This window comes from Cervus elaphus, chromosome X (assembly GCF_910594005.1).
Source record: "Cervus elaphus chromosome X, mCerEla1.1, whole genome shotgun sequence".
NCBI classification, from domain to species: domain Eukaryota; kingdom Metazoa; phylum Chordata; class Mammalia; order Artiodactyla; family Cervidae; genus Cervus; species Cervus elaphus.
In genome coordinates this window covers 147517073-147589161 of record NC_057848.1, presented here as the reverse complement: position 1 = coordinate 147589161, position 72089 = coordinate 147517073, and positions in this window count along the sequence as shown.

Here is a 72089-nt window from a genome sequence, read left to right as displayed (position 1 = left end):
GCCATGTGATTGCCGTTACCAACAGTTGCATCCTTACCAGGGACATAAGTGGTCAAATCATTGAGTTCTTAAGTTGTCTTCTCTTGATGGCTATCATTTGATGTATGAGTAGCTGTCAAAAGGCAATTTAAAATGTTTGAAAGGACACAACACATCAAAAAGGTTAATATGATTATAAGGAAAATAATAGCTAAGGATTGAAAAATTCCCCAGAGCATATATTTGCAGGAGCCAACATTTAAGCAACTAAGTGAGTCAGATTACCAGTAACATTATTCCAGACCATAAAGATTTTTATGAATTTTGTATATAATTTCTTAATTACCTATTTTGATGATATATACACATATAAATATGCTTGTAGAATATCAAACATTACTTTTTATTTGGCAATGTTTCCCTTCCACCTTAACATCAAATAAACCTAAATAAATAACATTTATCTTTTTATAATAAAAAGACCACCTCTTTTGAAATCTCCCAGAGACCCTCTGGAAAATTCCCAAAGTTAATTAGTTTGAGGTCAGAAAGACTTGTTTAGAATTTGATTTGGAGAAGTTTATTCTAAAATGTCAAAAGTTTTAAAACATTTGATCAAGTATTAACAGGATCACAGGTCACTGGGAGACAATACTTAGTTATCACGTAAACTATTTGTGCTTAGTCGCTCAGTTGTGTCTGCTCTTTGTGACCCCATGGACTGTAGCCTGCCAGTCTCTTCTGTCCTTGAGGATTCTCCAGGCAAGAATCTTGGAATGGGTTGCCATGCCCTCCTCATCCAGTTAACCATAGTGACAATTAAAGGATTTCAAAAGCAAATACAGAAAGTTAGATAGTTCTTAAGAAAACCTTTGCTCTTTTAATATTGAAAAGACTCAGTTTTCCTAAGTAATCAGATATCTGATAAAGATAACATGGATCCCAAGAAATGTTTTCTAAGACACAGAATCTTTGTTTCTTGAGCAGTTTACATAAAAGGTAAAGAAAAACTTTTTATCTAAGAAATTTTGTGATTTTAACAAAGAGAAAAATAAACTCTAATTTTATATTAGTACATTATTAAGCTCATTTTAAAAACCTTTATAAATTTATTCAATTTAGTTAGCTATGATCTCATAACATTGTTTTTCCTCAGACCTGCAAATTTCAACATCCATTTGGGTTTTGTCTTATTCTTTTTCCTTTCTTATTCTGGAATAACCAGTCAACATTATTCTCCTTTTCCTTAACAAAACACATCCTATATTCATTACATGCTCTTCATGTAAAAATATGTTCCATTTTATTCTCATACTCTGTATATACAGAGTTGTTTTCCTTCACTCTTATAATTTCTAGTAGTTCTGTTTTTATGTATTGATTATAAATTTTAACTATCAGTAACCTTTTCTTTCCAGTAAAAATTAGGAAGCAGGCAGTTGTAAACTGTCTGTCATATATTAGAATCTGTAGTAGTTGGTAACAAATTTATAAATACATAATTATAAAATTTATAACTTTTAGCGACTTATGTTTTTCATAACATGATTTTTAATGTGGCAAAAGACATATTTATTAACAGACCAAAGTATATGTTGTCCCTGTAAAAATAAAAAAGCCAAACTTAGATAAATTTAAACTTATATTTAGCAATCAATGTCTCAGTATATTATTTAGAAAGGATCTAAATATGCCATAAATATCCATTATTTACTTTAACTTAGAATAAACTTTTATCTTATTTACATTTATTTAAATTACTTGTTTTGTATATTATGCTTAGTTTAGACATAAAATAGCTAACCATCATTTAAAGTTATTTTTCTTGTTGACTAATTCTGTAACATGAAGACAGCATGAGCTTATTTGACTAATAAACCCAAGTAGAAAATGTTGTCTGCATTATATTTAATTTAGAGTTTAGTTAGAGAAGGAAATGGCATCCCACTCCAGTATTCTTGCCTGGAGAATTCCATGGACAGAGGAGCCTGGCGGGCTACAGTCCATGGGGTCACAAAGAGTTGGACACAACTGAGCGACTAAGCACAGTAGTATTTAGTAATTCAATGAAACTAGGAGACCCTCCAACACTAGCAGGTAGGTTTGGCCCAGCTTTTCTTCCTGGGTTCTGGTGCACAGGAGAACTTGTGTGTGCCCTCTAAGAGTGGAGTTTCTTTCCCCCATCCTGTAGAATTCCTGAGATCAAGCTTCAATGGCCTTCAAAGCCAGATTCTCTAGGGGCTTCTCCTCCCATTGCCAGACCTTAGGCTGGGGAGCCTGACATGGGACTCAGAACTTTCACTCCTGTGGGAGAACTTCTATGGTATAATTATTTTCCAGTTTGTGGGTCAGCATGTATGGGATTTGATTTTCTTGCACTTGTGCCCCTCCTACCATCTGATTGTAGCTTCTTCTTTGTCTTTGGATTTCAACAACAAAAAAATACATATATGCACAGGGAAGTCAGAGACCGCAAAAGGCAAAGAGAGCAGAGGTTGAATTCAAGAGACTTTACCTTCAAACTCTGGAGTTGGCACAAAGCGGTGAGCTCAGTGGGCTTTGCATACCAGCACCTTTTGCTCACTGACCTCAGAGTTGTTGAGGGTTTTTGGGTCCCATTTCTAATGCCAAAAATTGTCAAAAACCTAGAAATAGCAAAATTCCAACCAATAAATCTATGAGTAGTATTTAAATATGTGTGTCTTTTTTGGTAAGTTCTAGTAGAGGTTGTTGTTTGTTTTTTTGTCAACGATGGTTCAGCAGTTAGTTGTGGCTTTGATGCTTTCATGAGAGGGGGTAAGTTCATGTCCTTCTACTCTGCCATCTTGTATCCATCTCTAAGTAGAACTCTTAAAAATATCACATATACATAATATACATGCATACATACATAAACCTATAGACAGCACATACAGAAATCTTATAGCTTTCACTTATAAATTTCACCCATGTCTTGGGTATAATAATACAAAATTTAAAAGAATAAATGGATCAAAATTGTGTTTCTGGCAGATAGACTAAGTTAAGGTTACCTGCTCAGACGGCCAAAGCTATAGCTAAAGATTTGTATTTGCTTGCTGTAAACATTCTTTTAGAGAAGCTATTTTTGAAGTCATTTCGTCTTTGCAGAGCTTCTGCATACCAATCAAAGAATGCGTTTCATTTTCTCTGAAATTTTGAGATCCTCTCTTTTGAAAGGTGCTCCTTAAGATGGCATTAAAGTTTCCCCAAAGAGGTCCCTATTATTCCAAATTATCCAAAAGTTCAATCATTTTCCAAAAAAGTACAAGATTCGGCTTATAGTGATTATAGATATAGGAAGCAGAAATTTTTGAGAGAAGTAGACAGTTTTAGACCAGATGGAACCCATTTTTGCCTTCAGATTTCCTAAACCCCAAATAGTCAATGGGAGCCTGGTAATCCTATCACTCCCTAAAACCCAGGGGATCACAGGTTTCTCCCTTTATAGAAGCTTACCAAGAAGCTTAAACAAACAAAATACATATATGCACAGAAAAGTCAGAGACCTCAAAAGGCAAAGAGAGCAGTGGTCGAATTCAAGAGAGAATTTAACTTCAAACTCTGGAGTTGGCACAAAGCGGCAAGCTCAGTGCGCTCTGCACACCAGCACCTTTTGCTCACTGACCTCGGAGTTGTTGAGGGTTTTGGGGTCCTATTTCTATTGCCAGTTCAGTTCAGTTCAGTCCCTCAGTCGTGTCCGAATCTTTGCGACCCCATGAACCACAGCACGCCAGGCCTCCCTGTCCATCACCAGCTCCCGGAGTCCACCCAAACCCATGTCCATCGAGTTGGTGATGCCAGAAACTGTCACAGATCCAGAAATAGAAAATTTTCAGCCAATAAATCAATGAGTAGTTTTTAAGTTTGTGTATGTTGTGCATATAAAAACAGTTCACAAACTGGGAGCTTCCAAATGCAAAGACTGATATGAAGCTCAGGGGCATTAAATTACAGGAGGACTTATAAAGTAGAAATGAGGAAGTTGTTAACCTTTTCAGTGATTGGTTATTACAGTAGATGTTTCCAGATGGCAGTGGATTGGTTAAAAGTGACTTTCTCAGACCATTTTTAGGAAGATGATATAAGGTTCTTTTATGATTATCAGAGACACTTACAAGACATAACCTAAGTTAACATGGCTTCAATGGTTTTCTTTGCTCAGGGAATTCTTAAGTCTGGTCTCAATTTTCTATTTAATTTTAACACTATCCTGTAAACTTTTGGTAAAAATATACCACTTATACCCACATAAAATGAAAGAGCTACACCACATTTATATCTGTATGTAATCTACATTTAACCATTCATCTGAGTTTATGATTTAGCTAACTACTTAGGGCTTTATAGATATTTGATTTCTTGAATGTATTTTTAATATCAAGTTTTTGTTATTATTAAAGCTTATTATTATTATAAAGTCCTGATTAAGAGAGTTTTTAAAAATATTTTACCTAAGAATCCCAAATTGACCTCATCACCTTTATAACCAAGACCACAATGCCCACCCACCATGAGAAGGATGGTGGGCAGATATGTCTTTTTTTTTTTTTTTAATATAGTTGCTTTACAATATTATACTAGTTTCTGCTATACAAAATTGTGAATCAGTCACATGTATACATATATCCCCATCTTCTTAAGCCTCCCTCCCATCCTCCATTCCACCCCTCTAGGTCATCACTGAGCACCAAGCTGAGCTTCCTGTGCTATACAGTAGCTTCCTGCTAGCTATATATTTTAAACATGGTAGTGTATATATGTCAATGCTACTCTTAATTTTTACCCCACTTCTTTCCCTGTGTCCACAAGTCTGTCCTCTATGCCTGTGCCTATATTCTTGTCCTGCGAATAGGCTCATCAATACCTTTTCTAGATTCCACATATACGTGTTAATATACGATATTTTTCTTATCTGACTTTACTCTGTATGACAGGCTCTAGGTTCGTCCACATTGTTTTAAATGACTCAATTTCATTCTTTTCTATGACTGAGTAATATTCCATCATATCTATGCACCACATTTTCTTTATCCATTCATCCATCAGTGGATATCTAGGTTGCTCCCATGTCCTGGCTATTGTAAATAGTGCTGCAGTGAACACAAGGGTACTTGTGATTTTTCAAGTACGGTTTTCTCACGGCATATACCCAGCAGTGGGATTGCTGGGTCATATGATAATTCTATGTTTCGTTTTTTAAGGAACCTCCATATTGTTCTCCACAGTGGCTGTACCAGTTTACATTGTCACCAACAGTGTAAGAAGGTTCCTTTTTCTCCACACCCTCTCCAGCATTTATTGTTTGTAGATTTTTTGATGATGGCCATTCTGGCCGATGTGAGGATACCTCATTGTAGTTTTGATTTGCATTTCTCTAATAATTAGTGATGCTGAACATCTTTTCATGTTCCTCTTGGTCATCTGTATGTTTTCTTTGGAAGATGTCTATTTAGGTCTTCTGTCCATTTTTTGATTGGATTGTTTGTTTTTTTGATATTGAGCTCCATAATCTGTTTGTGTATTTTGAGATCAATCCTTTGTTGCTTTGTGTGCAAGTATTTTCTCTCATTCTGAGGGTTGTCTTCTTGTCTTGACTGTGATTTTCTTTGCTGTGCAAAAGCTTTTAAGTTTAATTAGTCCCAGTTGTTTATTTTTGTTTTTATTTTTACTAGGAGGTGGGTCAAAAAAGATTTTGCTGTGACTTATGTCAAAGTGTTCTGCGTATATTTTTCTCTAAGAGTTTTATAGTGTCCAGTCTTACATTTAGGTCTTTAATTCATTTTGAGTTTATTTTTGTGTATGATGTTAGTGTTCTAATTTCATTCTTTTTACATGCAGCTGTCCAGATTTCCCAGTACTACTTACTGAAGAGGCTATCTTTTCTCCATTGTATATTCTTGGCTCATTTGTCATAGATTAGGTGACCATAGATGCATGGGTTTGTCTCTAGTCTTTCTATCCTGCACCATTGGTCTATATGTTTGTTTTTGTGCCAGTACCATACTGTTTTGATTACTATAGTTTTGTAATATGGTTTGAAGTCAAGGAGCCTGATTCCTCCAACTCCATTTTTTCTGTCTCAAGATTACTTGGCTATTTAGGATGTTTCCATACAAATTGTGAGATTTTTTTCCTTCTGATTCTGTGAAGAATGACTTTGGTAATTTGATGGGAATCCATTGAGTCTGTAGATTGCTCTGAGTAGTACATTCATTTTCATTATATTGATTCTTTCAAACCAAGAACAGGGTATATTTTTCCATCTGTTTGTGTCCTCTTTGATTTCTTTCATCAGTGTTTTATAGTTTTTTGAGTACAGGTCTTTTGCTTCCTTAGGTAGATTTATTCCTATTTATTTTATTTTTTTGTTGTGCTGGTAATTGGGACTGTTTCCTTCATTTCTTTCTGCTCTTTCATTGTTGTGGTATAGGAATGCAGATTTCTGTGCATTAATTTTGTATCCTGCAACTTTACCAGATTTGTTGTTTACATCCAGTAGTTTTCTGGTGGAATCTTTAGGATTTTCTATGTATAGTAACATGTGTTTGCAAACAGTGACAATTTTACTTCTTTTCCAATTTGTTACTTGTTTTATTTCTTCTCTGATTGCCATGGTGAGGACTTCCAGAACTATGTTGAATAAGAGTGGTGATAGTGAATGTCCTTGTCTTGTTCCTGATTTTAGGGGAAATGCTTTCAGCTTTTCACCATTGAGAATGATATTTGCTGTGGGTTTGTCTTATATGGCCATTGTTAGGTTGAGGTAGGTTCTCTCTAGACCCATTTCCTGGAGAGTTTTGTTTTATTATTATTATCATAAATGGGTGTTGAACTTTGTCAAAAGCTTTTTCTGCATCTATTGAGATACTCATATGATTTTTATTCTTTAATTTGTTAATATGGCATATCACACTGATTTGCATATATTGAAGAATCCTTGAATTACTGGGATAAATCCCTGTTGATCATGGTATATGATCCTTTTAATGTGTTGTTAGAATCCGTTTGCTAGTATTGTGTTGAGGATTTTTGCATCTATGTTCATCAGTGATACTGGTCTTATAACACAGTAGAATGCTATCTAAAAAGTATCTTCTGTTTGGGAGTATTTTGATTTCTTCTTGCTGCTGTAATAAGTTACCACAAATTTACCAGCATAACATAATATAAATTGATTATCTCACAGTTCTGGTGGTAAAAATTCCTAAAATCAAGATGTTCCTTTTGGAGCCTCCAGGGAGGAATACATTTTCTTGCTTTCTCAAGCTTCTAGAAGCCACTGGCATTCCTTGAGTTATGGCCCCTTCCTCTATCTTTAAATTATTTTCACATCTCTCCCTCCTTCTCCTTCTTTTTCTACTGCTCTCTTGCCCCCTCTCTAACATCTGCTTCTATCCTAACATCTCCTTCTCTTGCCACTCTCTTTTTAAGGCCCTTGTGGTTATATTAAGCCTACCTGGATCATCCAAAAAAATCTCATGTCAAGGTCCTTAATTAATCTCACCTGCAAATTCCCTTTTGCCATGTAAATTAACATGTGCATAGATTCTAGGAACTGGGACATGTACTTCTTTGGGGTGGGACATTATTCTGGCTACCATAGGGGAAGTATCTCCCAGTACCCTTATCAACAGTGAAAAATTCTTTCATTTTTTTCTTTCACATATATTTCCTGATCACCTACTAGGTACCTGGCTGCTAGTGGAAGATACTAGGCAGATACTGACGGTACTGTCCCTGTAGTAAGGAAGCCAAATGTCTTTTAGTAAAATAAAGTGAACTTTGGACTTCTGAAGATTTTTTTAAACCATTTTTGGGTTGTACGATATAAACGTTAATGCCCTCAGCCAAAGACCACCAGGATCATAGTTAGTTAAGTCACTCAGTCGTGTCCAACTCTTTGCAACTCTGTGGACTGTAGCACACCAGGCTCATTCATCCATGGGATTCTCCAGGCAAGAATACTGGAGTGGGTTGCCATTTCCTTCCCCAGGGGATCTTCCTGACCCAGGGATCAAACCCAGGTCTCCTGCATTGCAGGCAGACGCTTTAACTTCTGAGCCACCAGGGTGGAACAAATTGAGTTTATTATTCATGGCAGTGAGGGAGAATACACACAATGGGAAATATGTGGTGTCTCAGTAAGAGGTCATTAGAAGAGATTTATAGGATTTGGGTCTTGGCTAGGAAATTTGGGGCAAAATCTTAGGTAGTAGAGACTCACTGTAGACTGTAGAGACTCACAGTAAGCCAGGCTAATTTTATGATTCGGTGTTTCAAACATCTCGTTTGTAGGGATAGCAGGTCAGAGTAGAACACACTACAATAGGCAAAGAAGCAACAAATCACTTATATTAGCCAAAACAGGGGGATGTTTGGTATTCTGTGAATGACACAGTGACCTTGTTTATATCTCACTTAACTGCTGGCCTCAGAGTAACCTAGTCTGATGTTGGTATTTGAGATTATGCCCAACAAGGAACAATATGGCCTAGCAGTGGGCCTTGGACCTGCTTATAATACCTTGGAGGTCTTAGTCATTCTAGTTCCCACAAGCTTGACTCATGGTGTTTCCCATCTGAGCTACTTGTTAAATGTGCAGAATTCCAGATCCACCCCACAATCACTCAGAATATCTGAATATTGATTTGACAAGGTGATTCTTAGACACACTAAAGTTTCAAAATACTTTAATGAGCAAAAAGAAATAAAATATTTGTCAGTGTTAAATGTTTGTGATTACTGTCTTTAGTAATGATTTTCTCATGTTTTATTCTTTTATTTTCATTATTTGCTCTTGTGTTGACTGAGTATCACCTGAAATCAGCTCTACAAGCTGCAGCAGAACAGAACAACTGTTCTTGTTTGGGTTCTGAATGCACACTTCACCATCATCTCTCTGCATCTCTTCCTGTTGGCAAGCTTTCCCATAGGCTTTACACCTGATACCTCATAAACCTCACAACTTCACTCTAATGAGCATACTTTTTAAAAGCTAAGCTAATGGTGTTTTCCTAGTTTCCACATGACAATGTGAAGAATGCAGGGCCTTTGGGAAGGGAGTCTGTGCCTTCAGAATAACATTCATGACACATGCCTTGATTTCTGGGCCTTTTTATTTTCAACAGTATAAACGTGTAACAGAAAGACAAAAGCAAATGTACAATCTGACATTTGATAATTATTAAATACTAACACTCTATAATATGGCTCCAGGTTTTCAAAACACATTTTTCTGAAACAGTAATAATTTCAGTATCATGCTTTAAGTATGTTTGTATATTTATGGGTAATTTTACAAAAATGAATGTTCACAGAGAATATGCTGAAGCTCAACATAAACTAAGAGATGGAAGATAGATATAGAAGGTGTGCATTTACCCATAATTTGTTGTAATTTGTAATTTCAGAATTGAATAGGCATTCTGGAAGAATGCAGTGAAAGACTGCCATATTCTGAGTGTCAATAAAATCTCCTATACTGGTGCTTTTTTAAATGTTCTAAGCAGAGGACCAGTAGTTTTTACTTATTTGTTTGTCCACCTTTTAAATATCATTACCAGTTCTTCACAGATGGATAATTTTTAATAGGGTAGTACTTAATTTATAAAAATAATCAAAAATAAACATAAAAACTACAAATCTATTCTTAAATTATTATTAGATTCAACAAGCATAAAATTGCCCTGTCAGATTTCTATAAAAATTTCTAAAGATTTAGTCTCAATTTCTGTGTTTACTTCATTGTAGACTAGTGTAAAAAAAATTACAGATTACTACACTTTGAGTGGTACTGCTGCTGCTGCCAAGTTGCTTCAGTCGTGTCCGACTCTGTGCGACCCCATAGACGGCAGCCCACCAGGCTCCCCCGTCCCTGGGATTCTCCAGGCAAGAACACTGGAGTGGGTTGCCATTTCCTTCTCCAATGCATGAAAGTGAAAAGTGAAAGTGAAGTCGCTCAGTCGTGTCCGACTCTTAGCGACCCCATGGACTGCAGCCCACCAGGCTCCTCCGTCCATGAAATTTTCTAGGCGAGAGTACTGGAGTGGGTTGCCATTGAGTGGCACTATCTGATATCATATTTAAGCACTGGGTTTTTAATGTTTATAGCATCATAATTTGTTAGAGCTATGCTGTAAGGAAACCAAGAAATTTAATATTGAGAAATAATTGACATACATCACTATATAAGTTTAAAGCATACAGCATGATGGTTTTATTTACATATATTATGAAATGAGTAAGAGTAGCGAGAGTGGGTGCCCTTGTCTTGTTCCTGATCTTAAAGGAAAAGCTTTCAACTTTTTACCATTACAGTGTTAGCTGAGGACTTATCATATATGACCATTATTATGCTGAGATATTTTCCTTCTGTGCCTACATTAGGAATTTTTATCATGAATGGATGTTAAATTTTGTCAAATGCTTTTTCAGCTATTGAGATGATCATCTGATTCTTTTATTAATGTGAAACATTACATTGATTGATGTGAGTATGTTGAACTGTCCTTGCTTCTCATGAATGAACCCCACTTGATCATGGTGAATGATCCTTTAACGTGCTGCTGAATTTGGTTTGCTAGTATTTTATTGATAATTTTTGCATCTATATTCATCAGGGATATTGGCCTGTAGTTTTCTTTTCTAATAGTGCCTTATTCTGGTTTTGGTGTCAGAATAATGTTGGCCCCACAAAATGACTTTGTGCATATTCCCTCTTTTGTTCTTCTTTTTGTAAAAAGAATGTGAAAAGGATTGTTGTAAATTCTTCTTCTTTAAATGTTTGGTAAAATTCACTAGTGAAGCCATCTGGTCCTGGCCTTTTCTTCCTTGGGAGATTTTTGATTACTGATTCCGTCTTAATAAGAACATAGAAAAAGGTGAGAATGACATTCTTGGTGGGGAACTTGGCAGTTCTGAAGCAAAGATGGCCAGTTAATGAATGGAGCAACAGAGGCTAACAAACAGGAAAGAATGAATATTATTTGTTTTATTTTGCATATTTATAAAAAAGATGAGAGCATGGTACTATTTATAATTTTTAAATTTTAGTAGGAATAAGTTAATCACAGAAAGATTAATTTGAGTTTTTTGATATACCAAATTTAGAGGTTAGCAACACAGCTAACTAGAACTGTGATCCATTTTTACTTCTTCCCAGAAAACTACTCTTGCTACTGTGGCTGAACTCATCCTTCAATTGTCTTTTCCCTCCCCTCTTATTTCCATTGGGTCATTAAGTCCCACTGAGATGGCTGACTAATGATAAATGCTTCACATCTGTAATAGTCTCTGCTTTGTCCTTGGGGACCTCTAATAGTGCTTGACACATAGTAAGTTTGAGTAAATATTTTTCAGAAGATCAAATTAGTGTATGTTTACCAGTACATGCCACAATACTGTGTTTTTCCTTGTCTTTTTGATTTTTAACATGTCTCTCAATTTGTATATAATGTTCTTTTCTAAAATCCTTGAAGACTGACTCTATCCAAATGGCAGTTTCTCTTAATATCTTCCCTGTGTGTGCATGCTCAGTTGCTAAGTCATGTCCAACTCTTTGCGACTACATGAACTATAGCCCACTAGGCTCCTTTGTTCATGGGATTTTCCAGGCAAGAATACTGGGGTGGGTTGCCATTTTCTCCTCCAGGGAATCTTCCCAACCCAGGGATCGAACCCACATCTCCTGCATTGGCAGGCAGATTCTTTACCACTGAGCCATCAGGGAAGCACAGTATTTTCCCCAATTCCCCATAAAATGGTCTTCTTAACTCTATTCTGATTCTAGATATATTATCTCATTGCAATTATTTGCTTATACATGTCTTCCACAGTAGGCTAAATGATCCTGAGTACAGAAGTTTTGTCATTCTTCTAACCATCTTCCTCTGTGCCCTACCATGGTGCCCTCAGATCCAAGGCAATTAATAAAAGTTTATTCTACAGATGAATAAGTGACTTAGTGAAATCAAGAGAAACTGTAAAATAGCTTTAGTTCTATTTATCATACATAGCATTTTGTATTTTGCTTCTCTACTTTATGTAAAGCTTCTAACTCCTAAAGTCTAATAGTTATAATTTTCAATTTGATTGATAATAAATTTGATAATAAGATTGATAATAACTTTTCTACCCCAATCTGTTTGTCATGTTATTAATTTTTTTTTTTGCTGTTCTGAAACAAAAATTTAATCAGTTCGTGAGACTGCTCCCTTACTGTTCTAAAATATACAGTCCTCTCTCCTAGAAATAATTATGGAAGATGTATTGTCTATGTTATATTTTCTGTGGTCTGGGATGCTCTTCAAAATACCAACAATTTCTTGCATCTGTACTGACCCCAATTTTATCAGGAGAAGTTTATAATTGGGGGCACACGCAACTGATCCCTAAGCTGTGTGAGGGTTACTTCCCTTAGGTTAATTACCCAGTACTTAACTCTTGCATTTGACCCTCATACAAGAACATATTTAAAAGGATTCCGACCTTACTAAAGTAATGGATTGCATTTTACATAATTCTCTACTAGTTGGATAGTAAAGTACCTTGCAACAAAATTTATTCTCTTCATAACTTTATCTCCTTCTTTGCAACAACACGAGATAAATCGTCTTTGAAGATCACTTATATAATGTTGCATATTTTGTAGCAATCAGTTTCACTAATTTATAGTCCTAACTCCTATTCTCACATTTTATCTTCTGCTGAGTAAATAGCAGATTAATAAAATCACAGTTCTCTCATTTACACTAGATATTTCACGGTGAAATGTAGGGGAAATTTTTCCTTTATTTTATAACACATTGCTAGGTCACCTGTATCATCAAGTCACACATTTGGAGTTGTCAGTTTAGTTTTTTCTTCGAGCACTCTTCCAAATTAATGTTGAAGGAACTCAACCTATTTTGATCTATGGAGAACACACAGAATGCAAAGTGTCAATTTAACTGTAGTTCTTATACTCATTTATTAATGTGCCTATTTAGCAAATACTTTTTGAGGTCTTGATACAGAACAGGCTCTAGTTTTAGTCTGGGGATTCAAAGTTGAGAAAAACAAACAAGTAACCCACATTGGACCTTATATTCCAGTAGTTAAAGGTAAATAATGAAAAAAGTGAAAACCTGCAGAAACAAGATATCTTGCCATTATGTATTGTGTAGCGTATACTGGGGGATGTGATAACTTACCTCCCTGGCGGCTCAGATGATAAAGAATCTGACAGGAGTCTACAGGGTTGCAAAGAGTTGGACACAACTGAATGACTAACACTTTCTCATACTGGGGAATGTGATAATGACTGAACCATTTTCTTTATCCAGGGTGTTTAAGGAAGGCATTTCTGAAGAAGTGGTCTTTGATCTGAGGCTTGAGGGCTGAGAAAAGGCAGTTACAGAAAAAGGAAATTTTTCTCAAGTAGAGGAAACTAGAAAAAACAAAGGCTCTAAGGAAGGAATACCCTAGGTATATTCAAGGAACATTAAGAACGCCAGGGTGTCTAGGAGGTAGTAAATGGGGTTTTCAGGGAAAGGAGTCTATGAACTGGATTTCTAGGGTTAGAGAAAAACCAGCTCACATAAGGTCTTAGAGTATAAAGGGAAGTCATGAGAGGATGTTAAGCAAGAAGATGACACAACTGAATTTATGTTTTTAAAAAATTTCCCATATTGCTATAAGAAGGATGGATTTTAGGGCATGGAAGCAAGAATCCTGATAAGAGGTTGTGGCAATAGTTCAGGAATAAGACGATGGTCACCTCGACTAGGAGAGAATTGGACTAATTTGAGATAAATCCTGGAAGTAGAATAGACAGCATTTGCAGATCTATTGACTCTTTGGATAAATAAAACATAAGATTAAAAAATGATGGCTATTTTTTTTTTACTTGAGCAATTAAAGAACCATGCCTCTTATGTATGTACTTTAGGGGAATATAGAGGGTAACTAATACTTCTTTTTCCTGTTGAACTTCAACTTGGGAAAAAAAAAAAAAACTCTCCAACTCCCACTTTTAAATATAGCATGCTGATATTTCACTGGTCATTCTCCCTCCTCCTACTCAGTCATGTTGTGTGGGCCTTCCTCCATTGCCTAGCTCAGATATGGGTGATGAGGAGCACACTTGGCTAGTCAGTGTTTTCAAATTTCCCATCAAAGTCATTGACTTAGTGACCACACTTGGCCCAGTCAGATGCAATCCTGAGACATTGGGTTAAACTAAAAGAGAGAAGGTGCTCTTTTTCCAAAATGAATGGTAAATTAGGAATTCATTTTGGAACAACTAGAGGTTATCACTCTGGGAGAGCATGCCAGAGAATGAGGCCAGTGCAAAGGCAAACCAGGCCAAGTGGTGAGAAACCAAGTGCTTATGATATTTTTAAGCCCCTAAAGCCCCGTGCCTGAAGTGAAATTGACTCCATGAACTTTGAGCTATCCGTTCTAAAAATAAGCTTTTGTATTCTTGAGACAATTTGATTGAGTTGTGTGGGTTTCCTTTCCATGTAACCCAGAGCTCATATTAATACATGTGAGAAATTTGATTTAGGTATATTCCCCCATGGCTCAGCAGTAAAGAACGCGCCTTCAGTGCAGGAGGGCAGTAGGAGCGGTGGGTTTAATACCTGGGTCTGGAAGATCCCTTGGAGAAGAAAATGGCAACCCACTCCAGTATTCTTGCCTAGGAAATCCCATGGACACAGGAGCCTGGCAGGCTACAGTTCATAGGGTCGCAAAAGACTTGGACATGACTTAGCGACTAAACAACAACAAAGCTTGAAAAGCCTGTGTTGGTTTGCAAGATCAAAATACAAGATGACCAGTTTAATTGGAATTCCATATAAATGATGAATAATGTTTTTAGTGTGCCCCATATATTGCTCATTCTCGTGAGCCCATGCCAATTAGATATCCAGGTGCATCTATAGACCTGGTGCTCAGGAGAGAGGTCAAGGATTTTGATGTATATTTGGAATTTGTCACATTAGTGACAGCATTCAAAGCCATAGGTCTAAAAATCTAAATCTTGGGAAACAAGGCAGATAGAGTTGAGAGAGTATCCCAGGCTAAACCTGAGGACAGCCCTTTCTTCTCAGGAAGAAATTGTAAGGTTGAGAAGAAACTGCCAGTGAAGGTGGAAATAGGGTCAAGGAACATTTTTACTTTTTGGAAACGAGTTTCAAGGTTGGAGTCCTTCACATCTCCAGCAAAGATTAGCAAACTTGCCTGTCAAAACAGTGGACACATTTTCCTTTGTATCACTTATCTGCTGAGCCCTTTCAACATTTCCATTGTTTGCTATAACTACTCGCATGTTCAGGCACCTTGGCCATTGTTGGAGACATCTAAAATATGCCCCCCACCACTCACTGGCCCCTTTTTTTAGTGGTACAGAGATGTGCCTTCTCTGCTTTCTTTGATATTTTTGGATTTAAAAAATCCTTTTCTGTTTCTGTCAAATAGCTTGAGACTTTAAAGATAAAGAAGAATTCGAGTCAATATGTGCTATGACTAATCAATAGTTCAGAGTACTCCCCTCAGGCCTGAGAATAGGGCAACAAACAGCTCTAGTGAATAACTGTTCACGGCCACAGTGTCACCAACATTGCAGACCTTACTGACTTCTTTTTTCGTCCACCTTGTGGTCTGACCTTTCTCCCATCTTCACTCTATCCAGGTGTCCTTATAGGGCCAGCAGTCACCCTCTTTATTTCTCCTTAGTTACCTTCCTTTTTTTCTTTTAATGTCTCTCTTAATTAACCGTGAAATAAAAGTGTATTGTGGGAGGAGTTTTTCTTTCTTTGCTTTGTGATTCTCTTTTTATTTTTAACTAGATTGTTTATAAAGTACTAAAACTTGCACAAAAAGAAAAGAGTTAAAACAGTCCTTTAAAGGACAAAAATTAAGAACTAAAAATTCCCCTTTCAGCACAGCCCATCTTCTTGAGATAATTGTTACCAGTTTTTGTCTAATTACTTATATTTAGTAAGTACATTACATATTGCTTACTATGCTCTAGAATCTATTATAATGCTTCAAATCCAGTCATTTATTTAATCTTCGCAAAGGCCCTTTGGCAAATAAGGAAAGTGACCTACAGAAAAGATAACTTCTCCAAAGTCACAAAGTAAGTATGTAATATTCATCTTTAATATGCCTTAATGTAAATATTCTTTGATAAATGTAAAATACCCAGATGTCTTCAGGGAAACCCATTTAGAAATGTGCTGCTATCGGCATACTGTTTATTGATACAGATAGTAATACAACTTCTGGGTCTGCAGAACTTTTTTAGTGGCATTGAACTCCACATTTGTTATAGTTCTTGTTGGTGAGCTCAACTCCTGCTAAAGTTATATTCTACAGAACTTTTCTCCTTAGTGTGATCTGAGTGGAAATCTTTTTTATGAGAGTAGTTTGAAACACCCAGAAATTCAATTTTTTATATTCAGGCCTGCATTTCCACATAAGGTGAACAGCACTTGTTGGGCCACAGCTCCAGCATTATCACAAACTTAAAATTCCCATCATCTAAAGAGAACTTTTTTCACACATGATACGATACAGGGCAGGTAGCTTTTGATTGGCAAAGAAGCCAGTCAGTTAATTGGCAGAAATTTGCAGGTTACCTCTCAGGAACAAGCGTAGACTGGGCTTCCAGCTTCGGGCAGGGAGTTCTGTTCTGACTTCCAGCAGCACTGGGCTGGTGGCCTCTGTTTCTGTGAAGCAGGCATTAATGTCACAGCTTCCAATGTCTGTTATCCATTACTTTGTTTATTTCCAACTTTGTTTATTTCTGATCTTTGCTTGTGTATTTGGAATTGGAGCAGGAAATGAATGCATGTGCTCACCTGTCCACCTTGACTCAGAAGTTTTAGTACGGTTTTTATGTTAGAGATGCCTAAATCTTATCAACGTGTGGTCGCTTACTTTCTTAATTACACTTTGATTATTAGTATTTAATAAGTTTCAAAAATTGTTTCACAAGTCCCTTCCCTTTTTGCCATCCTCCTCCATTCATAATCTCCAAACTAAATATTTTAACTGAGGCAAAATACAGAAAGACTGACACAAAAAGGCTGATGTGTTTCACTGTGTTTTGTTTATAAGTTTAATTACAGTTTCAGTAATGTAAAAAATATTTATCTTAGTGTAAGACTGCATATATTCTCTGATTTCTTTAACTAGGAAGAGTACTAAAACTAAACAAAGTCTCCTCACATTGAGAGAATGTAGGAAGTAACACATACTTCAAAACGAAATGGCACATAGAAAGATTCTTTTTTGCCTCAACGTGAAATAAATTCCTAATATAATTTAAACATTCTTATCCACAAGGAATAGGAAATCTAATAGTTTTCTTGTGTTTGAGCAACAAGCCCCTTCTCAAGTGGAGTTTGGAAAACTTTGTAAAGGCAGATATTTGATTATAAGTTGGGCAGTTTGATTGCATGACACCCTTGTCAAGTGGTATTAATATATCTGGTTTTAAAATAGCTTTCCCAACTATTACATTTCTCTTAATTCTGTGAAACACTTAACTTGTTTGAGATGCTATGAGGGCAAGGTCTGAATTTGGGTCACTATCTTAATACTTTAATGAAAAAGAAGATATATTTGAGCCTAATGCCTTCAACTTTCCAAAATATTGGTTGAGCACCTACTACAGGAAAAGCACACTATGAATTAATTCCAATTTCTTTCTTATGAGCCTTTCCCATTCTAAATTTGTCTTTGATCCAGGACTTTTTGCTTCTTAAAGATTGTGACTTTCAGTGAGTGCCTGCTTGGCCACTTCCTAGATTTTGGCAAATGATTCTATTAATATAAACACTAATTTTTTATAGGTACAAACCAGGTCCCTATATGCTGTGATAGCAGAAAACAATAAAAGGGAGAAAAGTCAGTGGACTAAAAAGGAATTCAAGAGAAGCCATTGGAAGGTCAACACTAATTTAAAATTATAAAAAATGTCAACCTTGCCAACAGATTCTCTAGAAGTAGCCTCCTTAGTTTTTCAGGGGAAAAAAAAGTGCCATACCTGTTTTGAGACCTAAACTCTTAGCATTTATTGTGAGAGACATGGAAACTTCCCCTAAAGACATAGAAGTAGTCCGAAAGTCTTTTATTGACTGAAAAATTTACTCATTATGTATATTTTTGTTTAAAAACATTTAGCATCTTTTGATGCTAAAGCAAATACTGAACAACTCATATCTGTTCCAATTTTATTCTTCCATCTAAAGTTGGTAGGTCGATTACATTTTTAACTTTTGTGCATATAGTTTCAATATTTACAGTTTTTATTACATCTCAGGATTTCTGGAATGGTTATCAGGTGGTAGTTTTATAATGTTTTCCAGGGATTTTGACTGCTTCTACAGTTAGCAAACAAATGTCTATTTTTGTTCACATTGATGAGCACTGCAATATGATTTCACCTAAGATAATGGATAGTTTTTTCTATATTTGCTAGCTTCCCCTATCCTTTTCTTAGAATTGTAACTTTTAGATGAATCCTTACTTATATTGTCCTCCATCCTAACATAACACCAACTAAAGTGAAAAATAGCATACTGCATTCCAAAGTCAAAAGTGTCAGTTCTCCAAGATGACTCGATGATCCCTATTCCTAAATATTTGCATTCATTTCAGGACTCAGGAAAATTGCCATAAATAATGGCTGTAATTATTACAGTACATTTGTTCCCTAAATCGACTTTAGGGAGAAAATGTTATGCTGTTATTTTTAGCAATGATATAAACTAAGCTGTTGAATTGAAGGATCGCTTCCGAACTGACCTGGAAAGGAGACACAGCTATAGCAGCTTCGATTACATTAATGTGGAGTACCTGACTATTTTAAGACCTATTTAGTCTTATAATTAGGGGCCAGGAATCACACAGTTACCACCCCTTCAGCAATTTAAATGCCCCAATAAAGAAGGAAATGTGATTTATTTATCTATTTTATATATTTACTTTTATTATTGTTATTTTAATATAACCATTTTAATTGTTTATTAATAAGCATTTAAACTTTATTTGGACTTTGGAAAGTGTAAAGCTAAGTGAATTCAGGATTTAAGTCCATGGGATTTTCAGGCAATACCAGAGTGGGTTGCATTTCCTTTTCCAAGGGGTCTTCCTGATCCAGGGATAGAACCCGTCTCCTGTGTCTCCTGCATTGCAGGCAGACTCTACCCGCTGAGCCCTTGGGGAAGTCCTGTTTTAACATAGTCCATTTTAATTGCTTATTAACAAACATGAACATTTTATTTGGACTTTTGTAGATGTAAAGCTAAGTGAATTCATGATTTAAGTCAGAAAATTCAGATTCTTTTATAGACTAGTTTTAGTGGTAAAATCAAATGCTTCTAAATAAACTGAAGCTACATATATCTTTCAGTGATGTCCCAAACTGGTAGCTTTATTGTCTGTGTCAATCCTGGAAGAGTCAGTTCAACAAAAAGGGTGATAATAATTTGATTTTTAAATTGACTTAGGTTTTTCTTTAGTATAATCTTAAATTCCTGTTTCCCATTGTACTAGTGTATCTGAGTTAAAACAAGACATAAAAAGAATGGTGTTTGCGTATAAAGCATCCTTAAAATCATCTTTCAATTTTGCTCTTGTCTTCCTTCAATTGTCACTACTTTTCTTTGGTGATAATTGTTTTGTTTGTTTGCTAAGCTGATCATGTTTCCCCCCCACACCCCATTCCAAATTATTTGTATGAAACTGAATTATGTATCTTACTTGCTACAAATAGTTTTTTTCATTTTTTAAAGTAGAATATATTTTCAGAAATGTTATATAATCTAAAAAAAGTGTAAGAGGAATATAACACCAAAAGAGAAGAGGAATAGTAATTTTTATAGTTACTCTATTAAGTAACACTAGCAGCAACAATAATAGTATTAATTAAGTAGCATTCATATAGCATTTATCATGCACTCTATACTGTTCTAAGTGTTTTCTGTACATTAACTCACATAATCCTCACAACAGTGGGCAAAATGAAGTCAAAAAGTTGCTAAGTCATTTGCTAAACATCACAGTGGAAAAGTCACAAAGGAAAAATGCAAAAGTCAAGATTAAGATTTTTTTTAATAAGTCAAAAATGTTGTTAAGTGCAGCTACTTGAGGAATGCAGGAATGGAAATTCTAAAAATATTGAGATAACAGGGAAAAAAAAACTTACCTATTATGTAGGGACCTGAATTCAAAAGAAAGATGATATCATAGATTCCTAGAAATAAAATAGCCTGTCAATGAATTTTATGTTGAAAGACCAGACTTTTGAGGCTCAGTTACAATCTCATGTTTGCTAGTTTCATTGGGCAACTTAATGTTAAGTCTAGGCCTGGGTATTTTTCACTCTAGTAAAAGGAATTTGATGAATCAAAGACACTTCCCGCGGATCAAATAGATTACCTTTATTTATTAATAATACTGTTCACCAGTCATGAATTTTTTGGCTAAAAGTAGTTTTAAAATGTGGGGTCACCTAAGTGTAATGCATTGGAAAGATATTAAAGAATTCAGAGTCATGAAGGAAAAGGCAAGGCAAAGGATGAGGTGTGGTCCAGACTGGAACCTCGTAGCTTTAGAAGACCTTGGTAATGTTTGTGTGGCAATCCCACCATCCTTCACCACTAGAGCCAATAAATCCTAAAGATTTCTTAAAACTTTGTATCAAAAACACTCTAAGAGAGTCAAATTGGCCAAGGTTTTGTCCTGTGCCCAAATATTGGTGACACCAAAGCAATGAGAGAAAAAAATATGGAAGGAGCCTTACAAAGAGGAAAGGCAGGTTTACCCAATGGAATTTTTGTCTACTATGGTGTAGTAACTGTGAGTACTGTAGGACTCCTGTAATAGATTTTTTTTTTTTAGTGTGAGGCTTTTATATATGAGATATATTCTTTTCCCTTGAGATAATACCTAAATTGGGACAAATATATTAATAATGAAAAAGTAAGATGTTAGAAATATTCTATATTTCTTACCTCTACAGATTTATATAGGAGGATTGTAAAACAGATGATCAATGTCTCCTAATAATCTTCCCCTTCAGGTTTGAAGTCCAAATATATAATTATTGATGTAAACACTCAAGAATTTTTTTTAATCTTAAAACTGACAAGTTGAACACAATTACCAATTTCTTCCCAGAATTTCTACCCTTGATAAACTTTCAAAGCTTTTCTTCCCTCAATAGATAGATACTCAATTAAAAAATTACAAAATGATAATATATTTTTAAAAACTGAAGAAAATATCTGAGTGGAAAAATGGCAAGCCTTAATTGAGAATTTTTATGTTATTACAAATTAAGTGAATGATGAACAATGCCAGGAAACAGAAGATTGTTTCATATGGCTGTGTTCAATGTGGATTGCCAGTGTGGGAGAAAATCCTTGTAAATCTTAGCACTGCTCCCACACAAACACCTACACAGATGATCGCTTGACTTTCATGCTAACAATAGATGTGTTAGGAGAGCTCTCACCATCTGCAAAATGAAGTGCACCTAAAAAAAAAAAAGCAACTGCAGCAGACAGTAGTAACTGCTTATATATTGTGATTAGCATTTTATATTTACATTTAAAAGGTATGAATTTAAGTGGTGATGACTCTCAGTTTAAATAAGGTCAGTCAGTCCCTGTGATAGCTCCCATATGAAATACGTCAGTCCTAGATAACTTATGCTAAAAAACTTGATTTTGAATTAATTTTCATTTAAAATTTATCTATATACAAGAATGAATGATAAAATGTGAATTAAATGAATTCTGATATACTCACTTTTCCTCCAGTAATAATACTTAGAATCACGTACATTATAAATGTCTCTACAAAGTCTGTCATAACTGTCCTAATTTTTCTATAGAATCCCTTCATAAGAATATTTATTGGAGTTTCCCTATTCTGACATCTATTTTATTATTGGTGCAGGATGAGTATTGTGGAAAGTGAGCTTTATATCATTGGAAAATACAGTCTTTGGCCTCTTTCCCCATGTTGATGTTTTTGGTCAAGGAGGGAAAGGTCCATGATTCCATTCCTGGAGCTTCGTGGAGGATTCTAAGGCAAAGTATTAAAGAAATGAATTACCCGGATTCTCCATAGGGAATAGAGTGTTTATGGGCTCATGTGCAGACCCTGGTCATGCTTGGAAGACTGGATGTGTCAGAGAGGAGAACAGGCATATGGCTGATGGAAGATGAGATGAGGCCCATTTTTCTCCAACCAACATAAATAGGTACAGTACCACTCGATACTGGCAAGGCTCCCGTGTGTTTCTGACCCATGTCTCTAACATTTGGCCTGAATAATCTTGTTCTTTCTTGCAGATGATGGACACAGTCTACATGACATATGGGAGCTCCTTTAACCCCCAAATACCATCTTAAAATAGCGTTGCCTAAAATACCATGATGAAATGTTTATTTCTTCATTATAAAAAAGGCCTTTCCAAGCCTATTTTAGAAGAGTGGTATAAAACAATAATAACTTAATATGATGTAGTTTTATCTATTTTTCCTCTTAAATAAATTACAGATCTAGAAAATATTAGATGGGAATATAGGATTAGAAGGAAAATACAACATCATCTGGTCCAAACACTGCATTTTACAGATGATAAAATTGAGGCTCAGTCAAGGCTCACACACCTAGTTAACCACAAATCCAGAACTAATCCCTAAGACTCCTGATTCCAGCCGAGTGCTTTTTTCCATTATACTATCATAAAACATTAAGAGAACAGTGGTCCCTTGGGGCAAGGATGAAGGCGTGCTAGAAAGGAATAGAAAGCAGAAGAGTAGAGAAAACAAAATATACTGATCACATACAATTATTTTTCTAGGGTTGATCTACATAACAGAGTCATTAGCAGGATTGAATTTAATTAAATCAATATTAGATATAAGGTCAATTAGCCCTACAAGTTAGTGGTACCTTTTGACTAAAGTTTAGCAATAGGAAAAATCTTAAAGGTCAGGGCTGAGGAAACCTGCACTCACATCATTCTCATTCAAAAAGCTATGAACCTAGAATAAGATAGGAGCTGTTATTCAAGTACCTTTTATATTAGCCAGTTCTGTTACAAAAGCAAGTTGCCTAGGATTGGAAAATAGATAAAAGAAAAATTGTCTTTTCTAAGGTTGGAGGGATATTATTTCTCCTCTAAGTCAGAAAATAAATAGAGTTAGGTATACAATATAACCCCGAAAATCCAGTTCTTGTAAGTACATACTTTATTCATTTCAAAAATAAGTTCAATGAATAAGACTAGCCAGAAAACTGGAAACATGTAATAACTAATCTGTATCACATATTTAGCAAGTCTTAATACATTTGAAATGATAAAATATCTCTTCTTCTTTATTCATGTTCTATCATGCATGTTGTGTTATTCTGTTAATTATTTTTATTCTAACACATGAGGTGGACCCATGTGACGTTAGGAAATTAATTTCATCTTCTTTGTATATGATGAAAAATAAACCCATAAATTGAGTAAAACCAATTAATGAAAACTTCATTGCATATAGTGGGTAATTAGTAAAGGTTTGTTAGGTAAAATGCTTCTTGAAAGTTGAAAAGTAAATTTACTTCTTTTAGTTTTTTCATTTCCTATTTGGAAATTGTATCTCTTGGTTTTCTCTGCTTAGGAAATTAACATCAAATGAGATAATGCAATCAAAATCAGAGTAGCCTAGAATATGACAACAACTTCAAAGTCTCAGTAGCCCAATTTTAGCCAGGAAGGAGTCATTAGGGTTCAAGGGGTAAGTTGAACTTCTACTACACCCATTTCACATGAGGCATTGTGAGTAAGTGCCCCATTTTTGTCAGGGTGGTGTCAGTGGGGTCCAGTGAGAAATTGAACATATGCACTCACACAGCCTTTATGCTTGGAGAAGGAAATGGCACCCCACTCCAGTGTTCTTGCCTGGAGAATCCCAAGGACGGGGGAGCCTGGTGGGCTGCTGTCTATGGGGTCACACAGAGTCAGACATGACTGAAGCGACTTAGCAGCAGCAGCAGCAGCCCTTATGCTACACATCAGTGGGAGACTGTTGATCTGGTAGTTGAGCTGCTCCCATAGTTCAGTTCAGTTTAGTTCAGTCACTCAGTCGTGTCCAACTCTTTGCAACCCCATGGACTGCAGAATGCCAGGCTTTCCTGTCCATCACCAACTCCCAGAGCTTGCTCAAACTCATGTCCATTGAGTCGGTGATGCCATCCAACCACCTCATCCTCTGCCATCCTCTTCTCCTCCCTCCTTCAGTCCTTCCCAGCATCAGGGTCTCTTCCAATGAGTCAGTTCTTCCCATCAAGTGGCCAAAGTATTGGAGCTTCAGTTTCAGCATCAGTCCTTCCAATGAATATTCAACACTGATTTCCTTTAGAATTGACTAGTTTGATCTCCTTGCAGTCCAAGGGACTCTCAAGAGACTTCAACACCACAGTTAAAAAGCATCAATTTTTCGGCACTCAGCTTTCTTTATAGTCCAACTCTCACATCCATACATGACTACTGGAAAAACCATAGCTTTGATGAGATGGACCTTTGTTGGCAAATTAATGTCTCTGCTTTTTAAAATGCTGTCTAGGTTGGTCATAGCTTTCCTTCCAAGGAACAAGCAACTTTTAATTTCATGGCCGCAGTCACCATCTGCAGTGATTTTGGAGTCCAAAAAGATAAAGTCTGTCACTGTTTCCATTGTTTCCTCATCTATTTTCCATGAAGTGATGGGACCGGATGCCACAATCTTAGTTTTTTGAATGTTGAGTTTTAAGCCAACTTTTTCACTCTTCTCTTTCCCTTCATCAGCAGGCTCTTCAGTTTCTCTTCTCTTTCTGCCATGAAGGTGGTGTCATCTACATATCTGAGGTTATTGATATTTCTCCTGGAAATTTTGATTCCAGCTTGTGCTTCATCCAGCCCAACATTTTTCATGATGCACCCTGCATATAAGTTAAATAAGCAGGGTGACAATATACAGCCTTGATGTACTCCTTTCCCAATTTGGAACCAGTCGGTTGTTCCATGTCCAGTTCTAACTGTTGCTTCTTGACCTGCATACAGACTTCTCAGGAGGTAGGTCAGGAGGTCTGGCATTCCCATCTCTTTCAGAAATTTCCACAGTTTGTTGTGATCCACACAGTCAAAGGCTTGGCATAGTCAATAAAGCAGAAATAGATGTTTTCTGGGAACTCTCCTGCTTTTTCTATGATCCAATGGATGTTGGCAACTTGATCTCTGGTTCCTCTGCCTTTTCTAAATCCAGCTTGAATATCTGGAATTTCTTGGTTCATGTACTGTTGAAGCCTGGCTTGGAGAATTTTGAGCATTACTTTGCTAGCATGTGAGACGAGTGCAATTGTGCGGTAGTTTGAGCATTCTTTGGTATTGCCTTTCTTTGGGATTGGAATGAAAACTGACTTTTTCCAGTCCTGGGGCCACTGTTGAGTTTTCCAAAATTGCTGGCATATTGAGTACAGCACTTTAATAGCATCATCTTTTAGAACCTGAAATAGCTCAACTGGAATCCCATCACCTCCACTAGCTTTGTTCGTCATGATGCTTCCTAAGGCCCACCTGACTTCGCATTCCAGAATGTCTGGCTCTAGGTGAGTGATCACACCATTGTGGTTATCTAGGTCATGAAGATCTTTTTTGTATAGTTCTTCTGTGTTTTCTTGCCACCTCTTATTGATATCTTCTGTTTCTGTTAGGTCCACACCATTTCTGTCCTTATCGTGCCAATTTTGCATGAAATGTTCCCTCGGTATCTCTAATTTTCTTGAAGAGATCTCTAGTCTTTCCCATTCTATTGTTTTCCTCTATTTCTTTGCATTGATCACTGAGGAAGGCTTTCTTATCTCTCCTTGCTATTCTTTGGAACTCTGCATTCAGATGGTTATATCTTTCCTTTTCTCCTTTGCCTTATGCTTCTCTTCTTTTCTCAGGTATGTGTAAGGGCTCCTCAGAGAACCATGTTGCCATTTTGCATTTCTTTTTCTTGAGGATGGTCTTGATCACTGCCTCCTCTACAATGTCAGAAACCTCCATCCATAGTTCATCAGGCACTCTGTCTATCAAATCTAATTCCTTGAATCTGTTTGTCACTTCCACGTATAATCGTAAGGCTTTGATTTATGTCATACCTGAATGGTCTAGTGGTTTTCCCTACTTTCTTCAATTTATGTCTGGATTTGGCAATAAGGAGCTCATGACCTGAGCCACAGTCAGCTCCCAGTCTTGATTTTGTTGACTGTATAGAGTTTCTCCATCTTTGGCTGCAAAGAATATAATCAATCTGATTTCAGCATTGACCATCTGGTGACGTCTATGTGTCGAGTTGTCTCTTGTGTTGTTGGAAGAGGGTGTTTGCTATGACTAGTGCGTTCTCCTGTGAAAACTCTATTAGCCTTTGCCCTGCTTCATTTTGTACTCCCAAGGCCAAATTAGCCTGTTACTCCAGGTATCTCTTGACTTCCTGCTTTTGCATTCCAGGCCCCTACAATGAGAAGGACATCTTTTTTGGTGTTAGTTCTACAATGCTTCTATAATTAGCTATTGTAAATAATGTTGCTATGAACATTGGGTCCATGTATCTTTTTGAAGTAGTGTTTTTGTTTGTTTGTTTGTTTGTTTGGATATGTACCCAGCAGTGGAATTGCTACATCATATGGCAGTTCTATTTTTAGTTTTTTGAGGAAATTGCATACTGTTTTCTGTAGCGGTTGAACCAGTTTACAACCCTTCCAATACTGTGCTAGAATTTCACTTTATCCACATCCTAGCCAGCCTTTGTTTTTAAGTTTGATTAGATCCTGTTTATTTTGCTTTTATTCCTTTTGCCTTATAAGCCCGATCCAAAAAAATATGCACAATTTGTGTCAAAGAGTGTTCTGCCTATATTCTCTTCTAGGAGTTTTATGGTTTCAGGTCTTACATTTAGATCTTTAATCCATATTGAGTTTATTTTTGTTTATGGCTTGAAGAAATGTTTCTAAGCTCATTCTTTTTCCTGTACCTGTCTAGTTTTCTCAGCACCACTTATTGAAGAGAATATCTTTTCTCCCTTGTAATTTCTTGCCTCCTTTGTTGGAGATTAATTGATGATAATCATGTGGGCTTATTTCTGGACTCTCTATACTGTTCCATTGATCTGTGTGTCTATTTTTGTATCAGTATCATGCTATTTTGATTCTTGTGGTTCTGTCGTATAATCTGAAGTTGGGGAGCATGATATCTCTGGCTTTTTTCTTTTTTTCTTTAATTTGCTTTTGCAATTTGGGGTCTTTCATGGTTCTATATAAATTTTAGGATTGTTTGTTATAATTCTGTGAAAAAGGTCATGCATATTTTGATAGGAATTGCATTAAATCTATAAATTGCTTTGGAAAGTATGGATATTTTAATAATAATTCTTCCAATCCAAGAACACGAGATAGCTTCCTTTTTATGTATTATTTTCAAATTCCTTCATTAATATTTTATAGTTTTCATAGTATAGGTCTTTCACCTCCTTGTTTAAATTTATCCGTAGGTATTTTATTCCTTTTGATGTGATTGTAAATGGGATTATTTTCTTAATTTCTCTTTCTGATAGTTCATTATTAGTATATAGAAAAGCAACAGACTTATGTATCTTAATCTTCTATACTGCAACTTTTCTGAATTCATTTATTCTATCATGTTATCTGTAAATAGTGATAGTTTTACGTCTTCCCTTCCAATTTGATACCTTTTATTGCTTTTTATTGTTAGATTGCTGTAGCTATGACTTCCAGTACTATGTTAAATAGAAGAGAAGAGAATGGGCATCCTTGTCTTGTTCCTGAATTAGAAGAAAAGCTTTTAGCTTTTCACTGTTGAGTATTATGTTAGCTGTAGATTTGCCATATATGACCCTATTATGAAGAGATAGTTCCCTCTATGCCCACTTCCTGGAAATTTTGTTTTACTATTAATGTGTGTTGAATATTGTTGAAAGCTTTTTCTGCATATACCTGCATATGGTTTCTAGTCTTCAATTTGCTGATATGGAGTATCACATTGATTGATTTGTATATATTGAAGAATCCCTGCATCCCTGGGATAAGTCCCACTTGATCATGGTGTTTGATCCTTTTAATGTGTTGTTGGATTCAGTTTGCTACTATTTTTGTTGAGGATTTTGTGTCTATGTTCACCAGTGAAAATAGCTTTTAATTTTCTTTTTTTTTTGTAGTATCTTTGTTTGGGCTTGGTATCAGAGTAATAATGGGCTTGTAGAATGAATTGGGAAGTATTCCATCCTCTTCATTTTTTTTTTTTTGGAATAGTTTGGGAAAGATAGGTATTAGCTATGTTTGGTATAATTCCCCACTGAAGCCATACAGTTCTGGACTTTTGTTTGATGAGAGTTTTTTAAATTACAAATTAAATTTCACTGTTAGTGACTGGTCTGTTCAGATTGTGTATTTCTTCCAGATTCAGTCTTGGAAGTTTGTATTTTTCTATAAATTTGTCCCTTTCTTCTAGGTTATCCATTTTGTTGGCATGTAACTGTTCAGTTGATTAATTGCATGTCTGTGGTATCAGTTTTTATTTTTCCTCTGTCATTTCTTATTTTGTTTATTTGAGTCCACGCTTCTTGATGAGTGTGGTTAAAGGTTTCTCAATTTAGTTTATCTTTTCAAAGCAGCAGCTCTTGTTTTCATTGAATTTTTTTTCTATTGCTTTTGTTTTCCTTTGATCTCTTTTATTTCCTCTATTATCTTTATTATTTTCTTCCTTCTGCTGAATTGGGGTTTCCTTTAGTCTTCTTTTTTCTAATTCTTTTAGATGGAAGTCTAGGTCATTTATTTGAAATTTTTTGTGTCCTTTGTTTTCTTCTTTCTATCCTCACTTTCTTGTCATCTTTCTTCTGTCCAAAATGACTTTTTCCCCCCCTCTATAACAATAAATCTCTCACAGTTTTTTTAGTTAATTGTATGAATCTAGAGTTCCCTTCATTTATTTTTCACTTATATGTACAGTACTTTGGGCATCCCTGGTGGCTCAGTGGTAAAGAATCCGCCTGCAATGCATGAGACACATTTTGATCCCTGAGTCTGGAAGATCCTCTGGAGAAGGAAAAGGCAACCCACTCCAATATTCTTGTCTGGGAAATCCCATGGACAGAGGAGCCTGGAGGGTTACAGTCTATGGTGTCACAAAAGATTCAGTCACAACTTAGTGAGCAAACAACAGTACTTTTACATAATGGTAACTAATGTGCACATTTTACTTTGTGTCCAGCTTTTTTTAAAAATTGAAATGTAGTTGATTTCCAATATTGTGTTAGTTTTAGATGTACAGCAAAGTGATTCAGTTATATATATATATATATTTTTTTCTTTTCAGATTGTTTCCCATTATAGGTTATCATAAGGTATTAAATATAGTTCCCTGTGCTATGCAGTAAATCCTTGTTGTTTATCTGTTTTATATATAGGAGTGTATATATGTTAATCTGCTTCTAATTTATCCCTCCTCCCCCTCCCATGCCTGTGAGTCTGTTTCTGTTTTGTGCATTGATTCATGTGTTATTTTTTAGATTCCATATATAAGTGATATCATATAATAATTATCTTTCTCTGTCTGACTTCTTTTACGTAGTATAATAATCTCTAGGTCCATCCATGTTGCTGCAGCTGGCAATATTTCATTCTTCTTTATGGCTGAGTAATATTCCATTGTGTATATATGTACCACATCTTCTTTAACCATTCCTCTGTCAATGGACACTTAATTTGCTTCTGTGCCTTGGCTATTGGAAATAATGTTGCTCTGAACATTGGGGTGCATATATCTTCTCTAATTAGACTTTTCCTGTTTTCCAGATATATCCTTAGAAGTGGGATCCTTGGATCATATGGTAGCTCTATTTTTAGTTTTATAAAGAATCTCCATACTGTTTCTCATGGTGGATGTATCAGTTTACACTCCCACCAACAGTGTAGGAGGGTTCCTTTTTCTCCACACCCTCTCAGCAATTGTTTGTAGATTTTTTGACAGTAGCCATTTTGATCAATGTGAGGTGATACCTCATTGTAGTTGTGATTTGCATCTCTCTAATAATTAATGATGTTGAGCATCTTTTCATTTGCCTTTTGGGCATCTGTATATCTTTTGAGAAATATCTATTTATTAATAGGTCTCCTGGCCATTTTTTGATTGGGTTGTTTGATTTTTTGATATTCAGTTGTGTGTATTGTTTGTATATTTTGGTAATTAGCTCCTAGTCAGTTGCATCATTTGCAAATACTTTCTCCTAGTCTATAGGTTGGACTTTCATATTGTTTATGGTTTAAGGACCCTCCATACTGTTTTCCATAGTGGCTGCACCAATTTACATTCTCACCAACAGTGTAGGTGGGTTCTCTTTTCTGCACACCTCTAACATTTATTATTTGTAGATTTTTTGATGATTATGGACACTTTTTGTGTCCAACTTTAAAAATTTTTGCCTTAATATTATTTCATTTGCACATGAGCATTATCAGTATCCCCACATATGACTAAGTATTCTCTTTCATTTAATCTTATAAAATGCTTCAGAAAGAGATTACATTATCAGAGTTAAGTACTGTCTTTCTGTAATACAAATATATATTCTAGACTAAGAGGTAATTTGCAGCCACTGGAAATGCTAATCAAAGTAAATCATTAGGGAGATAACTGATCAGGAATGTGGTCTGCACAGATGTGGAACCCACAGATATGGAGGACTGACTGTATTTATTGAAAAAAAACCTGCATGTAATGGACCTGCACAGTTTAAATCCACGCTGTTCAAGGGTCAACTATATATGCTTGAACGGAACAGGTCCATGAAATCAAATGACTTGATTACTTTGGGGCACTATACTGTGACTTTTAAGTGTTATTTGACTAAATTAACAATTTTTAACCTAGATGTTTTTAACTGCATAGATGCTACCTAATTTGTGTACAGAGGTAAAGCCACAATCTTTTACAAATTGAGAAATTACATATATAGAGAGAACAGTTCTCTTTCTGCTTTCAGTTGTAGTCAATAATCTTCTTTATTCTCCAGATGGTACAATCTAGCCTTTAGCAGTACAATATTGTTTTGAGTTATTTGCTTGCTGGTTACCCTGGGGATTAAAATTAGATCATAATTTAAAACAACCTAATTCAGATTAATACTAACTTAATTTCAATTGTATACTTTGCTCCATTATAGCTCCTTTCCCTCTTCCTCCTTCATGCTGTTATTTTCATACAAATTACACCTTTTAAAGGCATTATACTATGCATATATTGTACATTATATTTACTATACCTTATAAACTCATCAATACAATTTTATAATTATTGCTCTATGCTATTGTCTTTTAAACCACATAGGAGAAGAAAAAAAGTTATTAAGAAAAATACAATTATACTTTTATATTTACTTATATAGTTTCCTTTACTCTTGTGCTCTTTATTTTTGTATTGAGGTATGATTGACATAAACAAAGCTTGTACATATTTAATGTGTACATCTTGATGAGTTTGATAAGTATATACCTGTGAAGCCATCACATATATAATACCATAAACTGAACTATCACTTCTAAAATTTGTCTCCCTCTTTTTGTTTCTTTATGAGCATAAGTAAAACCATGCACCCTTTAATCAATGTGTCACGTGGAATTGAGTTACTGTCCAGTGTACTTTCATTTCAACCTGAAGGACTCTCTTTAGTATTTCTTATCAGCTAGGTCTGCTAGTGATGAATTCTCTTAGTAGATGTTTATATGGGAATGTTGCGATTTCTAATTCATTTCTGAAGAATGGGTTAGTTGCTCAGTCGTGTCCGACTCTTTGCAACTGCATGGACTGTACCCCGCCAGGCTCCCCTGCCCAAGAAATTCTCCAGGCAAGAATGCTGGAGTGGATAGCCATTCCCTTCTCTAAGGGATCTTCCCAACCTAGGGATTAAACCCAGGTCTCCTGCATCACAGGCAGATTCTTTGCCATCTGAGCCAAAAGGGAAGCCCTTCTGAATAGTTTTGCCAAATATAGGACTCTTGGTTGACTGTCTTTCTTTTAGCACTTTGAATATGTAATCCCACTGGCTTCTGGCCTTGATGGTTTCTAGTATTTTGGGCAGTGTTTGACAATCACTCTTTTAAAGAGATAGAGCTGGCACAAAACCATTGGTTTACAGTGGCAAGCTGGTAGACTGCCGGGAAACTCATTCCAAGGGGTGATGTAGCAGTCTGCAGATGTGACTCATGTCAACTGAAGTCTAACATCAAGTAGAGGTTTGTTCCCTCAGGTGTTCAGCTCTACCTAAATGTGTCAGACAACATTCCCAAAGGATGAAATATTTTGAAATAAGTTGGTATTCACCAAGGAGACACTTTATAGGTGAAAGAAAGTCAAAGTGAGGAGGTCACATGTGCAAATCATACTTCAGAAAGGATGTGATTTGATTGGGAAGTTCAGCTACAATGCAGGAGGAATGCAGGGCTGATGAAAATGGTAAAAGGTTGGTAGTGACCACATTTTAGTGGACCCTTTAGATAACCCCTTGGAAAGTGGACACAATACTGATGTGTATGGTGGAAGATAAAATCAGATTTGCTTTCCAGATGTTTGTGAAAGGAAGGGAATTAGGGACATCTTTGCAGGGTCAATTACCAAACACTGTAGACCCAATCCCAAATCAGTCTTAAGGACAGCCTGAGGGAAAGAGTAACAGATGCATAGAGACTAAATACTCAGGCCAGCCAGGCACATATTTGTTCAAGAAATCGGACAGGATTAGGCCCCCTTACAGATCAGCAGCAGAGCAATGACCCTATACAATGAAGTAGACTTAAGTAGAGAAAAGACTTTGTTTTGTCTGATCATTGCCACTCTACAAGTTACCTGACCAGGGAAACAGAACCAAGTTAAAATTTTAAATGAGGGTCAGAAACCTACAGATTTGAGGAAGATGATCATAAAAGGAATATAGATGCTCAATAAATTATTATTATTATTATTCAATCATGGAATATCTCTTTGGAATAAGAAATGAAGTAAAAGTTTTGCTCAAACAAATTATTTTTCTCTAGCAATTATTTCTAGAACCTATGAGGGACATTGTGCTGTGTGATCAACAGAAACTCCTGCAGGAATCGAAGTTGGTGAGTCACCACACAATTAAATTCAAAATCGTGGTGGGAAAGGAAGTCAAAGGAAAACATAATATAATTATCCAATATACAAATGAAACCCTGACAAAATGCAATAGCAAGTCCAATTTTGAAGATAAAATATAAAAGTCAATAACCCACAGGAAACTAGTGTACTATTTAAAGCTGTGTTATTAAAAATTTGAGATTAATTTTCTTAAAGCAAAAAAAAAAATAGCTATTCAAAATAGCTTTCTTGACCTTCACTTCCTTCCATTACTATGTTTGATATCCTAGTTTAGGCTTTTATTACTCTTTTGACATGAACTGTGTCAATAATAACTCAATAGTTCTTTATTTCTTTAGACATCCACTCTACCACTGCATCTTTTTATCCATCCATTCAAAAATTTTTCCATGTGCTGTGTTTCCAGGTGCCGTGTTCATTACTGAGGATCTATTTAAAAAACAGATCTATTAACAGTAAAAACAAATGCCTCCAGGATTGTCTGTCCTCAATAAATACACAGTCTTGTGTTGTTCAGTAGCTCAGTCATGTCCAACTCTTTGCAACTCGACATACAAAAAACTAAGATGGCATATAGATGGGGAAACAATGGAAACAGTGACAGACTTTACAGATTGTGACTGCAGCCATAAAATTAAAAAACACTTGCTCCTTGTAAGAAAAGCTATGACCAACCTAGACAGCATATTAAAAAGCAGAGACATTACTTTGCAGACAAAGGTCCATCTAGTCAAAGCTATGCTTTTTCCAGTAGTCATGTATGGATGTGAGAGTTGGACCATAAAGAAAGCTGAGTGCCAAAGAATTGATGCTTTTGAACTGTGGTGTTGGGGAAGACTCTTGAGAGTCCCTTGCACTGCAAGGAGATCAAATCAGTCCATCCTAAAGGAAATCAGTGTTGACTATTCATTGGAAGGACTGATGCTGAAGCTGCAACTCCAATACTTTGGCTACCTGATGCAAACAAAGACTGAAGGCGGGAGGAGAAGGGGATGACAGAGAATGAGATGGTTGGATGGAATCACTGACTCGATGGACTTGAGTTTCAGCAAGCTCTGGGAGTTGGTGATGGACAGGGAAGCCTGGTGTGTTGCAGTCCATAGGGTCACAAAGAGTCGGACACAACTGAGCAACTGAACTGAATTTCAAAGAAAATAGTGTTACAGGAACTATGAATTGTATTAAATGTAAGTGTTAGAACAGGTAACAGATGTACAAAACAGAACATACTTTGTAAATTTGGTAAACATTTTTCTAGAGGCAAGAATACAATCACAAAAATGGAAGACTAGTTCATAAGACAGTGGCCTTTGGAAACTTAAGAGTCAGAAATGCTGGATCTGGCCCTTTTAGGACAAAAATATATCCAGGCAAGCACAGAATTGAACCAGATTGCCTGCAAATTTTTCTAAATAATGATAATAGTATAATAGGATATAGTGATAATAGGATATAGTGATAATAGGAAGGGGGGTAGGGTTGAGGTAATTGCCCTCCTTCATGGATCCAGGGAAGCCAAGCATGGACAGGAAATTTCAATGACATCACGTCTCCTTGAGGAACTTTTGCCTCAAGAAGGACCAGCTCCTTGGGTATACAGCCTATGCAGTTGCACAGGGCACTTCACTTAGAAGGGCCCCTGCTGCTGCTGCTGCTAAGTCACTTCAGCTGTGTCCAACTCTGTGCAACCCCATAGACGGCAGTCCACCAGGCTCCTCTGTCCCTGGGATTCTCCAGGCAAGAACACTGGAGTGGGTTGCCATTTCCTTCTCCAATGCATGAAAGTGAAAAGTGAAAGTGAAGTCGCTCAGTCATGTCCAACTCTTTGAGACCCCGTGGACTGCAGCCTACCAGGCTCCTCTGTCCATGGGATTTTCCAGGCAAGAGTACTGGAGTGGGTTGCCATTGCCTTCTCCGTGGAAGGGCCCCATACTTGGTTTAATTCTCTGTTATCACGGTCTTGGACCTTTTTAATTACTAATTTTATTTTTGGCTGTGCTGGGTCTTCTTTGCTGCACAGGCTTTTCTCTAGTTGTGAGTGGAGGCGACTCTCTAGTTGCAGTGTGCAGGCTTCAGTAGTTATGGTGCACAGACTTAGTTGCTCCATGGCATGTGGGATCTTCCCAAATCAGGGACTGAACCCATGTCTCCTGCATTGGCAGGTGGATTCTTTACCACTGAACCCCTAGGGATGCCCTTGAAACTTATTTTAAATAAAACTTTACATTAAATGCAACTTTTGTAAAATATTTTGCCAAGTTTTATGAAAAAATAATTAACATACATTCTAAGTTTAAGGTGTACAGCCTGATGGTTTGATTTATACATATTTTGGAATGATTACAACAGGTTCAGCTAATATCAATCTTCTCATATAGATAAAATGAAAAGAAAACAAACAAAAATAACTTTTCTCCTTGTGATAAAATTCTTAGGATTTATTCTCTGAACAACTTTGCCATATATCATATAGCAGTGCTAACTATAGTCATCCTGCTGTACATTACATCCCTAGTATTTCTTTATCATATAACTGGAATTGTGTACCTTTTAATCACCTTCCTCCTATTCCCCTCCTTCCCCCTCATCCCCTCACTCCATGTCTATTAACAAGTTTGATCTCTTTTTCTATGAAGTTTGTTTTTTCTAAGATGCTATATGTAAGTTGAAATCATTTAGCATTTGTCTTTGACTTATTTCACTTAGTGTAATGCCTTCGAAGCCCATCCATGTTGATGGAAATCATAGAATTTCCTCATTAATGACTGTATAATATTCCTAGGGTGTATGTCTCTCTCTCTCTCTACACACACACACACACACACACACACACACACACACACACATACACTCCACAACTTCATATCTATTCTTCCATTAATGGACAGTTAGACTGCTTCTGTGTCTTGGCTATTGTAAATAATGCTGGCATGAACATGGGAACATAGGGGTACATATATGCTTTCAAGTTAATGTTTTTGTTTGCTTTGCATATAGTCCCATAAGTGGAATTGCTGTATCATACGGTAGTTCTGTTTTTAATTTTTACCATAGTAGATAATTGAACCTGTGCATTAACCTTTTTGCTTAGGTTAATTCAAGTTGAATTTATGCATATAAAATCAAAGGAATCTGATCAATGAATACTGTATCTTCAAAGTTTATAAAAATAAAATAATAAAAAGATTACTCATTAAGATGGGAGAATTTACATTTCTTCATATATTCACTATTTGGAGGAAAGGAAATAAGCTGTTTTCAGTAGAATCCATTATTAAAAAGAGTCCAGATTTATCTTAATTGATTCCAGATCTCAGAAACTGAAAACACACTGTTGTAATATGAAGGAATGAATATAAGCTGCAGGCAGATGACATAATTAGACCCTTTCTCTTCTGCTTGGGGATTTGTCTTTGTATTCATTTAGGTGGTAACTATTGCACAAGTGATTATTTCTTTGAGAATGTATACAGATCTTTATCAATCCTTTTTAAAAGCAAATTTCCTTTCCATGAATGGCTTTTCACCTATGAACTAATAGAAACATATGACTTTGATATAGTAGCAGTTTTTGTGTGCTTCATATTAATACAAGAGAGATTTTGGTGCCTTGGGCATTTGATATCCTTAAATTCCTCTCTGTAAACCTCACAGACATTTTCCCTGGCTGGAGTCTAAATCACTGTGTATATCAATAAAGAAAGTCATATTGGATTAGGGGGTGGGATGGGAAAACCTTGAAGAACTTGCAAAAATGTCTCCTTTAGACTGAACTTTTTATTTTGTCCCTTTGCTTTCAATTCCAGAGCTTTCAAATTCCTCAGGACTCTTTCCTCATTAACCACCTTCAGTCCAGTTCAAGCTCCAGTGTTAGTTGCTCAGTCGTGTCTGACTATTTGCAACCTCATGGACTGTAGCCCGCCAAGCTCCTCTGTCCATGGAATTATCTAGGCAAGATTACTGGAGTGGGTTGTCATTCCCTTCTCCAGGGGATCTTCCCGACCCAGGGAGTTAAGCAAACATTTATAGAGAACCTATTCTTATTAGGGACTGTGATAAGTCTTATATGACTTTCAGCATCACTCAGACTCCTCCTGCCGCCCCTCCCTGTTTATGTGGGTTTTTTTGTGACAAACCTTCTATAGCTTTAAAAAAATGCCTAATGATGTATTTATCATACTCGTATATGAATATCAGTTTGACTGGTTATATATATGTTGATGAAAGTATCTTTTCCTTCAGTACCTTAAAAACAAAAATGGGACCTAATTAAACTTGAAAGCTTTTGCACAACGAAGGAAACTATAAGCAAGGTGAAAAGACAGCCTTTAGAATGGGAGAAAATAATAGCAAATGAAGCAGCTGACAAAGAATTAATCTCAGAAATATACAAGCAACTCCTGCAGCTCAATTCCAGAGAAATAAATGACCCAATCAAAAAGTGGGCCAAAGAACTAAACAGACATTTCTCCAAAGAAGACACACAGATGGCTAACAAACACATGAAAAGATGCTCAACATCACTCATTATCAGAGAAATGCAAATCAAAACCACAATGAGGTACCATCTCACGCCAGTCAGAATGGCTGCTATCCAAAAGTCTACAAACAATAAATGCTGGAGAGGGTTTTGGAGAAAAGGGAACCCTCTTACACTGTTGGTGGGAATGCAAACTAGTACAGCCACTGTGGAGAACAGTGTGGGGATTCCTTAAAAAACTGGAAATAGAACTGCTATATGACCCAGCAATCTCACTGCTGGGCATACACACCGAGGAAGCCAGATCTGAAAGAGACACGTGTACCCCAGTGTTCATCGCAGCACTGTTTACAATAGCCAGGACACGGAAGCAACCTAGATGCCCATCAGCAGACAAATGGATAAGAAAGCTGTGGTACATATACACAATGGAATATTACCCAGTCATTAAAAAGAATACATTTGAATCAGTTCTAATGAGGTGTATGAAACTGGAGCCTATTATATAGAGTGAAGTAAGTCAGAAAGAGAAACACCAATATAGTATACTGACGCATATATATGGAATTTAGAAAGATGGTAATGATAACCCTATATGCGAGACAGCAAAAGAGACACAGATGTATAGAAAAGTCTTTTGGACTCTGTGGAAGATGGCGAGGGTGGGATGATTTGAGAGAAGAGCATTGAAACATGTATATTATATGTGAAAGAGATCACCAGTCTGGGTTCGATGCATGAGACAGGGTGCTCAGGGCTGGTGCACTGGGATGACCCAGAGGGATGGGATGGGGAGAGAGGTGGGAGGGGGGTTCAGGATGGGGAACACATGTACACCCATGGCTCATTCATGTCAACATATGGCAAAAACCACTACAATATTGGAAAGTAATTAGCCTCCAATTTAAAAAAAACAAAAACACATCATTTCCCTGTCTTCTTGCATCCGAAGATAACTAAGATATCAATATGGTTATTGGTTCTTTGAAGTTCACCTGCATTCTCTTACTAGAATTTCTGTCTTTTTCTTTGGCTTTTTATGTGTCTTTACAATCTAGGTGTAGTATTTGTAATCAGTGACTGATTTCACTTTTAATTTGGCAGTTTCATCTCTATTATTTCCTCAAATCTCTCTCCCTTCCTACCTTCCTTCTTGCCACTTTCCTTCTCCTTCTCTGCACCTCCTTTCCTCTCTTTTATCTCTCTCTAATAAACTTCTTCTGCTTCTCCTAGTATGTGTGGGTACTATTCTGTATTCTGTTATTTTTTCTTTTCTTTTATATATACTGTCTATTCTTTCTGTTTTCAAAAAAGCAGAAAGGTAATTCTATTTGTTGTTCTACTTCATAAATACACTTATTGTATTCCTTATTTCAATGATCATAGATTTTATGTGCTGATAATTTTAGTGAATTCATGATTGTTGTTCTTGTTTCATAGTGTCAAATAGATTTACTTACTTACAATTAATTTGCAAGTGGCCTCTTTATGTAAGCTTTTAGGATTTTCTCTTTCTCCTGGAATGCTGATCACTCCCAATGATTCAACATGATGTAGATCCCTTTCATTCATGTTCTAGGCTCTTGGTAAGCCATCTAAATCTGGAGATTTATCATTCAGTTTTTGAAATTTCATTCATTGATAATTTACTTCCATCTGTTTTCTCTATTATCCCTTTATGGTACTGTAATTAGTCAGATGTTAGAATTAGTCAGTGGTTTACCTATCTTTTTAGTATCTAATTTTCCATCTCTGTCTTATTGTTCTACTTTTTGTGTGATTTTTTGCAACTTTATCTTCCAGCCCCTCTGTTTAATTTTTAATTCTCAATATCTTATTGTTATTGTCAGTAACTCTTTGTTATTATCAAGTTCTCTAATTTTTTCCTATTTTTAATAGAATTCTAGTTTTATATTTTGAATGAAATATCTTCTCATATGCTCTGTGGATATTACACATTCAATTTTCTTTTACTGTATATCTTGTCTTTGTTTCTTCTCATTTTCTTTTCTTTTTTCCTCAATATTGACACTCATCAAATGCCTACTAATTTAGGGCTGATCTTTTAAATTAAGAGTGAGACACTACAAAAGCCTGTCCTTTGCTTGCCTTAACTCTAGGGCTTTCAGATGTCAAGTCTAGCTTTTATTTATAGCTCTTCCAAATGTCAGTTTTAGAACCTTTTAAAATACATATATATATATATATATATTTAATTTTATTTTATGTTGGAGTATAGTTGATTAACAATGTTGTGTTAGTTTCAGGTGTATAACAGAGTGATTATATATATATATATATATATATATATATATATATACACATACACACACATGTATCTGTTCTTTTTCAAATTCTTTTCCCATTTAGGTTATTACAGAATGTTGAACAGGGTTTCCTGTGCTATACAGTGGAAAAATGAGCATTTTATAAAATTAGTGAAATACAGAATGCCCCAGTTATCACCAAGGGGCACTGTTGTGGTCAGAGCCTTCATAACAGTGTCCCTGCTTCCTTGTCAAGTGCCGTTTAACTTTCCAATGAAGTAACTCAAATTAAACTCAGTTGATATTCCTGTAGGGAGTCATTTTTTTATAAAACTACTTAAGCTGCTTTTGACCACTGTGATCTGAACTAAGAGAAATTGGAGTATAAATTTTATGTAATATAATATCAAACATCCACTAAACCATTTGGGATTTATTTCCAAACAGGATGTGGATGTAGTTATAGGTGCTACTTAAGAAATAAAGATAAAAAGTAAAATTAGTAGTGCTATATATTTGATACTGCCATTAAAGAAAGACCATTTGAAATGTGCCTAATGTTACATAGGAACTATTCATGACTTTGTTGCTCATTAGTGCATTTAGGCAATTCAGAATTAAAATAAAACCCAAGGTGCCAAATTTGGAAAAAGCACTGCATGGTAAGAATACAGTGTTTGGTAGGTTGTAGTGTCATAGGTGCTTTTTAAATTATTTTTATTTACTTTCTTTGTGTGTGGAACCATTTTTTGTTTCTTGGTTTCAGTTCAGTCGCTCAGTCGTGTCTGACTCTTGCCACCCCATGGACTGCAGCATGCCAAGATTCCCTGTCCATCACCAACTCCCTGAGCTTGCTCAAACTCATGTCCATTGAGTCGGTGATGCCATCCAACCACCTTATTGGTGATGCCATCCAACCACCTCATCCTTTGTTGTCCCCTTCTCCTCCCGCCTTCAGTCTTTCCCAGCATCAGGGTGTTTTCCAATGAGTCAGTTCTTCCCATCAGTTGGCCAAAGTATTGGAGCTTCAGTTTCAGCATCAGTCCTTCCAATGAACATTCAACACTGATTTCCTTTAGGATTGACTGGTTTGATCTCCTTGCAGTCCAAGGGACTCTCAAGACTTTTCTCCAACACCACAGTTCAGAAGCATCAATTCTTCCATGCTCAGCTTTCTTTATGGTCCAACTCTCACATCCATACATGACTACTGGAAAAAGCATAGCTTCGACTAGATGGACGTTTGTCAGCAAAATAATGTCTCTGCTTTTAAATATGCTGTCTAGGTTGGTCACAGCTTTTCTTGCCAGGAGCAAGCGTCTTTTACTTTCATGGCTGCAGTCACCATCTGCAGTGATTTTGGAGCCCCCCAAAATAAAGTCTGTCACTGTTTCCATTTTTCCCCATCTGTTTTCCATGAAGTGATGGGACTGCATGTCATGATCTTAGCTTTTTGAATGTTGAGTTTTAAGCCAGCTTTTTCACTTTATATAAGTATTATAGTGTGATGATTTGATAGACATTGTTGAATGATTGAGGTGATGGATGTATTAATTATCTAGCTTTGCTTTTTTTAAAAAGTTTTCTAAAAGGTATATATTATACATATTTATATATAGTGATACAAAAACTTTTCAACTACACTTGATAAAGGCTTGAGAAGGAACATCAAGGAAAAAAAAAGATAAGAGATCGAGAAATTGGAGAACATTAAAGTAAATGAATTGGGAACACTGAATATGAAACAGAAAAATTTAAAAAAACTTTATAAAAGTAAAAGATCATCATGTAATCCAGTTGTTTTTAAACATGACTGCTCATTAGAAACATATCTGGAGTTCTGGAGGAAAAAAGCAATACCTGAGCATTTGTATTTTTCAGAAATTTCAAGACAATTCTGATATGCTTCTGGATTTTAAAAAGTGATTTCAGCTTTTTCTATTAGATACCAGTTTTGCTGATATAGCATTCTATTATTATTCTGTTGACCAATCATGATACAATCATATTAAATGAGTAATAGTTACAATATCTCAATAGTAAAAGATGTTTCTCAGTTTTCACAATCAATAGCCAGACAAAAAATATAATTAAAATTGCAAACCATAATAGGAACATGATTAACTTAACAATATAAAATAATTACATACAATTTGGGGGGCAATGGTCAAGCAGAGTGATGTGGTAATTGAAAGTGCATACATGCACATGTTTTCATCCACCTCCCCAGTCTACACCTTATGACTTTCTGTTGGTGCATATAATCCATTTATAGTTAAGGTCATTATTGATATGTATGATCCTATTACCATTTTCTTATTTTGAGTTTATTTTCTGTAGATCTTTTTCTTCTCTTGTGTTTCCTGCCTAGAGAAGTTCCTTTAGCATTTGTTGTAAAGCTGGTTTGGTGGTGCCGAATTCTCTTAACTTTTGCTTATCTGGAAAGCTTTTGATTTCTGCATCAGATCTGAAGGAGAGTCTTGCTGGGTAGAATATTCTTGGTTGTAGATTCTTCCATTTCATCACTTTAAATATATCATGCCATTCCTTTCTGGCTTGTAGAGTTTCTGTTGAGAAATCAGCTGATAGCCTAATGGGAGTTCCCTGGTATGTTATTTGTTGTTTTTCCCTTGTTGCTATTAATATTTTATCTCTGTCTTTAATTTTTGTCATTTTGATTACTATGTGTCTTGGTGTGTTCCTCCTTGGGTTTATCCTTCCTGGGACTCTCTGTGCTTTCTGGACTTATCTGACTATTTCCTTTCTGATGTTCAGGAAGTTTTCAGCTATTATCTCTTCAAATATTTTCTCAGGTCATTTCTCTCTTTCTTCTCCTTCTGCCTGTCCGTTTGTTCTTTAGCTCTCCTAGGTCTTTGGTAAACATTTCATGCACTGTCTCAATCTTTGCCTCCATTCTCTTTCCCAAATCCTGGATCATCTTCACTCTCATTATTCTGAATTCTTTTTCTGGAAGGTTGCCTCTGTTCCATTTAGTTATTTTTCTGGGATTTTATCTTGTCCCTTCATGTGGGACATAAATTTCTGCTTTTTCATCGTGAGTAACTTTCTATAATATGGTTTTTGTTTTAGCTTCTGTGAGCCTATGCTGCTTCTTGCTTCTTCTGTCTGCCCTCTGATGGATGAGGCTAAGAGGCTTGTGTAAGCTTCTTGCTGGGAGGCACTGGTGGGAAAAACTGGGTCTTGCTCTGGCCGGCAGGGCCTTGCTCAGTAAGGCTTTAATTATCTGCTGATGGGTGGTGTTGCACCCCTTCCCTGGTGGTAGTTTGGCCTGAGGCAACTCAGCCCTGGGGTCTATGGCTTCTGTGGTAGGGTTAATGGCAAACTCCAAGAGGATTTAAGCCAAGGGGGATCTTCTAGTGCCCCCGTCGCAGTGGTGAGCCCTTTCCGACCCATGCCTCCACAGGAGGCCCTCCAACACTAGCAGGTAGTTTGGGTTCAGTCTCCTATGGGGGCACTGCTCCTCTCCTCTGGGTCTTGGTACATGCAAAATTTTGTTTGTTTGCTTTTGATCTACAAAAGATATACATGACATAAGTATATCTTATTGGCAGCTAAAGCAAATGAAACATTGAGACATGCTTAAAAGGTTAAATTCTTGGTAAAATAGTAAAATAAGATTTTTGAAAAGTAAACTGCAACAAAAGTTATACACATATTCAGTAACAAAATAAAATCTGCTAAGCTGTTATTATTTTAAATTAGTCCCATGGAAGATAATTGGTAGCAGTGGAAATCAGAGTTGATAGATAAAATAAAAATTAAAGGAATCATGATTGTTATATGGGTGACTTCAGATATAGTATTTAAGCTAAGAACTTGAGATATCATATGAAAAATATTTTAAAAATTTTAAATAGGTTATTCAAATATTTAGGAGAAAGTGGGACTTATTCTTTGCCTAAGACGTAAATAAACGTAACTCTAATTGTATTTTGTTGGTTCTGAGATAAATTTCTCTCTGTCTATTCTTCCTACTATCCTTAGTTCTTATCCTTCTGATCCCTCATCTATCCTCACTCTTCACTGAGCATTTGTTAAACTCTCTACTGTGATCTTGATTTTTAAAATATTTTTATTTTCCTTGTAGTCATATTGAGAAATAATTGTACATCACTGTATAAGTCTAAGGTATGCAGCATGATGGTTTGATTTACATATATTGTTAAATGATTATCACCACAGGTTTAGTTAATACCCATCATCTCATCCAGATACTATAAAAAGAAAAAAAATTCTCCTTTTGATGAAAACTCTCAGGATCTACTCTCTGAACAGCTTGCCTCTCTATCATACAGCAGTATTAACTATGTTCATCAGGTTGAATGTTACATCCCTAGTACTTCTTTATCTTACAACTGTAAATTTGTACTTTTTGACCACCTTCCCCCAACTCCCTCTCCTCCAACCCCCCACCACTGATAACCACAAATCTCATCTCTTTTTCTATAAGAAACAGAGTAGAATGGTGGTGGTGGGTGGTAATTTCCAGGGGCTGAGGGCTGGGAGAACTTGGGAGATGTTGTTCAAATGGTAGAGACCTGAAACTGGAATATGAATAAGTTCTGAGGATCTAATGTACAGCATGGTGACTGTAGTTAATAGTGTATTGTATACATGAAATTTGCTGAGAGTGGATCCTAAGTGTTCTAATCACACACACACAAAAGGGAACTGTAAGGTAATATGTATGTTAATTTGTTTGATTGTAGTAAATAATTCACAAAGTCTGTGTTTGTCAAATCTTATTATATACTTTTTACTATTTTTTGTTAATTAGGCCTCAGTAAAACTAGAAAAATTATTCTGTAGTGCAAATCATTTATTGTGGGGATTTTGTTATGTTGGTTGGTTAGTTGATTTAATTTTTATTTCTTTTTTCCCCTCTTTTTCAAATTATGCTCCTATATTTATAGTTTTTAAAAATTTTGTATGTTTATCATGATATTTCATTTCACCTTACCCACAAGTAAGGTAGTGGGAATTTTCATGAATACCATCTATTTGCTCTAGTTTAATGTGTGTGAATGAGCTTTGATTCTTTGCCACCATCTCTAAGAGTTACTTGTCTCAGAGTTTCTATATGAGAGCTATATACTAAGTATAATATTGACTTTTTTTTTCTAATCCAGTTATCTTTCAGATCTGGTGGAGGCCAGAGAAAGAGGGACAGAAGCTTCCAGGAATTGGTATAGGTCTTGAGTGTATTGTCATTTTCTAGATGGCCTTAGCAAGTAGTGTTGGAGGTTGTGGGCAATTTAATGTTTCAATGCATAAAATTTCTGAAGAAACATATCTGATTATATTATTTTCATTATAGGTCCAAGGAAGGTAGACTTGATATTCTAGGACCTTAATAGACATTTTTTTTTCTCCCTTAACTTTCTTTACCTTAGTGTTTTAATTAGATCAACTGATTGTTAACTCTAAGAAAAAATTATTGTGTGAGGGTATTCCTTACATGCTTTAAATTGTTCCTTCAAATCTAGGGGGAGCCTGGGTAACTTTGCTTTAGATAGAGACAGCTACCCTAAATTCTCATGAAACATGCTTTGTTAGCTTCTCTCCTGAAATTATATTAACTCTCTTTTCAACCAGTGGAAGTAAACATAGGTGAAATCTGTCAGGAAAATTCTCTGAAATTTGGAAATGGGAAAAAAATAACCCTGGGCTTGCCTTTCTGTTGTCTGGGCTATTTTACAGTTTTGTAGGGCAGAGGTTAACTGGTAGCGATAAAAGTCATTTCTGTGTGTTGCAACAGATAATCCCTAATGGTTTATAGCCCTCTTAGACAGTAAGAAGCTATCTAACCCAGCAATCTAATTCTATTTTTTCTTTGGTAAACTGTCTATTTACCTAACTTTTCACATGATTTTATCTTGGTGAAAATTCTACCTGAACCATGTTGGAGGTTTCACTGAGATGCCCCAGCTGACGCACCTGATGGAGACAAGGAGACTAAACCTTGTGGGCTGGTTAGTTCCAGGCCTGTCTTCTCCTGGTTACTGGATTGAATTCCAAATGACAACAGAACTTCCACTTTGCTGGCTCTTAGTTTTTCCTCAGTTTCTCTTCTTCCACCTTTCTGTTGATTTTGTGTTTTTTTATTTGTTTCTGTTTTGCACTCAAGTGATGTTACTTTCTCTTGGCAGCAGCAATGATTGGAAATTTGGTCTTACAGTCTTACCATTTCATGATCTATGTTGGATGAATGATAGAGAGAGTGGAGGATAAAGTTTGTTGATCTTTTTGTTTTTGTTTGCTATTTATGAACTTAAGTCAATTAGGAATTTTATACCAATTAGGATGAAGAAAGTCTCTCTGAGATTTTAACTGGGGGGGTTTAGTGTTTAGTGTTTTCCTGTGGCTGAAGTTGTGGAACAGAAGGTATAGGTTCTCTCTGTGTCTGTGTACCTGTACTTAATAAAAGGACATCATCTTGCCTGATGTCAGTTTGAAATGTTTTCCCACTTTGATGGAGAATTAAGTTCTCGGATTATGTCCCTTAAACATAAAAGAATGCTATTCTGATTTGTATACAGAGATCCCTTACTGAAATCCAATATTCTGCCTTAAAAGCTTTAGGAGTTAAAAAAAAAAAAAAAAACAACAAATCTGACCTAGTAATTCTTAATGTAAAATATTTTAAAAAATACAGAAATTGCTGACTTAAAAACACTTTTAATCTAAGTTTGCATAATTAAGATGAATCTTTGGACAAATTAAACTAGTAGTTTTGGCTAAAATCATAAATAGTAACTCTCTCTTTTCCTTGAATCTGTCAGTATGGTTTATAATCCAAGCATTTTGTTTTTGTTTTTAGATTTGGGTTTGCTTTCTATTGAAGTCACACGTTGATCTGAACTTCTAGGCTTTTTACATTAGTTTACTGATGAAATAAGTTAATATGACTCCTAGGAAACATTTATAATTATGAAAGAGGTTAGTTTGTTTTGGGCTAAATTGAATCATTATTCTGACACTTTTTTGTATCAACAGTGAATATGTCTTGTTGTGTTTCAGTTTAAATATAATTTACAAATTTGTAGTCATATTAAATTGAGTTAATAGATAGTGATTAGATGTCTAGATAATTTCTAAGTAAAAGTGAATACTCAAACGTTGATTCAGTTCAGTGACTCAGTTGTGCCTGACTCTTTGAGACCCCATAGACTGCAGCATGCCAGCTTCCCTATCCATCACCAACTCCTGGAACTTGCTCAAACTCATGTCCATTGAGTCGTTGATGCCATCCAACCATCTCATCCTCTGTTGTCCCCTTCTCCTCCTGCCTTCAATCTTTCCCAGCATCAGGGTCTTTTCTAAAGAGTAAGTTCTTTGCATCAGGTGGTCAAAGTATTGCAGCTTCAGCTTCAGCATCAATCTAACATTGATTAGTAAACATAATTTTAAGCTTACATGCTTTTACTCATTATTCTTATATGCCTTACAGTGGCTATGTCTTTGGGTAATGTTAATAAACATGTTCACTTAAGCCAATTTGTGAAGGTATAAAAGTGCTCTATGTGGCTGCAGAGAATGAATTTTCTTAGCCTGCTAAAGTATTTGATAGGGAGTTCTCAAATAATAGACCTCTCAGTATTTTTCTGAAATGGTTCATTTTCTTTATTAAAAGTTACAATTATTGTAGTTGGTTGAGAATATACTAGGAGGAACAGTACCAGAATAAATACACTTACTATGTATGGTGATAAAATGTAGTTTTCTTTATCAAGAGAAAAAGAGGGTCATTTTGTTCTAAAGGTTCCAGTTGTTCCAGAATGTCAGTTTAGTGAGCAACTAAATTTGATATGGAAAATTGTAGAAGATTCGAAGAAAGGTAGTTTTTACTCAGCTTAGTATAAAATAATTGAGCATGAAAAGATACAATGAAATATATTAAAATTTTACCAAAGTTCACTCATTTTAGATGAGGTTATTTATACCAAAAAAAAGAACATTGAAACTTTTACTGCCAAAAATATAAATGCAAGAGAATATTGTGACTTTTTCCTTTGTTAAAGTCATTAAGGTGTCTTAAGAATCTTAACAGGAAGTTATAAAGGTTATTATTTACTTTCTGTAGGTAATCCCCATCTCAGCAAAATAGTTGTTTTGCTTTATTATTTTATTTAATTAACAATAAAAACAGCACGATTCTTCACTTGTCAAAAAGATAAAGTTCCTTACAACTGTGTTACTTTCTTAAATAATTATTTAACAATATTTTACTGTCACTTTGATTAAATAGGTAACCATATATTGTTTCTCAGACATCCATCATCCTATCTTAAACAATTGATCAGATCTCTGACAACTCCTTTCAATTTACTTGCCCAAGATAGGATCTAATTTGAGAAAAATAAAAGTTCAAGTCTAACATTCACATTTAAAGAGATCATATAGATTTTCCAGGAGACCCTTGGAAAATCACAAAGATTTATTATTTACCTTAGAAATATGCTCTAAGTAGGTTTGGTATCTCCATCTTAATTAAAATTATTGTAAGAATTATGTGAACAGAACTGCCAAAGCAAAAGAGAGGCTTGGTTTTCCTGAGTTTAAATTTTTATACTTAAAATATTCAGTTCAGTTCAGTCGCTCAGTCATGTCCGACTCTTTGCGACCCCATGGACTGCAGCATGCCAGGTCTCCCTGTCCATCACCAACTCCCAGAGTTTACCCAAACTGATGCCCATTGAGTCAGTGATGCCATCCAACCATCTCATCCTCTGTCATCCCCTTCTCCTCCCGCCTTCAATCTTTCCCAGCATCTGAGTCTTTTCAAATGAGTCAGCTCTTCGCATCAGGTGGCCAAAGTATTGGAGATTCAGCTTCAACATCAGTCCTTCCAATGAACATTCAGGATTGATCTCCTTTAGAATGGACTGGATGGAACTCCTTGCAGTCCAAGGGACTCTCAAGAGTCTTCTCCAACACCACAGTTCAAAAGCATCAACTCTTCAGCGCTCAGCTTTTTTATAGTCTAACTCTCACATCCATACATGACCACCGGAAAAACCATAGCCTTGACTAGATGGACCTTTGTTGGCAAGGTAATGTCTCTGCTTTTTAATATGCTGCCTAGGTTGGTCATAACTTTCCTTCCAAGGGGTAAGCAACTTTTAATTTCATGGCTGCAGTCACCATCTGCAGTGATTTTGGAGCCCCCCAAAATAAAGTCTGCCACTGTTTCCCCATCTAATTGCCATGAAGTGATGGGACTGGATGCCATGATCTTAGTTTTCTGAATGCTGAGCTTTAAGCCAACTTTTCCACTCTCCTCTTTTACTTTCATCAAGAAGCTCTTTAGTTCTTCTTCACTTTTCTGCCGTAAGGGTGGTGCCATCTGCATATCTGAGGTTATTGATATTTCTCCTGGCATCTTGATTCCAGCTTGTGCTTCACCCAGCCTGGCATTTTGCGTGATTACTCTGCATATGAGTTAAATAAGCAGGGTGACAATATACAGCCTTGACATACTCCTTTTCCTATCCAGTCTGTTGTTCCATGTCCGGTTCTAACTGTTGCTTCTTGACCTGCATACAGATTCTCAGCAGACAGGTAAGATAGTCTGGTATTCCCATCTCTTGAAGAATTTTCAACAGTTTATTGTGATTCACACAGTCCAAGGCTTTTGTAGAGTCCATAAAGCAGAAATAGGTATTTTTGTGGAACTCTCTTGCTTTTTCAATGATCCAGTGGATGTTGGCAATTTGATCTCTGGTTCCTCTGCCTTTTCTAAAACCAGCTGAACATCTGGAAGTTCATGGTTCATGTATTGCTGAAGCCTGGTTGGAGAATTTTGAGCATTACTTTACTAGTATGTGAGATGAGTGCAATTGTGTGGTAGTTTGAGCATTCTTTGGCATTGCCTTTCTTTGGGATTGGAATGAAAACTGCCCTTTTTCAGTCCTGTGGCCACTGCTGAGTTTTCCAAATTTGCTGACATATTGAGTGCAGCACTTTCACAGCATCAGCTTTTAGGATTTGAAATAGCTCAACTGGAATTCCATCACCTCCACTAGCTTTGTTCATTGTGATGCTTCCTAAGGCCCACTTGACTTCGCATTCCAGGATGTCTGGCTCTAGGTGAGTGATCACACCATCATGGTTATCATGGGTTATGAAGAATCTTTTTGTATAGTTCTTCTGTGTATTCTTGCCACCTCTTCTTAATATCTTCTGCTTCTGTTAAGTCCATACCATTTCTGTCCTTTCTTGTGCCCATCTTTGCATAAAATGTTCCCTTGGTATCTCTAATTTTCTTGAAGAGATCTCTAGTCTTTCCTATTCTGTTGTTTTCCTCTATTTCTTTGCACTGATCGCTGAGGAAGGCTTTCTTATCTCTCCTTGCTATTCTTTGGAACTCTGCATTCAAATGGGTATATCTTTCCTTTTCTCCTTTGCTTGTTGCTTCTCTTCTTTTCACAGCTATTTGTAAGGCCTCCTCAGATGGCCATTTTGCTTTTTTGCATTTCTTTTTCTTGATTCCTGTCTCCTGTACAATGTCATGAACCCTCATCCACAGTTCATCAGGCACTCTGTCTATCAGATCTAGTTCCTTAAATCTATTTCTCACTTCCACTATATAATTGTAAGGGTTTATCAGTGTAAATATTATGGAGATTTTACATTTCATGGGGAGGCTTAGAGATTTGCTAATGCCTGTGCTGCCATAATGCATTCTTATGCCTCAAGAAACTATTGATTAAGACTTTACAAAATAATTATTTACTGTACCCCAGTAGTAAACTATGATACTATTAGCAAAGTGATAAATTAAACACAGCCCCTCCGTCTGATCAACCAATTTTCTGCTTCTAGATATTTGCCTCAAGTCTCTGGTATAATCCAGAAGCTAACATTTGTGTCTTCAACAAAGAAGGACAGTCATAGAGCCTCTTGGAAAGGATTCTAACAGGTACTCTGAAATTAAAGAAATAGAAATTAAAGAATAGATTATGGCTACAGGCTGCCCAGTTGGCATTGGTTAACAACTTTGAGATTATGGTATGGATTTCTAGTCAGGATTTCTAGAACCCTTCTTATGCAGAAGCAAACAGACTTTGCAAAAGCAGATTGCTGACTTGAGACCTGATGAAACAAAATTCATCATTTTGGACTGAGGAAAACAATCTTATTATAATTGTCTAAAACATTACTGGAATTTTTTTTAATGTTTGATTTTTAATGTTATGTAAGGAAGTCTCATGCATTTTCTTCTTAAGCTATTCCTAACACTTAATTTAGTAGAGTATGCTTCTGTAAAAGTAAAATGAAACATTTTAATGCTATTTGTCACTGGCCTCTCATAGTTCAGAAACAAATAGTGGTTTTTACTTGAGTGCCCTTACCTTTCATGACAGTGTTATATACTTATTTGCACAGACTCAATAAGAATTTGTCCTCCTTTATTCCCAGGTATATAACTGGAGAGATTGCTTGTGCAGTCATAGCTGTACTTACAGCATCATATTTGCAAGTGATTCTCATCAAATCAGGCATAATAATCTCACTCTTAAAGAACTAGTATTGACTTAGTATGTTGACCAAATGACTACAAAGCCCTCCTAAGAAAACAAACTTGGTATCTGACTTATAAGTTCCCAATCTCACAGGTAGTAAGAAGGATCACTTTCGGCCAGGCTAGAAACCCTAGAAAAATGTGGGGACCATGCCATTCTCTGGAAAATTCTATATTTATCCATCCTTGACCAGTTTTTCAAGATAATTTCATCATTTTGTAGTTTGTAAATATGAACCATAGTTTCTTGGAACTGCATTAACAGGATTTCCATCAGTCTTTCCTCAAATTGTTTCATCAATTTGGTAGATTTGATAAATGATCATCAATATTTTATTGACTACTTTTCCTCATTTTTTTTGAAACAATGCAGGCTGGCATTTACTATTTGATAATTTTTAAAGCTATACTCTTTAGGAAACTTTTAAAAAGTAGGTTCACTGTATAAATGTTTGTTTTTATGTATAAACCAAAGAATCTTAACTGAAATTAAGAAGGTATATAGTCTGGAGGAAAGGCTTTCAGCATTGAATTTATAGGAAATTGGGATAGGTATATTTTACCTATCCCAATATATATGTATATATGTATATATGTATGTATATGTATATATGTGTATATGTGTATATACATATATATATGTATGTATATATGTGTGTGTATATATATATATATATATATATATATATATATGTAAAAAACTTTGCTTACCTAAATTATGTGTTTCATTAACTTCAGTAGTGGAGTTTGTCAATCATTGCAGAATAAAGAATTATAATCAGAAAATGAGGAGTTTTCAAAGTCTATAGGCATTTGTTTATAAATCATCTGTGCATTAATAGTTCTAAGTTTCATTTTATGCTAGGACAAATATATTTCTGTGAGTTCTTTTTTATGTTTCTTTTTTTTATTGAAGGATAATTGCTTTACAGAATTTTGTTGTTTTCTGTCAAACCTCAACATGAATCAGCCATAGATATACATATATATCCCCTTCCTCCTGAACATTCCTCTCATCTCCCTCCCCATCTGACCCCCTAGGCTGATTGAGCTTCCTGAGACACACAGAAAATTCCTGTTGGTTATCTATTTCCAAATGGTAATGTAAGTTTCCATGTCACTCTTTCCATATATTTCACCCCTCCCCTCCTCTCCCCATGTCCATAAGTCTATTCTCTATGTCTGTTTCTCCACTGCTGCTCTGTAAATAGATTCTTCAGTACCATTCTTCTAGATTCCATATCTATGTGTTAGAATACGATATTTATCTTTCTCTTTCTGATTCACTTCACTCTGTATAATATGTTCTAGGTTCATCCACCTCATCAGAACGGACTCAGATGCATTCCTTTTATGGCTGAGTAATATTCCATTGTGTATATGTACCACCACTTCTTTATCCATTCATCTGTTTATGGACATCTAGGTTGCTTCCATGTTCTAGTTATTGTAAATAGTGCTCCAATGAACAGTGTGATACATTTGTCTTTTTCACTTTTGGTTTCCTCAAGGTATATGCCTAGGAGTGGGATTTCTGGGTCATATGGTGGTTTTATTCCTATTTTTTTAAGGAATCTCCATACTGTCTTCCATAGTGGCTGTATCAATTTACATTCCCACCAACAGTGCAAGAGTGTTCCCTTTTCTCCACACCCTTTCCAGTGTTTATTGTGTGCAGACTTTTTGATGATGGCCATTCTGACTGGTGTGAAGTGATATCTCATTGTAGGTTTGATTTGCATTTCTCTAATAATGAGTGATGTTGAGCATCTTTTCATGTGTTTGTTAGCCATCTGTATGTCTTCTTTGGAGAAATGTCTGTTTAGGTCTTTTTCCCATTTTTTGATTGGGTTGTTTGTTTTTCTGGCATTGAATTATATGAGCTACTTGTATATTTTGGAAATTAATCCTTTGTCAGTTGTTTCATTTGCTATTATTTTCACCCATTCTGAGGGTTGTCTTTTCACCTTGCTTATAGTTTCCTTTGCTATGCAGAAGTTTTTAAGTTTAATCATGTCCCACTTGTTTACTTTGTTTTTATTTCCGTTACTCTAAGAGATGGGTCAGAGGATCTTGCTTTGATTTATGTCATCGAGTGTTCTACCTATGTTTTCCTCTAAGAGTTTTATAGTTTCTGGTCTTATATTTAGGTCTTTAATCCATTTTTAGTTTATCTTTGTGTATGGTGTTAGGAAGTGTTCTAATGTCATTCTTGTATGTGTAGCTATCCAGTTTTCCCAGCATAATTTATTGAAGAGGCTGTCTTTTCCCCATTGTATATTTTTGCCTCCTTTGTCAAAGATAAGGTACCCATATTTTTGTTGCACGGGTTTACTGCTGGGCTTTCTATCTTGTTTCATTGGTCTGTATTTCTGTTTTTTTGCCAGCACCATACTGCCTTGATGACTGTAGCTTTGTAGTATAATCTGAAGTCAGGAAGGTTGATCCCTCCAGCTCCATTCTTCTTTCTCAGACTGCTTTGGCTATTCAGGGTCTTCTGTGTTTCCATATGAACTGTGAAATTTTTTTGTTCTAGTTCTGTGAAAAATGCCATTGGTAATTTGATGGGGATTGCATTGAATCTGTAGATTGCATTTGGTAGTATAGTCATTTTCACAATATTGATTCTTCCTACCCAGGAAAATGGAATATCTCTCCATCTGTTTATGTAGTCTTTGATTTCTTTCATTAGTGTCTTATAATTTTCTGTGTACAATTTTTTTGTCTCCTTAGTAAGTTTATTCCTAGATATTTAAATCTTTTTGTTGTAAGGGTGAATGGGACTGATTCCTTCATTGTTCTTTCTGATTTTTCACTGTTAGTATATAGAAATGAAAGTGAAATCTGTGTTTTGATTCTATATCCTGCAACTTTGCTAAATTCACTGATTAGCTCTAGTTATTTTCTAATACTATCTTTAGGGTTTTCTATGTACAGTATCATGTCATCTGCAAACGGTGAGAGCTTTCCTTCTTCTTTTCTGACCTGCATTCCTTTTATTTCTTTTTCTTCTCTGATTGCTGTAGCTAGGATTTCCAGAATTATGTTGAATAATAGTGCTGACAGTGGACACCCTTGACTTGTTCCTGATCTTAGGGGAAATGCTTTCAGTTTCTCACCACTGAGAATAGTGTTTGCTGTAGGCTTATCATATATGGCCTTTACTATGTTGAAATAGGTTCGTTCTATGCCCATTTTTGGGAAGAGTTTTAGTCATAAATGGGTGCTAAATTTTGTCAAAGGCTTTTTCTGCATCTATTGAGATTATCATGTGGTTTTTATCTTTCAATTTGTTAATATGGTGTATCACGTTGATTGCATATATTGAAGAATCCTTGCATTCCTGGAATAAACCCAACTTGATCATGGTGTATGAGCTTTTTGATGTGTTGCTCAATTCTGTTTGCTAAAATTTTGTTGAGGATTTTTGCATCTACATCCATCAGTGATATTGACCTGTATTTTTCTTTTTTTGTGTTGTCTTTGTCTGGTTTTGGTATCAGGGTGATGGTGGCCTCATATAATGAGTTTGGAAGTGTTTCTTCCTCTGCAATTTTTTGGAAGAGTTTTAGAAGGATAGGCATTAGCTCTTCTCTAAATGTTTGATAGAATCCTCCTGTGAAGCCATCTGGTCCTGGGCTTTTGTTTTTTGGGATATGTTTGATCACAGCTTCAATTTCAGTGCTTGTAATGGGTTGTTCATAATTTCTATTTCTTCCTGATTCAGCCTTTTAGATTTAACTTTTCTAAGAATCGGTCCATTTCTTTCAGGTTATCCATTTCATTGCCATATAGTTGTTCATAATAGTCTCTTTATAATCCTTTGTATTTCTGCATTGTCTGTTGTAACTTCTCCTTTTTCATTTCTAATTTTGTTGATGTGATTCTTCTCTCTTTGTTTCTTGATGAGTTTGGCTAAATGTTTGTCAATTTTGTTTATCGTCTCAAAGAACCACCTTTTAGTTTTATTAGTCTTTACTATTGTTTCTTTCAATTCTTTTTCATTTATTTCTGCCTGGATCTTTATGGTTTCTTTCCTTCTACTAAATTTGAGGTTTACTTGTTCTTCTTTTTCCAGTTGTTTTAGGTGTAAAGTTAGGTTGTCTATTCGATGTTTTTTTCATGTTTCTTGAGGTAGGATTGTATTGCTATAAACTTCCCTCTTAGGACTGCTTTTGCTGCATCCCATAGGTTTTGAGTTGTTGTGTTTTCGTTGTCGTTTGTTTCTGGAAATTTTTTTTATTTCCCTTTTGACTTCTTATTAACCTATTATTTAGAAATGTGTTTTTAAATCTCCATATGTTTGTATTTCTTACACTTTTTTTCTTGTAATTGATATCCAGTCTCATAGCATTGTAGTCAGAGAAGGTGCTTGATATGATTTCATTTTTCTTAAATTTACTGAGGCTTGATTTGTGACCCAAGATGTGGTCTATCTGGGAGAATGTTCCACGTGCACTTGAGAAGGTGTATTCTTCTGCATTTGGATGGAATGTCCTGATGATATCAGTGAGATCAATCTCATCTAATGTTACCTTATTAATTATGTTAATGTTTCCTTATTATGTTAATGTTTCCTTATTAATTTTCTGTTTTGATGATCTGTCCATTGGAATGAGTGATGTGTTAAAGTCTCCTACTATTATTTTGTTACTGTCAATTTCTCCTTTTATGTCTGTTAGTGTTTGTCTTATGTACTGAGGTGCTCCTATGTTGGGTGCATAGATATTTACAATTGTTATCTCTTCCTCTTGGATTGATCCCTTGATCATTATGTAGTGTCTTTCCTTATCTCTTGTAATCTTCTTTATTTTAAGGTCTATTTTGTGTGATATGAGGATTGCTACTCCAGCTTTCTTTTGCTTCCCATTTACATGAAATATATTTTTCCATCCTCTCACTTTCAGTCTATATGTGTCTTGAGGTCTAAAGTGGGTTTCTTGTAGACAGCATATATATAGGTCTTGTTATTGTATCCATTCAGTGAGTCTGTGTCTTTTGGTTGGAGCATTTAATCCATTTACATTTAAAGTAATTATTGATATATATGTTCCATTTTCTTAATTTTGGGGGGTTGATTTTGTAGATCTTTTTTCTTCTCTTGTATTCTTGACTATATAAGCCCCTTTAACATTTGTTTTAAAGCTGGTTTGGTGGTACTGGATTCTCTTAACTTTTACTTGTCAGAAGCTTTTGATTTCTCCATCAATTTTGAATGTGGTCCTTGCCAGGTACAGTAATCTTGGTTGTAGATTTTTCCCTTTCAGTACTTTAAATATGTCCTGACATTCTCTTCTTGCCTGCAGAGTTTCTGCTGAAAGATCAGCTGTTAAGCATATGGGGTTTCCCTTGTATGTTACTTGTTGCTTCTCCCTTGCTGCTTTTAATATTCTTTCTTTGTGTTTAGTCTCTGTTAGTTTGATTAGTATGTTTTGGAGTGTTTTTCCTTGGGTTTATCCTGTATGGGACTCTTTGTGCCTCTTGGACTTGACTGACTATTTCCTTTTCCATGTTGGGGAAATTTTCAACTATAATCTCTTCAAAAATTTCCTCATACCCTTTTTGTCTTCTTCTTCTGGGGCCCCTATAATTTGAATGTTGGTGCATTTGATATGGCCCCAAAGGTCTCTGAGACTGTCCTTGGTTCTTTTCATTCTTTTTAATTTATTCTGCTCTTCAGAAGTTATTTCCACCATTTATCTTCCAGCTCACTGATTTGTTCTGTTTCTGATATTCTGTTATTGATTCCTTCTAGAATATTTTCAATTTCAGTAATTGTGTTGTTTGTCTCTGTATGTTTATTCTTTAATTCTTCTAGGTCTTTGTTAATTGATTCTTGCATTTTCTCCATTTTGTTTTCAAGGTTTTTGGTCATCTTTACTATCATTATTCTGAATTCTTTTTCAGGTAGTTTGCCTATTTCCTCTTCATTTATTTGGACTTCTGTGTTTGTAGTTTGTTCCTTCATTTGTATAGCATTTCTCTGCCTTTTCATTATTATTTTTTTAACTTATTGTGTTTGAGATCCCATTTTCCAGGCTTCAAGGTTGAAATTTTTCTTCCTTTTGGCTTCTGCCCTCCTAAGGTTGGTCCAGTGGTTTGTGTAAGCTTTGTATAGGGTGAGATTTGTGCTGAGTTTTTGTTTGTTTGTTTTTCCTCTGATGGGCAAGGCTGAGTGAGGTGGTCATCCTGTCTGCTGATGAATGGGTTTGTATTTTTGTTTTGTTTGTTGTTTAGATGAGGCGTCCTGCTCAGGGTGCTACTGGTGGTTGGGTGATGCTGGGTCTTGTATTCAAGTGGTTTCCTTTGTGTGAGTTCTCACTATTTGATACTCCCTAGGGTTAGTTCTCTGGTAGTCTAGGGTCTTGGAGTCAGTGCTCCCACACCAAAGGCTCAGGCTTGATCTCTTTGGTGGGATGATCACTGGAGGAGGTGGTCCTTCTCAGGTGCTAGTGCCATTCTGCTTTTTCAAAAGCATCATTGCTCACTGACAAAAAGCCATGAATGAAAACTTCTGTGAGTCCTTTTTTAAATAACTCTCATTATGAGTAGGAAAGCATGTTTTGGATTTTTAAAAACTTTATTACCACACAGATTTTTTTTAATGTTCCCATTTCTAGAATCAAAGAATTTTTAAAGTATAAGCAGCATATTCTTGAATGTATACATTTTCAAACTAGTGAATTCTACTTTCTTATATGAAATATTTCAGTCAGTTCCTTTCATTTTGATTGAAATACATTTTCCTACCAAATTATCCTTTTATTAATTGTGTTATGCTATCTGCCTTCTAATTAAAGAGTTTTAAAGTCCAAAGAGAAACTTTTTGTTTCCCCCAAAACAGTCTCATTGATTCAAATGCCAGTGAGTTAAGTGCTTTGCTACCAAAGAATTGTATCATTCATGTCAAAATTTCTCTCAATTACCACATTTACAAGCAACTAAAATGAATTTTCCCATTGTTTTGTCTTTTTGAATTAAATCATATTTGTTTCATAAAACTGCAATTTTACAACCTGGAGTTTTATAAATTTCTAGATATTTATGGAAATCAAAAATTCCCTTTTCCTAAAATCTAATGTAATTTGGAACTGAACTGAGCTGAAGATTACTGGGTTTGATCATAAAATGTAACATATCTTCTACTCAAGTAATTTGTCCCAAATTTCATGAGATTTTAACTGAAATACATTTCAGTGTATTTCAATATTTTGTACCTATATAAAATTGTTGGTTGTAGTGCCACAGTGACTAAGCACCAATATAAACATAGCTTTCAGTAAAAGCTGCATACAGAGAAACATTTCCTGGCACATTGTGACATTTTGGAAGCAGAATTTGAGGTGAGTATGTGGTCTGTGGATTTATTGTCTGAATTTGGGTCCCACCTAGGAGGTCCAACCAAAAATCTTTGCTACCACTACTGCTATAGACTAGTGGTGTGATGCCAGGTGGCTGATACTCTTTAAAGCTCATAGAAGCATTTTGTTTATTAAACTAATACATGCAGAGCGTCTGAAACAGTGTCAGGCTTATGGTTTATACAAATGTATTAGTTCTCGATGTTATACTTTTTACTAAAGGAATACTGTTTACTAAAAACATTTAAATCATAAATCACTGTTATCAATAATGCATATACTACTATGATATGTATTTTAACCTTTGCCTAACTTGTGCATTAAGGACGATTCATTTATGCTGTGCCTACTGACTGATGCCACTTTGTCTAACATTAAAAAAATCATTCCATGGTCTTTTATAATACTCCTTCCTCTAAATAACATCCAAATAGTGGTTGACTATCAAAACTTCCCTACTGAGATGATCTGTAGATACATAGATACTCTAGTATAAGCACATTTCTCATTATTTTCTCCCTCGGGTGGAGTGCTAGAAGTGAAATAAATAAGACATACAGGATTCTTTTTTTTTTCTTACCTACCACTCCCCGATGTTGGCAGCCACCAACCTGTATCTGTGAGTTTGGTGTTTTTTTCCCCTTAAATTCCACACATAAAGTATCATATGGTATTTGTCTATTTCTAACTTATTTCATTTAAGCATAATCCCTTCACTGCCCATCCATATTGTCACAGATGGCAAGTTTCATTCTTTTTTTATAGCTGAATAATAGTCCATTGTGTGATATAAAATGTATTTTCTTTATCCATTCATCCATCAATGGTCAGTCAGATTGTTTCCACACCTTGACTATTATAAATGATACAATGAACATAGGGCTTCAGATATCTATTAGAGTTAGTGTTTTTGTTTTCTTTGGATAATTATCTAGAAGTAGAGAAGCTCTGGGTTTCAAGTTCCCTCTTGTCCCTCTTGTTTGTGGGTCACCATGCTGGGGTGGGGTTTATGGTGAAATTGGATCCCATCATCTCCTACCTATTTTGAGATATTGCTGTTCTCATCTATCTGGTGTGTAGTCATCATTCAGCCAGGCTTTGGGTTTTTTAAGGAGGAAATTGTTTCATAGGTAGCTGTAGAACCAGTTTGCCCAAGGGTAGTGGTGAGTTCAGCATCTTCCTACATCATCATCTTGAGCTGGAACCTCATTCTTTATCTGTAAGATAAAAGAATTACTACACATTCATATTCAAATGGTATTAATGAAACTACATCAATATCAAATTTTTCTAGTGGTAACACTTGGAAATATCCATGGGTTGAATATCCCATGGATTCAACTAGCCACAGATCACAAACTTAATACACAATCTGCATTTGTTTGAATCTGTGGATGTGGAACCCACACATGGAGGGTTGACTATGGTACTTAAACATATGTGGATTTTGGTGTCCACAATGGGTCATGAAACCAGTCCCCTGTGGATAACAGACAACTGTAGTTGTATTATAGATGGCCTGTTCTCGCTTGACTGCACAGTTTATTGTCAAGTTCTAAGTGCCATATTTGCCAAGAGACAATAAAAACTTGGATTACATTCAAAGGTAAGTGACTTTATATTGTACTCTTGAATTTCTGCCCTAGATTGCCTGAAAACTGTATGTAGATGTAAATCTAGCAGTGTTTTTCAATAGCTGTATTCTTGTGGATGGTGAAAAGTAAAAGAATGAAATAATCTCCACACCTAAAATTTGTTTGTGAATTTCAAGAAAGGTAAATTATCCAATTTGACTTATTATCAGTTGGCTTTATATTTACATGTGTGTGGCTTTACATTTCCTTTAATTAATATACCTGTCTGTGATTAATTACATAAACAATACCAGCTCAGTGTTCCCCAAGATGTAATCATATGATAGCCAGCATTCTCACTCTAAGAGTATTTTGAAACTTTGTAATAAGCAAGCCCAACCTTCTTATTTACTGTATTATTTCTCTGGGCCTTTATTCTAGTCATCTATACAGTGACACTCTAAGAAGGGGGTGTGGTTTTCAGTATTTTTTATACTGATATGACAGTGGGACACTTGTTTTCTGGAGAATTTCTTGAAGCTGGTATAGAAAATCACTTGTCTAGTCCAGTCTTGGGAATTTTTAATTTGTTCCCACTTTTTAATAGTTCAGTAACCCTTGTTTTATGTACACATTTATATTTTGCTAGTATATTCTGTTGTAGTCTAATACCATCTCATCATGAGTTATTCTGAATTCCTTGAAGTTGAAATTGAAATCCAATTGATTTTTTTAGAATTTAAAACCTGATTTTACTTTGACTTTAAAATGTAGCCTCATACCTCGTTTTTCCTACCACAGTCACTGCTCTTGGTAAAAGGTAGAATATATCCAGGATTGGTGAGAGATGGGGTCAGGGAATCTCAGTCGAGGTCAGTAGTTTATGGAGCAGTAAGTACAAGCCCTAGTGCCACAAGGTTTCCGTTTATGGCTGACAATCCCTTCATAAGTCATCCCTGTGCCACTATATGTAAGCACTAACAAGAATGCTTCTTAGACTGGAATATATATAAATGTGGGATGGAAGATATACCTACTGGCTCCCACTGTTCTCCAGCTTCACCTCCAAAAATGAGCAGGGACAATACTTCACAGAATATCACTAACCTTGATTGTACCTAAGATGGAAAAGAGGGCCCTGAGCATGGGAGTTCTCTACAGTGAGAGGGTCTCAGCAGGTAGCTGATCAACTCACATACCTGAAAGCTTTTATCATCTCATTAGTTTCCAACTGTCTGCTCCTCCGTGCTCTCACACATCATTTAGCTAAAGCCTCAGCTGGTCTTTGTCAGCTCTCATCAGGAGATCTACATCCCAGTGATATCAAATCAATTTTATATCACAATATAAGTCAGATTGTAAGTTGCTTGCCCAGCATCTATGAACTACTTTGTAATAACTGAAATTAAGCATTTCCAAAATCTGTGTTTTGAAAATGCTGCCAGGTGAAGGCCCATAATGGACTTAGGAAGACTAATTAATTAGGATTCTGTTTCATCTGTCAGGATTGTTTAGCAATAGCCAAGTTAACAGCCATGTTGCTTCCAGGTGTATTTGTTCAATTTCCAAACTTTCTTGTTGGTATTTTTAGAAGAGTTTAAAGCATCTGTCCTCAACCTTGGCTTCACATTAGAATCACCTAGGGAGCTTCTAAATATATCCATCCCTAGGCTCCACCTCTAAGATACTGATTTAATCTAGGGTGAGCCCCAGAATTGGTAGTGTTTAAAATTCTCCCCTGTTGATTCTGGTTTGAAGCCAGCACAGAATGCCACAGGTTTAAAATAACAACAGTCACTTTTACTATGCTTCATAATATGCTTCTATGAGGTCAATTAAAAGAAGTGTTCCATCAAGAAAAAAAAGAAATTAATATTTAATTGAGTGTTTTAGTCTTTTTTTCTTGACCAGTATATTTCTGTACTGCCTCTAGAATATTCTATCTTAAGGACTTTTTATCCTTGAAATAGAAGATTCTTTGTTCACCTCAGAAGTGAAATATCCATTAAACAACTGCTGATTATTTATTGAGCACCTACTATGAGCAGGTTAAATGCTGAGAAAAAGTCATATATTTAAAACATGTTATTAACCTCAAGACATATTTCTGAAGAAATATTTATCTGGAAATAACGACCCATAATACAAAAATTAAGTGATGCTTGTCCAATTAGAAATAGACACCGGTATTTACCAGCCTAGCTAGGTAACACACTGTTCAAATTCTTTCCCTTAGGCCTTGGAAGTGAAACAACCTTGATAGGGATTAACAGAAGCCCCAAGCAAAACTACTATGATGAAGTGGAAGGAGATGTGAGGTGGCGAAAATTGGCCTTATTCCAAGACCAGTGATTAGGGTACAGTTACAGATATAAGTGCCAGCAGTAGATTGCAACACCCGCCTCAATTATTTCCTCATTTTGTATCTGCACAGTGGAATGCTTTCTCCGTTAATGCAGCATTTGGCCGTGTGACTTGCCAGTTGTTGGTATGTCACCACCGAGTCTTCCATATTGTTACTTTCCTCTTAGGCCTCTGTTGTCGCTCAGGGAACTTGCCCCGGCCAGCCTGATGCAGGATGAGAAATGTGGGTGAGAGTAATCGCCCCAGTGAGGAGTCAGCTGATTCCAGACATGTGACTAAACACAGGTACATTCAACACAGTCATCTAGCCAGCCCCCAGTTGACTGCCCATGTGAGTGTTACACTCAAAAAGATGAATAATAATCCAACAAGTAGGTTGGAGGAATGTTATGAATAAATGCAGGTATCTTTTATCTCTCTGTGTTTTAAAATGTGAAACTTTTCCAGAATAAAATCGCCTTTCTAATCACTACCTACACTGATAATTATTACACAGTTTTATTTTATAAATAGTTTTAGGAATGCTGAATAGTCTACAGAAATACATCTACCTTTCATGTTACCTCCCAGAGAATTACCTGAACTTCTTAAAAGGAAAAGCCTTGTTTTCAGACACAGACTTTAAATTTTCCTCATCACCCAGGAAAATGGGAGGGAAGATGAAGTATCTGACTCCTTCTTAGTCTAGTTGTTCTTGGAGAAAAAAGGTAATAATACCTTCTTAAACTTAATTTGCTCTTTTCTCCTCCAGGGTTTTCAAACCATGCTCAATTGCTCTTACAAACAGCTCAAAACATCCAGGTTCATTAGAGTGTTGATACTCTCAGGAATAAATTGACCCACACAGCCAGTAGATTTTTGTAGAGATTCGAGGCAAAGTGATATTCAATGAACCTTATGGAATTAATAAAGGGAAAAGTATCAATAAGGAACTTGAGGTACAGAGTTAAGACAATGAACTACTTAATTTGCCCTCAGTGTTCTTTACAGTTTGCGATTGGACCTCCTTCATATTCCTCCTGCCTGTTGCTAATAGCAATGCATATGAGCTTCACACAGCAAATGCTCCTCATGCCACCTAATCGCAGAGGCACAGGACTAAGGATTAATCTTCATCCTTGATTTCTAACAGTCATTGTTGGCCCAGGTATGACTTTTATTACTCACTCAGTTACATATGCATATGTTTGTACTTGTCTATTTTTTAATTTATCTATGTTTTATAATATAATAACCTGGGAAATCATTGTTCAATGTGAAAAACAGAACCTTGATGATAATTTAAATATCCATATGTGATCTTATACAAACCATTCTCCTGCCTGCCTCTCACATAATAGAATTACCGTCTGAATCTGTGTTCATCATTTCCTTAGGTTAAATTGCATAATTTTAAATTATATGTATTCCAAAAAAAGTGTATGCAAGGATATATAGAAAGATTTTTATAGATATTTATATGTATGTTCTACATATTTATGTTATAATTTGAAATTTAACTTAAAATTTTTGAGTTTTACATATACTATCATATCTTGATGTAATTCATTTTAATGCCTGTGCAATATTCACACATTGTTCAATGTGAAAAACAGAACCTTGATGCAAACTGGATTATTTCCAGGTTTTTGCTCTTCAAAGATGGTGTCACTGTGGATGTTCCTACATGACTCTGGAAGTAAGTATATGAGTTTCTCTTGGGAGTGGAATTGTTGAGTCATAGATAATGTTTGTGTGTACAATTTTATGAGAGAGTGTCATATGTTTTTCAAAGTAGTTGTACCAATCTAGACTCTAATAAGGGTCTATTAAAAATACTGTGCATCTGTATTCTGTCCAACATGTGGTATTGCTAGAAATTTGATTTGAATTTACACCAATCTAAATGGAAAAATATTATATATAACTTTGATCTTGATTTGTATTTCAGTTATTAGAAAACATATTTTCAAATTTATTAGTGCAAAGTTGTTTATCATATGTCAGTTGCTTCCTTATTTTCCTTCATTTTTCTGTTTCTGGTTTCCTTAGCAATTTGTAGACATTTTTTTACATATTCCTAACATTATTGTTTGTCATTCTTAATATTTATTGTTTGTCATTTATGTGAGGACAAATACATTCCCAGTTTGTGACTTGGCTATTCACTTTCTTTACAGTGTCTCTTGGTGGTATTTTCAAAACTAAAGTTAAGAGTAGTGCAGTGGATGCCAGTTGTTCACCATCGTTCAGTTGCATTCACCAGTTTCTAACAATGTTGCCACATTTTCTGTTAACATTTGTGTTTATGTGTGTATTATTTTGCCAAATCACTTGAAAGAAAGTTGTTGACATCATACTTTATCCTTAACTGCTTCACCATGTATCTCTTAAGAATAAGGATACTGTCCTATATAATTATAATACTGTTATTACTACTTTAAAATAATAAAAATATTTCTGTGATATTATATAATATAGGTGCAATATTATGATATCCCCAGTTGTCCTCAAGACCTTTTTAAATATCCAATGTTTACTAATTTACTTTTTTTTAATGTCATTTTTAATCTCAAGAAGTTCTGTCTTTTGTTTTCTAGTTGCTTATTTTTTCACATTTGTTTCTCACGGTATTACATTTTTAAAGAATCTAATCTATTAATCTTTTATAACATCCTCCATTCTGCCTAGTCAATGAATTGTTGACCAGATGGCTCCACTGTAACAATAATTGTTTTCTCTTTGTATTTAATAAATAATCTGTGAGCTGTGCTTCAGTACTAAATAACCCCAGTTCTTTTGGCATCAATTGGTTCTTACAGTTATTACATGTTGCAAACTGGTTATTTCTTAATTATACTACTCCTTCAAAACTTATTAGCTAGGAACTTGTGTAAAAGAAATAAAAACTTCTAAAAAAAAAACACAAAAAACTTCTTCCCCAACCACATTTAAAAACATACTTTATTATGAACTCATTTGTTTTCTTTAAAATCTAATGTGATATGATCAGTTGTTCTCAATATTCTTATTTAAACTTTGTTTTACAGCAGTTTAAATTTACAACAAAAATGAGCCCTTTGCCTCACCATGTAAACTTCAGAATCAGTTTGCTTATATCCTTAAAACAACTTAATGCAGTTTTTATTGGAATTGCATTGATTCTCCAGCTCAAGTTGGGAAGAACTAACATATTGACCATACTGTTTCTGTCCATGAACATGGAGTGTATTTCCACTTATTTAGCTCCCTTTTTATTCATCAGAGGTTCACTGTTTTCTCATACAGATCCTGTATATAGGTTTTACTTAAGTATTCATTTTTGGGGGTGCTAATGTAAATGGTATTGTTTTTAGTTTCAAATTCCTCTTGTTAGTGTTGGTGTAGGAATCCAATTGATGGTATAGGAAAGCAACTGACTTTTATATATTAACCCTGTATTCTGCAACTGTGGTATAATCGCTTGTTAGCTCTAAGAGTTTTTTGTTGATTCTTTCAGATTTCTGTATGTAGGTATGGCATTTGCAAAAATGGCTTTATGTCTTCCTTACCAATCTGTATACCTTTTTATTTTATATTCATGCCTTATTTCTTTAGGAAGTGCTTCCAGTATGATGATGAAAAGAATTGGCAAGAGGGTCCATCCATGCCTCATACCTCATCTTAGTGGGAAAATGTCTTATTTCCCACTATTAAGTACAATGTTAGCTGTAGGTGCTTTGTAGATATTCTTTATCAGGTTGAGAGTTTTTGTCATGAATGAATGTTGGATTTGTTTCAGATATTTTTTCTGCATCTATTGAGCATGCGATTTTTTTTTAGTCTGTTGGTATCATGGATTGTATTAATTGATTTTCAAATGTTGAACCAGCCTTGCATACCTGGAATAAATCCCACTTGGTTGTAGTGTATAGTTCTTTTCATACTCTTTTGGATTTGATTTCATTGAGGTTTGTTGCACCTGTGTTCATGAGAGATTGATCTGCAGTATTCTTTTAAGGTCTTTATCTTGTTTGTTATTTGGGTAATACTGGCCTCATGGGATGGTTAAGTATTTCCTCTGGTTAATCCTCTGAAAGAAATTGTAGACAACTGGAATAATATGTTCCTTGAATGTTTGGTAGGATTCACCGGTGCACCCATCTGAGCCTGGTTCATATTGTTTTGAAAAGTTATTATTTATTCAATATCTTTAATAGATATAGGCCTATTCAAATTTAGTTCTTCTTGCATTCATTTTGGCAGACTGTATCTTTCAAGAAATTGGTCCACTTCATCTAGGTTGTCAAATTTATACCCATAGTAGAGCTGTTATTAGTATTCCTTTTTTGTAATTTTAATGTCCATGGACTATTTTGTGATGTCCCCTCCTTCGTTCTGATATTAGTCATTTGTGCCTTTGTTTTTTCTTAGCCTGGGTAACATCTTATTTTTATTGATCTTTAAAAAAACACCTGTTTTTGATTGTGTTGATTTTCTGCATTGATTTCCCATTTTCAATTTCATTAATTTCTGCTCTAATTCTTAGTTTTTCTTCTGCTTAGTTTGAATTTAATCTTTTAAATTCAACTCTTTTCTAGTTTCCTAAGGTGGAAACTTAATTACTGATTTTAGATCTTTTCTAATGAATGCATACGGTGCTATAAATTTCTAAGCACTGCTTTCACTGAATCCCATAACTTCTATTTTCATTTGGTTGAAATATTTCAAAATTTGAGATTTACTCTTTGACTCATGTTATTTATATGTGTGTTGCTTAATTTCCATGTATTTGGGGATTTTTCCAGCTATCACTTTGTTATTGATTTCTACTTTAATCTGTTGTGGTCCAAGAGCAGACATTGTATATTTTCAGTTCTTTTAAATTTGCTTAGGTTGTTTTATGGCCAAAGTGTTGTCTGTCTTATTGAATGTTCCTAGCTATCTTGAGAAAAATGTGAATTCTTTTGTTGGATCAACTAGTCTATAGATGTCAGTCCTATTCAGTTGATTGATGGTGTTGTTGAGTGCAACTTTTTGCTTACTGGTTTTCTGCCTGCTGGATCTGTTTCTAAGAGAGGGGTATTGAGGTCTCCACTTGTGATCGTGGATTCACCCCTTTCTCCTTACAGTTCTATCAGTTTTTCTCTATGTAGTTTGATGCTGTTCAGTATACTTTTCAATTTTCAAATTATTTCAAATTTGATTACTAGAAGCTCATCCAAGTCACTCTCTCTCTTTAGACATGAGTCCATTAGACTTTGAGCATTTCTTTACTTTTTACTAAAAAGGAATCTGAGGCTTACCTTTACACTTCTGTGCCAAGACCTATAATCACCCATTTCTCCAAAAAAGATCTGATTCCTTTTCATGAAGGATGGTATTTAGAAATCAAGATCTGGTATTAATTGTTCTCTTTACTACTTGAGGGTGTGTTGCTCATACATTTCTGGACTATATTTTTCATTATGTATTCAGGTACTGGTACCATGCTCTTTGATGATTTAGGCTTATGTTATGCATTATAGCTATCCCTCGTAATTGTTTTACTTTTGCATAGTATTAACAACATACTTTAATTTTAATATAGTCAAGTATCTAGTTAGTATATAATTAGTATTTTATAGAAAACTATTTTATTTTCATAAATATGTTATGCCCTTTAAGTGAAAGGATTAATATCACGATCTTGGTGAATTTACTCATTGTCATGTGACTTTAGTCAACTTGGAGCACAAGTGACATTTGTTACTTTTGGAAGAATATTTAAGAGGAACCATAAAATTAAACTTGTTTTCTTTTCCCTGCCCTTATAATTAAGATGAAACTTTGGTCAGCCTGGGTCCCTGAGTAATGAGCACAGCTCTTTTGCTACACTGGACATATAGTGTACTGTTTAAAGTTTCAGTTCAGTTCACTTCAGTTCAGTTGCTCAGTCGTGTCCGACTCTTTGCGACCCCATGAATTGCAGCACTCCAGGCCTCCCTGTCCATCACCAACTCCCAGAGTTTACTCAAACTCATGCCCATTGAGTCGGTGAGGCCATCCAGCCATCTCATCCTCTGTCATCCCCTCCTCTTCCTGCCCCCAATCCCTCCAAGCATCAGGGTCTTTTCCAATGAGTTGACTCTTCGCATGAGGTGGCCGAAGTACTGGAGTTTCAGCTTCAGCATCAGTCCTTCCAATGAACACCCAGGACTGATCTCCATTAGGATGGACTGGTTGGATCTCCTTGTAGTCCAAGGGACTCTCAAGAGTCTTCTCCAACACCACAGTTCAAAGGCATCAATTTTTTTGGTGCTCAGCTTTCTTTACAGTCCAACTCTCACATCCATACATGACCACTGGAAAAACCATAGCCTTGACCAGACAGACCTTTTTTGGCAAAGTAATGTCTCTGCTTTTTAATATGTTATCTAGCTTGGTCATAACTTTCCTTCCAAGGAGTAAGCCTCTTTTAATTTCATGGCTGCAATCACCATCTGCAGTGATTTTGGAGCCCCCAAAAATAAAGTCTGACACTGTTTCCACTGTCTCCCCATCTATATCCCATGAGGTGATGGGACCAGATGCCATGATCTTAGATTTCTGAATGTTAAGCTTTAAGTCAACTTTTTCAGTCTCCTCTTTCACTTTCATCAAGAGGCTGTTTAGTTCCTCTTCACTTTCTGCCATAAGGGTGGTGTCATCTGCATATCTGAGGTTATTGATATTTCTCCCGGTAATCTTGATTCCAGCTTGTGCTTCTTCCAGCCCAGTGTTTCTCATGATGTACTCTGCATATGAGTTAAATAAGCAGGGTGACAGTATACAGCGTTGATGTACTCCTTTTCCTATTTGGAACCAGTCTGTTGTTCCATGTCCAGTTCTAACTGTTGCTTCCTGACCTGCATACAGGTTTCTCAAGAGGCAGGTCAGGTGGTCTGGTATTCCCATCTCTTTCAGAATTTTCCACAGTTTATTGTGATCCACACAGTCGAAGGCTTTGGCATAGTCAATAAAGCAGAAATAGATGTTTTTCTGAAACTCTCTTGCTTTTTCGATGATCCAGTGGATATTGGCAATTTGATCTCTGGTTCCTCTGCCTTTGCTAAAACCAGCTTGAACATCTGGAAGTTCATGTTTCACATATTGCTGAAGCCTGGCTTGGAGAATTTTGAGCATTACTTTACTAGCGTGTGAGATGAGTGCAATTGTGCGGTAGTTTGAGCATTCTTTGGGATTGCCTTTCTTAGGGATTGGAATGAAAACTGACCTTTTCCAGTCCTGTGGCCACTACTGAGTTTTCCAAATTTGCTGGGATATTGAGTGCAGCACTTTCACAGCATCATCTTTTAGGATTTGAAATAGCTCAACTGGAATTCCATCACATCCACTAGCTTTGTTTGTAGTGATGCTTTCTAATGCCCACTTGACTTCACATTCCAGGATGTCTGGCTCTAGGTCAGTGATCACACCACTGTGATTATCTGGGTCATGAAGATCTTTTTTGTACAGTTCTGTGTATTCTTGCCACCTTTTATTAATATCTTCTGCTTCTGTTAGGTCCATACCATTTCTGTCCTTTATCGAACCCATCTTTGCCTGAAATGTTCCCTTGGTATCTCTAATTTTCTTGAAGAGATCTCTAGTCTTTCCTATTCTGTTGTTTTCCTCTATTTCTTTGCATTGATCACTGAGGAAGGCTTTCTTATCTCTCCTGGCTATTCTCTGGAACTCTGCATTCAAATGGGAATATCTTTCCTTTTCTCCTTGGCTTTTCATTTCTCTTCTTTTTACAGCTATTTGTAAAGCCGCCTCAGACAACCATTTTGCCTTTTTGCATTTCTTTTCCATGAGGATGGTCTTGATCCCTGTCTCCTGTACAATGTCATGAACCTCCATCCATAGTTCATCAGGCTCTCTGTCTATCAGATCTAGTCCCTTAAATCTATTTCTCACTTCCACTGTATAGTCATAAGGGATTTGATTTAGGTCATACCTGAATGGTCTAGTGGTTTTCCCTACTTTCTTCAGTTTAAGTCTGAATTTGGCAATAAGGAGTTCATGATCTGAGCACAGTCAGCTCCTGGTCTTGTTTTTGCAGACTGTATAGAGCTTCTCCATCTTTGGCTGCAAAAAATATAATCAATCTGATTTCCATGTTGACCATCTGGTGATGTCCATGTGTAGAGTCTTCTCTTGTGTTGTTGAAAGAGGGTGTTTGCTGTGACCAGTGCGTTTAACGTTTAGCTTACCCTAACTGAAGAATAGCCATCCATGGGGTTGCACACAGTCGGACACAACTGAAGTGACTTAGAAGCAGCAGCAGCAACTGAAAACTCTTTTGTTGTGGATGATTATACTGTTTGCAAAGAAATCCTTTTCTTTTCCAAGGTCTAATAAATCATTATCACTATATTTTGCTAAGGGCTTTAATTTTATTTTGGACATTTAAGTCCTAGATTTATGGGGAGTTTTTTTTTTATAAACAGTGTATGGTAGGAATGCAATTTTACTTTTTGTCATATGTGGATAAATTTTTTGGTCCATCCTTTGAGTAGTCACTCTATTATAATCTGATCTGGTATAAGACCTCTGAGATATAAGTGTGTTCAGTTTCTGCACTGTTTGACTCCACTGGTGAACATGTCTATTTCCATGCCAGTAATTCATTTAATTAATATAGTTTATAATGACTAATAAGATATTACAGAAAGCTTTTACTTTTTCAGAAATATCTTTCTATAAATACTATAATCAAGTTATTAAATTCTTGAAATAATTTATTTAAAATTGCTTTTGGGATGTGGTGGGGAATTCCCTTGACCCTATAGATCAAACTAAAGAACAACTGTTTTTATGTATTATTGTCTTCCAATCCATGAATATAGCATATTTCTCCATTTATGTAAGTCTAGTTTAATGTCACTTAACAGTAATTTTATAATTATTTCCTGTAAAAGTCTTACACATTTTTAGTCTTTATATATGTGATATTTGTATGATACTAATGTAAGTAATAGCACATATTTTTGAATATGTATTTTTATTAAATATATTTTAGTTCCTTTTTTAATCTATGTGATTTCTGTAAACTAATATTATCTAAAACTGCTAAACTCACCTATTATTTCTAAGTCATCTGAGTATTTTTTGAGTTATTCTGTGATTAATAATATCACCTCTAAACAGCAACAACAGCTAAAACTGGACATGGAACAACAGGCTGGTTCCAAATTGGGAAAGGAGTACATCAAGGCTGTATTTTGTCACCCTGCTTATTTAACTTTGTATGCAGAGTACATCATGTGAAATGCCGGGCTGGATGAAGCACAAGCTTGGAATCA